Below are 72089 nucleotides of genomic sequence, written 5' to 3'. Positions count from 1 at the left end.
CCTCTGCACTGTTCCAGGGTCGCCCAACCTGATCCCCAGGAACAAAGATCCCAACTTCCTGGTCATTATTCCCAGGTTGGGTTTGTGGAGCTGGGAAATGTCCTGAGTCTGTGCTTCCAACTTGGGGGTGTGAGATTCCAGTCCATATTTGATTTTAAAGTTGGTTTATAAGATGGATGGTTTTTGTGGAATCAATCAGGATGCTTGATAAAATCTGTACGGTTTAATTGCAGATTTTATATAAGCAAGATTCTAAGAATGAATAAGGAGACTAATTGTACCAACAGCATCAAGAAAATACACCAACTGAAATTGTTCTTGAATACGTAATTGGCATTGGAGACAAAAGTTACGCATTTAAGGAAAATAACTTACACTTCTATTCTTTAGTCCTTGGGAACTCTTACTACTATGGTTAAGAAGATTATTTATTAGTGTCACAAGTAGGAGTACATTAACATTGCAATGAATTTGCTGTGAAAATCCTAGTAGCCACACTCCAGCACCTGTTCGGGTACACTAAGGGGGAATTTAGTATGGCCAATGCACCTAACAAGGACGTCTTTCAGACTGTAGGAGGAAACCCATGCAGATGCAGGGAGAACTTGTAGACTCCACAGACAGAGTGACCGAAGCTGGGAATCGAACTTTTGTCCCTGGTGCTGTGCTAACCACTAATCATAGTGCAGCCCTTACAACAATTAACTTGTAATCCATCACAGACAAAACTATTGACTCACTTCCTCGAAAACATCAGCACTCATCCTAATACCAACACCCTGCCCCCCAAAAACCCACCTTGTCTGCATGCATCCACCAAATTAAATCTTAGGGCCAAGTCATTCATAACTGTACCTACAAACTCTCAATAATATAACCTTTAGTCCTACATTCTCCACGTTATTTATGCAGTCATTTGTCTTTACTCCTCATCTCTTCCTTTGATGCCTTCCTTGATCTTCCAGTAAAGATTTCACTCTCACAACTATTTCAACACTCCCCTGATTAGCTTCTCATTCCATGTAAGCTTCAATTAATCCAAACCTTTCCTGCCAGTGTCCTAAATTACACCCAGTCCTGTTCACCCATCATGCTTTGCACGCTGATCTACATTGTCTCCAAGTCCACCAATACCTCCAATCTAAGATTCTCATCCTCCTGTGCAAGCCTCTTTCTATCTTGCCCCTCGATAACCTCCTGCAGCTCTAAAAAACTGCCCAAAAGCTCTGTTGCCTAGAAATTTGATGATGTTTTAGGGACACAGAATCCTCCCTGTACCTTTCAAAAAAATAGATTCACTCAAACTCCAACTTAGGTCCTCCAATTTAGGCCTATGCATATCCCCCACTGACCTTTTTCCACCATTGGCAGCTGTGTCTTCAGTTGTCTTAGGCTTAAGATTTGGAATTCTCTCCATAAACCCCCTTTCCTCTCTTCTCCTTTCTGACCCTCCTTAAAACCTATCTCTTTGACCAGGTTTTAGCTACTCCTTGAAATATCAGCACCAACTTTTGACTGATTACATTTATGTGAAGTCCCTTTGGATATTTTTCTGTACAACATTTTCTCAAAAACAAGTGCTTTTGTTCCTTCTTTGATTACAAACATATCTAAAAATATAGTCCGATCTCAACCTTAAATACTGCCTGCATCCTAGGTCATTTTCCTTTGAAGAATGTAAAAAAATGCATTATACTTAACCAAGAGCAATGGTCCACTGCCCAAAAGAGGAAGTAAAACAATAGAAAGACCCAAGTCAGGATGACATCTCAGCAACAAGGGATAGCCGCTCCACACCTGACTAGAATGACTTCTGCCAATCCACCATGCAAGGCCAGAGGGCTTTCAGCAAAAGTCATAGAGGAGTGACCCCAAACACCATGGAACAAGAAATCAATTTTCTGAAAAAAAGATTGGAAGCTTAAATCACTTGGGGAAAGGGCATCCCTGCACTGGTGTTTTAGCTGGTCTCTATATTTGTAGTGGCGTGCTGTCTCCTATAAGAACATAGTCATTCTGAGGGCCCAGCCACTGTCTTCTGGGATCCTGAGGCACCTTGGGAGGAAGAAGAAGAGGAAGCGGAGACAATGAAGAGACCCCGCCCACCACATCAATTGGACAGTGACAAAGATTGCTTTGCTTCACTTCAGTTAAACTGAACTTCCCCACTCCAACATAGATTATCAATCTCAATTTAATCAGCCTCATGCATCAGTGTAGTGCCTGCTTTGCACTGGCCTTTACCTGCCCCAGTGTGTCTTTGCAACTACCCTACCATGACTGGCTACTGATTTTCAACTAGGGAAATTGCAAAGCATCTTGCAAGATGAACTCAAAAAGTTCTGAGCCTTGAAGGTCCCAGATTCGTATGGCACCATCTTGGCATGGGTAGTATCAGTCTAGTCCGACTGACTGAGGGGCAACTGTGGCGGAGAGAAAATGGAGGGCACTTGAATAATACTAGATGTATGCCCTTGTAAACTGCTAGAGCACAGATTTTTGGATGCAGTGAGAGCCTGCGTGCTCTGAGATCCACATTCATGATAGCAGCTGTCTGTGCCTGAACAGAAACAGTCTGAGCTTGTGTATTAGGAACAGTGATCTCATGGGTTACAGCTGGATTTGCATTGCAAGGCTGAGACATCGGGAGGCTTAGCCTGTGCTGCAGTGGAAGATGGGACAGTGGCTAGCAGGCAATCTATTGTGGCTTAGGGATAGAGTGAGGGTTAATTCTAACCCACTTCCATGGAGCTGCTGTATATTGTGGAAAGGTTGGGCTCCAAGTTCTCTATAATGCTCTTTGCCACTGGGGAGCTGGACTGCCTCACGCCCCCAGCCAGTGACTGAATGCTGTCTGACATCCCAGTCACTGCATCAACCATTTGGTGTGCAGCGCCATTAGCATTTTCCTGTAGCCCACCCCAACGAGCTCCACATCCCTGCAGCGGAACATACTAGTGACCTCACCCTTCAAGGAGTTTGCACAAGAGCTGACCCTAGGCCCAGCTGCAGCCCACTTCTTGCTCAGTGACTCACCATGAGCAGATCCTGATTCTGAACCAAATTCCAAGTTGCAGGTGGTGCCAGTATATGAGCTATGGCTGTGACTATAAGGTCAAATCAGAGTGCACCTTCCTGCAAGATCTGCTGTAGCTTTCACCCTTTCTTCAAAGGCTGCAGGATCTGAGCAGGCAGCAATTCTTAACTAACCATAGGGGAGATGGAGGGGTGAGAAAAGTCAGGGTGATGGTCTGGAGGGAAGAAATTGTTCCATGGTCGCTCCTCAAGCAGTTTCTATTTCATGGGCCTTTCAGGATGAGGCTGAAGAGTGAATGGAGAAGGTGCATAATGCAACAAATTAATTAATCTGTAATGGCCTTGGCAGCGTGGGCTGTTGTTGGCTCTGTGACATTGGTGCTGATAATTCAATGAACTACCTCCTCCAGACCATGGAAAGGTTGCATGCATATTGGTAATCCTGAGGGGCTTGCCCCTGTTGTGTGCCAGCTTTGCCTGCAAGAGATGGGGCAGAGTGTCAGTGTGTCAATGTGCTTGAGTGAAGTGCCTGCCAAAGCTGGATAACTGTAGGCTTGTGGAGGTGTGAGAGTTTGTATATGCATGTGTATGTGTATGCGAGTATACGCGTATGCGTGTGTGCGGTTGCTTGACTGAAAGGTAGTATGGGTGAAGTGTAGAATAATATTGTTTGGTGTGAGTTTTGAGTGACAGAGAGTGATATATTGAGCACTGTGAGATGTGGGTAGGGTGGGGAGTCTACAATTTGGTACAGTCACTCATCTTGACCACCTAGTGAAGACTTGAAACATTTTTTGGCATTACAGTCATGTCCTGGATGCTGCACCCTGGACATTAACCAGCTCTTACTCCCCACTGAGGCTTACTTATGATGTCTTAATCATAGAATCGCTACAGTGCAGAAAGAGGCCATTCGGCCCATTGAGCCTACGCCAACAACAATCCCATCCAGGCAATACCCCCATGACCCCACATATTTACCCCGCTAAATTACACTGACATTAGGGGGAATTTAGCATGGCCTATCCACCTAACCTACTCGTCTTTAGACTGTGGGAGGAAACTGGAGCACATGGAGGAAACGCACACAGACAGAGGGAGAACTTGCAAACTCCACATAGACAATCACCCAAGGTCAGAATTGAACCCAGGTTCCTGGCGCTGTGAGGTAGCAATGCTAACCACTGTGCCACATTCCCACCACAACCAACAACCACCAGCCCCCACCCCTCCCTCATTCCCCCAATGAAACATGGTCTCCTTCCTGCCCTCAACCAGTCGGACAGGTGCCTCAAGGACAAAGTCACTGAAGTAGGAAGCCCTGTCCATGGTGGTGTAACGCCCCCCTACCCATCAGTGTTCCAGTGTGAATATCCAGTAGCCTGCAGTGCATTGCCACAGCTTTCCCTTTACAGAGACTTACATTTATAGAAGGGAAGGCTTTTCGGAGCATATGGTTAGCCCTGAACACTATTTGGCCTCCTGCCATTCAGCACGGTGGTAGCTCATGGTCATGCCACAATCACAGAGATGAAATGAGTACACCAATTTGACATGCTGCCCATCTCAATTCCAACCTGCCATGAATCCAGGCCCCTCCTCCCAAAAATCAGGGCAAATGAATTAACTGCTCACTTCTGTGCACATAATGCCACCTGGAGGTTATATTGTGCAATCACAATTAATATGAAGAACAAAGTTAACTTCACAATATGCAGTTTCTATTAATTAAATAAAAACTGAAAATCCTAACTCTGTTCCTATTGCATAGGAATATTTGTGTCATCTCGATGCTGTGATGACAAGTTTCTGTTTGTGAATATTTTGTTCCGGAGATTTAAACATCTTTCCTCATTTTCTCCTTTCCTAATGGTAGGAGTGCAGTTGTCCCCAGTGTTGGATCTAATGGAAGCTGCAGCCTTATGTTACTTCTACTGGCCATACACTGGCTCTGAATCCAGGCACTGTGCTCTGAAAGACTGCTTGGAAATGGAGAGCATTGCGGCCAAACTAAATCCTGTCTCCACCTGGCATTCATTCACTTTCTAGCAGGGCTGCCAGGGTTGCAATTAGGAGTGGGAATCTCAGTTGATGTTTCCCGTATTACTCTAGAGATTCCAAGTCCTACAGGGATTTCAACTCCATCCTAATATTTAGAAATTACAACATCGAAAAATAGGTCATTTTGTCCAAACAGTCCACATTTTTGTTTCATCCCAACAGGAACAGTCATTCAAATTCCAAGTACTTGTTCTGTTCCCTTTTTACCCAGACTTTTCATTTGTGATTTGTTACAATCTCTGAGGAGATCATTAATACTTAAAAGAGAAATTCAAATATCCCAGCACTTAACTGAAAGAACCATGTTACAAAACTTCACATTTTTAAACAGACTTCACAATGAGTGTCTGTGCATATATGTATGAAACGAAAAAAAATTAAAAGCAAGCACTACTAACTTAACACAATAGTTGGTTAAGTATGTAAATCCAGTTCCCCTTTTCACTTCCTAATTCCACCCAAGAGTTTCATGAAACATTACAACATAATGAGGGTAACTTCACTTCTCCTTTCGGAATACAAGCCAAATACGCCACATTTCTCTGGAATTCACTTTAATTTCTCCTCGGTGTTCCAGCTATTTCCCAAGGTACAAAATTTAATGGGGATCCTTCCATTAGCTTTTAACAAAGTGACCCTCCAATCTTTTTTCAAAATCTCATGCCTGTGAACTCCTTGGCTTGAACTTAGTCTTCACTGCATCCTTGTTTAGTATTTTAAAAATTAGGAACATCCCTGGTTTCTAATGAATGCTATTCTCCTTGCACTGACTGTGGACTGACACAAATCCTGGCAGATACCTTTCTCCCTGTTTGGTTTCTCCCTGCTAGGCAAATAATCCAGAATCTTTTCCCTTATGAGTTCTGCGTGCAAACTGAAGTCAAGCTCCTCATATAGTGTAATGAATAATAAAGTTAGTATTTTCTCTGCTTAAAACGTAGGCCTGGCTAACGTTATGGGCAGAATTGTATAAGATTTTTTCTAAGTGTTCAGCTAGGGTGAAAAGGGGTAAGTTCCTGATCCCTTTTTTTGTGTGAGTTTTCACATCGGATCTTACGCACTCAGTCTTTGAAAAAGTGGACTAGACCATTTCTAGCCACTAGAGGCAGTGAGTGGGGCTTAATTCACCAGACAGCCAGCAGCATGCGCAGAAAAAGCATTTTTAAAAAGTAGCTCTCCTGGTAGAAACACTCCTCCCCCGCCCCCTCACCTGGGCTTCCACCCCACGGACATTGGGGACCACCATCCCAATGTTACTGACCCCCTTACCCCACCCAAACCCCCCCACAGACCCTGTTGCACATGGCCCCCTCACTCCCCTCCCCCCCCCCCGGTACTGACAGGACCTTCTCTCCCCTGTCCCCGATCATCACAGAGACATAAACCCTTGTCCCACCCCCTCTATCAGCACATAATGCTATCCAGCATTAAACTTGCTGGAATGCTCTAATGGGTGCGTGACTCACTCAAACTGCCTGCAATTGATCTGCCCATAACAAGGGAAAGCCCCATAAAAACTGCACGGGGTGGGGGGTGCAGACAGGCAGGCAGTGCAGGGGGGAATGGCGTCCAGGGAGACAGCTCCCCATTTTTCTGATGCTGATCTGGCCAGGTGGAGGCAGTAAAAAGTCTGACAACACCAAGGCAGGACACTCTCTTCCTCCCAGCTGGACACCGTCCTGGGGAAGTGATGGAAACGCAGCTTGGGAGGCGGTGGCAGAATGTGTTAGTGCCAGGGCACTGGCCTGGAGAACTGGGAAGCAGTGCCGCAAAAAACTGAATGACCTCATCCAGACAGTAAAGGTGAGTGTTTAATCTCATCGAGCACCTTCCCCCTAAGTGACTCCCAGATCTCCCCACACTCAGCACCCTGCATGCTTCCAGTCCCTGACCTCCCCCCCCCTACCCCCCACCCCCAGGCGCCTCCCTCCTCCCATCCCAAGACTATCAAAACCCTTGCCATCTGAGGGCTGCCCCCAATACCCTCCTGGACTCCTGCCATCAGATTTTACATGGCTCCTTCTGTCCCCACAGAAGAATAGTGTCTATAATCACCAGGAGAGGACGAAGGCAGAGGGTTGTGTGCCTGAGATTTGGGTCCTCACCCACTTTGAGGAGCAGGCACTGGAACATGTGGAAGAGGAGGGCGTGTGGACCTTCAGCGATAACATGGTTTGGCTGGAGTGTAGAAGTGAACGCCTGCCAATCCTCCACTTTAGGGGAAATCACAAGTAAGTTGCGTGCAGCTCAGATTCGTCTCTCTCTCTTGCACTTAACCTTGTGTCCTGTGTTGCAGGACGAGATCCTGACACGCACTGCCCATTCCCCCCCCCCGAGCACTTTGAAAGTAGGCACTTCCCTCCTCGCTCGCCATCTCTGCTCAATCACCTGAATGAGACTTTTATACATGATTGATCGAGCTGCAGCGATCGAGGCGGTTAAGGCAGGTGAGCTGGGACAATTGGGAGTGAAACTCACTAACTACCTTACGCTGAATGTGAAAAAATGCAAATTGACGTTTTGCCAATTTCTTGGTAAAATGGGAATGGGCATGAAAACAGGCACCATTCTCACCAGTCACATCACACCCAATTTTATGACTTTTTCCTGCTTCAAAATGGATATGAATTCCACCCTATGTCTTTTGCTCTCTTGAATCAGTGAACTGCAAACCACATCAGGAATCCCCACCTGTTCCTAAAATGAACTGAAGTCTCTGTTTTTGTGAGCAAACATACACACTGGTAAATTAGACAAAGAAACCTTCCTCAACTTGAAATTAAACTCACGGTCTTTGCTAATATGAAAAAAAAGTCGAAACTATTAGAATCCTTTGGAGAGGAAGGGCAACTTTTTGGAGAGGTCAGGTATCCTTTTCAAGAGGTCAGGTACCCTTCTGGTTTGTTAAAAGCTGTCATAAATATGTATACAATTTAGATAAGGTCTGTGGTATTGTCAAATCATTTAAATCCTCGGCTATTTAAATTTTGAAAGAGGAACAGCCCGCTGTGTCTCTCAGTTGCAAAATGCTTGCAATTTCAATAGATGTATGTTGGCTTACACCTGAGGGCTAGCATAATGTTTGACTGCTTCTACAACAACTATTATTACAGTAGGGACCTATAAATTCACAGTTTGATTGATAACTCCAAGTGGTTATAAAGGGATTAGCTGTCTTTGATATGAGGCAAAGAAGGCAAATGTTTGTTTTACAAGGAATTAAATACTTTAAAGGGCTTAGAAACATAGAAGCCTTGAAGTGCAGAAGAGGGCCATTTGGCCTATAGAGTCCACACCAACAACAATCCCACCTCAACCCAATCCATATAACCCCATATATTTACCCTGGTAATCTCTCTAACCTATGCATCCTGGGACACTAAGGGACAATTTAGCATGGCCAATTCAACCTAACCCATCTTTGGACTGTGGAAGGAAACCGGAACATCCGGAGGAAACACACGCAGACACTATTAGAATGTCCCAAGGCAATGACCCAGGCCAGGAATCGAACCTAGGTCTCCGGAGCTATAAGGCAGCTGTGCCACCGTGCCACCCTTTGAATGCATTGCATTGGCTTTGATCCATTAAAGTGATTTTAGTATGATGAACTCTGTAGCAGATACTTAGAACTATTTTATTTTTTCTCAACATGGTTACTGAGTTAAGATTCCAATGGATACTGGGTAAGTTGACATGGCGCACGTGAGGGGAAAAGGAGATGGGTGGGGAGTTGGCACTAAATTGACATAGGGACTATAAAAGATTATGGGAATGAATGTATGTACATTCCCATGGGAAGTGGGTTGGGTGCATGAGTTGTCATGAGTAGAGCATGGGGACTGTGTGTGAGGTGATGGGCTGTGAGAGGTGAGGGCTAGAGGCTTTATAGTTCTTATAACTGAGTGGGCCTATTAACAAGCCCACTCACCACTAGGCAGTCCACATGGTTGGCTCTGTTCTACTCCTTGAGGTGGTGGGGGGAGGGAGATGGTGGCAGGGGGAAGGCCAGGCCTGACTCAGGTGGATATGTCCCTTGCAGAATTAAAATCCAGCCATTAGAGCAACTTTTGCCTGTGTTAATGAGCCAGGAAATATCCTAACTCTTGAGCAAAATGTTCAACCACTTTCTTAACCTCACTTTCTCCTTACTCCTTTGACCTTATTAAGTAAATATAGGTCACACTTTGAAATGGAATTACCCCAGGTCTGTTTACAGTTTCTCAACTAAGTTTTCCATATAAGTTATATTTAACACTAAAACCAGTTTAATTTACATTTAATACTAAGACCTCACTCAAGTGAGGCTCGAAAAATCCCACTCGAAGCCAATGGAGACTGCTGGTAAAATTCAGGCCTATGAATTGTACTCTAAAACTAAAAGTTATAACACTCAAACACACGGATTATGGAATCAAGTATTCACAACAAATTAAATATTCTGAACTTTTTCCCAAGTTAGAGTAATTGGTCTATATTTACTTGGGATGTTTATGTTGTGATGATATCGTGTTATTGATATATTTTATGCTGCGGTAGAATATTTTAAGATTCAGCTTTTTTTTACATGTGGTTGGCGTGTCTGGCAAAAGATACAGCTCAGATGCTGCATAGCAGGATAATTAGTCATTTTAGACATGTAGTATTTACTAAAGATAAGACTAATGGACTATTGTTTACAAATGGAGATTTCCCTGGGGTTCTTTTGCTTGATTAAAGGAATGGCAGCTGTGTTTTTTTAAAAATAAATAAATGGGAGGAGCTAGGCATGTGGCAGAGAGGGAAACAGCTTTCTGTGCTCAGTTAATATCATTGAATCCTACAGTGCAGAAGGAGGCCATTTGGCCCATTGATTCTGTACCAACCAAAATCCCACCCAGGCCCTATCCCTCTCACCTTATGCATTTACCCTAGCTACTCCCCCTGACACTAAAGGGGAATTTAGCATGGCCAATTCACCTAACCCACACATCTTTGGATTGTGAGAGGAAACTGGAGCACCCAAAGGAAACTCACGCAGAATGGGAAGAACGTGCAAACTCCACAGAGACAGCGATGCAAGTCAGGAATCAAACCCGAGTCCCTGGTGCTGTAAGGCAGAATGCTTGCCGCTTAGTAAACCAGATGCATTTTTCCGACTATCGATAATGGTTTCATGGCCATCATTAGAATCTTAATTTGAGATTTTTTTTATTGAATTCAAATTCCACCACCTGCTGTGTCCACTGGACCACAAAGTTTATCACACAAAAGTGTGGGAGATAGTATATTAACATGGATAGAGAATTGGTTCACTAACAGGAAACAGAGAGTAGGCATAAATGGATCATTTTCAGTTTGGCAAGATGTGACGAGTGGACTGCCACAGGAATCAGTGCTGTGGCCTCAACTACTTATAGATTATATTAATAACTCAAATATGGTCCACGTGTGGTTGCTAAAGATGCTATTGACACAAAGATAGATAGAAAAGTAAGTTGTAAAGGGCCAGAAATAGCAGATGAAATATAATGTGGGAAAATGTTAACTTTTCCACTTGGCAGGAAGTATAAAAAGCAGCATGTTATTTAAATAGAGAGAGATTGCAGAAGTCTGTGGTAAGAGGGATCTGGTGACCTGATACATGAATTATAAAAAATATTAGTCTGCAATGGCAGTAAGTGATTAGGAAGGCAAATTCAATGCTGTTGTTTACTGCAAAGGGAATGGAATGAAAAAGTTGGGTTATTTTGCTACAATTGTAAAGGGTATTGGTGATTTTGATTTGATTTGATTCATTATTGTTACCTGAATTAGTGCACAGTGAAAAGTATTGTTTCTTGCGCATTATACAGACAAAGCATACCGTTCATAGAGAAGGAAAGGAGAGAGCGTAGAATGTGGTGTTACAGACATAGCTAGGGTATAGAGAAAGATCAACTTAATGCAAAGTACGTCCATTCAAAAGTCTGATGTCAGCAAAGAAGAAGCTGTTCTTGAGTCTGTTGGTACGTGACTTTTGTGTCTTTTTCCCAACGGAAGAAGGTGGAACAGTATATGCCCAGGGTACGTAGAGTCCTTATTTATGCTGGCTGCTTTTCCAAGGCAGCAGAAAGTGCAGACAGTGTCAATGGATGGGATGCTGGTTTGTGTAATGGACGGGGCTTCTATCATTTCTTGTGGTCTTGGACAGAGCAGGAACCATACCACACCACATCTCGAGTACTGTGTACAGTTTTCATCTGCTTATTTAAGAAAGGATATAAATGCATTAAAAGAAGTTCAGAGAAGGTTCACTTGATTGATACCTGGGATGAAAGAGTTCTCTCATTAGGGAAAGTTGAACAGTCTGGACCTATATCCATTGGCGTTTAGAAGAATGATAGGTGAATTTATTTTAAGGTCCTGAGGTGACTTGACAGGATGGATGCCTAAAGAATGTTTCCCCTTGTGGGAGAGACTAGAACCAGGGGACACTTTTTAAAAATAAGGAGCCTTATAGATGAGGAACAATTTCTTTCCTTCAGAGGATCATAAATATTTGAGATTCTCCTGAAAGTGGTAGAGACAAGGATCATTTATTATTTTTAAGATGGAGGGAGATGGATTCTTGACTAACAGGGAGTCGAAGTTATGGGAAATAGGCAGGAATATAGAGTTGAGGTCACAATCAGATCACCATGATTTTATTTGCAAAACAGGGTCAAGGGTCCAAATGGCCGTCTCCTGCTCCTAATTCATAAGTTCATATGTTTGTATCTGAGTCACCATGAGAAATCAGCAGGTGGCTAGTGGGCTACAAAGAGCTACCTGCAGACCACATGACTCATGACTCCTGTGCGCAACTCACACACACATGGGTAGCATTTTTAAAAATGTTACCCTTGAGAAGGTGGTAGTGAGCTATCTTCTTGAACAATTTCTATCCTAAGGTGTAGGTACACCCACAACGTTGTCAGAGAGTTCCAGGACTGTGATCCACAACAATGAAGGAATGGCAATAGATTTCCGAGTCAGGACGGTAAGGGACTGGGAATGGAGCCTCCAGGTGCTGGTGCTCCCAGATATCTGCTGCACTAGTCCTTGTCCTAATAATCTATGGAGGACAGGAATAACATAACAGCCTGAAAACTGTTTTGAACATAGATATTCCCAACAGTAATGACAGCAGCAATATGAGCTTGTGTCAAAATGGAATTATGCATTTACCCAATGCTTTTAATTTGCTATTTCAAAGATCTTTCAAGGCAAGCTGGTTGGATTTATCATAGTTTTTTGGCTTTTCATATTTTTTGTTCAGAACTTCAAAAGTGTGACACCAACAGCAATGTGCCAATCTCTTAGCGACACTGAAGTATCAGTGTAAATGACATGCTGAAGTCCAGCTCTGGGTCAAATGAGCCAATCTGACAAATAATGAAGTTAAATATTGTGGTAACCCCCACAAGGTCCATAGGGAATCACTGATTGATCTCCCAGTGGGACTTGTTGAATATGAGTTCACCTGTTAATAGGCAGTGGCTTGGTGAGCTGCAACTCACTAGGACTGGGCCTGCTGAACTATAGTTCCAGGTTGGGACAAGGGTGTATACACCACAGTAGTCGTTTTACTTTGCATTCTGTGATAAACTACGTTCCTTTCCAGTGGGACTTCCTGAATCATTATAGACATACATTTATTTCCTTGTTATTATTGTTTTGAAAAGGGAGTGGAGATATTGTTTAGGGAGTTAGTTTGAAAGAACGAATGAGTGAAAGCTGAATTAATAATTGCATACGCAGCAATTTACTCAGTCGGGCTTCTGTTTAATTGTGCTTTGAGAATTAATTTACCTACACTACTGGATTAATTTACCTACACTATTGGTCTGTCAGTTCTTTAACCACCCATTTGTTGACATTACATGATTAGAATCATGTGTATCACTAATCAGTTTACATATAGGATGTTAAATGTGCAGGAGCGGGTGGGGGTGGAGTGCCTTCGTAAAGCAACAGAACAGGTGTAAAGCACACAGCTGCCACATTGTGGCATGATGCTGGTATTGCACCCTTAAGCATAGCCCCTAAACAAAATACACACTGATCATAGATGAATTAGTGAAATGGGCTTATGAGATTGCAACATCAATTTTATACAAACAGGCTTTGATTTGATTTTGATTTGATTTATTATTGTCACATGTATTAGTATACAGTCAAAAATACTGTTTCTTGCACACCATATCGACAAAGCATACCTTTCATAGAGAAGGAAATGAGAGAGTGCTGAATGTATTGTTACAGTCACAGCTAGGATGTAGAGAAAGATTGACTTAGTGTGCAATAGCTCCATTCAAAATTTTGATGGCAGCAGGGAAGAAGCTGTTCTTAAGTCGATTGGTACGTGATCTCCGACTTTTGTATCTTTTCCCAAAGAAAGAGGGTGGAAGAGAGAATGTCCGGGGTGCATGAGGTCTTTAATTATACTGGCTGCTTTTCTGAGGCAGTGGGAAGTTTAGACAGAGTCAGTGGATGGGAGACTGGTTTGTCTGATGAACTGGGTTACATTCACAACCCTTTGTCATTTCTTGCGGTCTTGGGCAGAGCAGGAGCCATACCAAGCTGTGATACAACTAGACAGAATGTTTTCTATGATGCATCTGTAAAAGCTGGTAAGAGTCGTAGCGGACATGTCAAGTTTCCTTAGTCTCCTGAGAAAGTCAAGGCTTGGTGGACTTGCTTAACTATAGTATCGGCATCAGGGGATCTGGACAGGTTGTTGGTAAACTGAACACCTAAAAACCTGAAGCTCTCAACCATTTCTACTTCTTCCCACTTGATGTAGAGAGGGTTATGTTCTCCACTACATTTCCTGAAGTTGAAGACTATCTTCTTTTTGATGACATTGAGAGAAAGATTATTCTTGTGGCACCAGTTCACCAAATGCTCTATCTCATTCCTGTACTCTGTCTTATCGTTGTTTGAGATTTGACCCACGATGGTGGTGTCATCCGCAAATTTGAGAATCAAGCTGGAGGAGAATTTGGCCACATAGTCATAGGTGTATGTGGAATATATAGGGGGCTGAGAACACAGCCTTGTGGGCACTGGTGTTGTGGATGATCATGGAGGAGATTTTGTTGCCCATCCTTACTGATTGTAGTCTGTAAGTTAGGAAGTTCAGGATCCAGTCACAGAATGAAGAGCTGAGACTCAGGCCACAGAGTTTCAGAGGAATAATGGCATTTAAGGCTGAGCTGTAGTCAATAAATAGGAGTCTGATGTAGGTGTCTTTGTTATCTAGGTGTTCCAGGGTTGAATGCAGGGCCAGGGAGATGACGTCTGCTTTGGACCTGTTGTGATGGCAGGTGAACTGTAGCGGAGCCCGACAATCTGGGAGGCTGGAATTGATCCGTACCATGAATAGCCTTTCGAAGCACTTTATAGTGATGGATGTCAGGGCCACTGGATGATAGTCATGAAGGCACGCTGCTTGGCTTTTCTTTGGTACTGGAATGATGGTTGTCTTCTTGAAGCAGATAGGGAGCTCAGACTGTTGTAAAGAGAGGTTGCAGATGTCTGCGAATACCCCCGCCACGTGATCTGCACAGGATCTGAGTGCTCGTCCAGGCCAGTCACTTTCCGTGGGTTGATCTTTGAGAAAGCTGCTCTGACATCTGCAATGGTGACCTCAGATACAGGTTCATCGAAGGCTTCCATGGTGGAGGGCATGCTCTCGCTGACCTCTTGCTCAAAACAGGCGTAGAATGCATTGAGCTCATCAGGGAGGAGTGCATTGGAGCTGGCAATTTTACGTGCCTTCATCTTGGGCTATTAAACTGGCTGAAAGTATAAGAATAAACAGGGAAATATATGTGAGAAATGTCACAAAACCAATTAAACATGCAACTCAATAACAGAGAAGTGCACAAGGGAACATAGCAGACATCATGGAAACAATTCAACAGAACACTCAGCAAACTACGAAAGCCATTAGAAAGATAAATGACAATTATAAAGTATCAGTTTCCAGGAAATTGTACAGAAGGTGAAACAAAGCCCCACACAAGACAGAACATAAAATATACAAGGAAAATGATCTAATAAGGTTACACAACAGACATTAGTTGACAGCTCATTACAGCATACAACATCTTCAAAGATACATGAGCAAAGCAAATCTGTACACAAACTAAAAAAAGCAAACTGATCTAACAAACAATGCTAAAGTTCCATATTAATAACAAAAATAAACAACTCAAAATAAAAGTAAAATACTTCCAATCCTGGAGATCTGGAATAAAACATAAAGGGGCAATCTTACCAAAGAAATTCCAAGTCCTGAATGAACGTGAAAACAGGAAGAATTCACACAATTTTTTGGGCAACGTAAAAATCGAATCTTCCCTGACTTTGTCAAAAAAAATCAAGTCAAACTTGGAATCTGCCAGCAGGGGGCGTGAGTGGGACCTACATCACCCAAAAGCAGGCTGATAGCAGCAGAGAGTGCAATTGCACAGATTTTGGTGCTCTGTGAGCAAAGAAATTTGTCACTGCCTCCCCCAGGCCTGCCTCTCAGGCCCCACTCCCTTGGTGTGCCACGCTAGCAATGTCAGAGTGCTTGGTGGACAGTGCCAGGATGCCAGGCTGTCAACTACCCCTTTGCGAGCCGGCCTCCGGTTCAACCAACATGGCCATCACATCTGGTCCCCATGGATGGGGACAATATGTGATCCTTAGCAGAGGGAACCTTCACATGCAAGGCCCAATTCCTTTGTTGACTCTTTGCGCTCAATTTTACCATCAAGTGGTGCCCGTTTTTGGGTGCAAAAACTTGGTAAAGTCGGGCGTGAGGTGAGTAGCGTGATCCACACTGCCCCGTGCCAGTTCCCCTTTTACTAAGGGCTGAAAATGGACTGGACCATGGCCGATTCGGGTGTGACTTGCATTTGAGGCGGGGGGGAGCACAGGGGGCGTAGTGAGCTGGGTCAGATGGATCTCTGACTCATATCGGAGGTGGGGAGATGGATCAGATGGTTCTCTGATTCAGATTGGGGAGATGGGTCAGATGGTTCTCTGATTCAGATTGGCGGGTATGGGGCGCAGGGTGGTCCACTGCCACTCTGTGAGTGATCAATGGGGGCTATGCGGGATAGCAGCCTGCAATTGGTCTGGGTGGCAGGGGGTTGGGGGTATAAAGGGGTCAGTAATGTTATGGGGAGTGGGACAATATCTGTGGGAACCAGGGAGGCATTATCCGGTCTGGGAGCAATGTGGCAGGGGAGCAGCATTCTATCATTCTTTTTCTGCACATGCGTAACTAGAGGCGCTGATCGGAGCTGTAGGATTTCAGGTGCATTAAGTCCTGCCCACAGGCTGCTGCAGCGCGATACAGAATCACTGCAATTTTTTCAGGCAGAGTGCATATGGGGCTGCCTGAGAATGGGTCTATAATTCAGATCTGAAACACTCCCAGTTTCAAGTCTGCCTACCACTTAGAACGAAAATGGTAAAATACAGCCTTTTGTGCCCCCCTTACAACTTGCTTCCCTACATATCTTGAAACCTTAAGCAAATTTTGCTACATTACATTCAGTCACTTTATTCAAGTCATCAATATAGATCACAAATCATTGAGGAAGCAACTCTGATCCCTATGGCATTTCACTACTGTTTGTCCATCTAAAATGACCCATTTATCCCAACTTTCTGTTTCTTGTTAGGTAGCCAGTTTTCTATCCATGCTGATATATCACCCCCAACACTATATGGTGTGTGGAGAGTCTGCAGAAGGATCTAGATAGGCTGGGCGAATGGGCCAGGAACTGGCAAATGGAATTTAATGTTGGCAAATGTGAGGTGGTCCACTTTGGTAGAAATAATGGTAGGAAGGACTATTACTTACGTGGCGAAAAACTGCAGCAGGCGACGGTGCAGAGGGACCTCGGGGTCCTTGTGCATGAGTCGCAAAAACCCAGCCTGCAGGTGCAGCAGGTGGTCAGGAAGGCGAATGGAATGCTGGCCTTCATAGCGAGGAGGATTGAATATAAAAGTAGGGAGGTCTTGCTGCAGCTGTATAGGGCACTGGTGAGGCCGCAGCTGGAGTACCGTGTGCAGTTTTGGTCGCCGCACTTACGCAAGGATATTTTGGCCTTGGAGGGAGTGCAGAGGAGGTTTACTAGGCTGATGCCGGAGTTGAGGGGGTTGAGCTATGAGGAGAGGCTGAATAAACTAGGCTTGTACTCATTAGAGTTTAGAAGAATGAGGGGAGATCTCATTCAGACATATAAGATGATGAATGGGATGGATAGGATAGAGGTGGAGAGACTCTTCCCGCTCAGAAAGGACAGTAGGACTTGGGGGCACAGCCTCAAGATAAAGGGGGGGCGGTTTAGAACGGAGTTGAGGAGGAACTTCTTCACTCAAAGGGTGGTGAATCCATGGAATTTTCTGCCCGTTGAAGTGGTGGAGGCTGCCTCGCTAAATATTTTTAAGACGCGGGTTGATAGGTTTTTGATAGGCGAGGGGATTAAGGGTTATGGGGAGAGGGCGGGAATGTGGAACTGAGCCACGACAGATCGGCCATGATCTTACTGAATGGCGGGGCAGGCTCGAGGGGCTAGATGGCCTACTCCTGCTCCTATTTCTTATGTTCTTATTATGTTCTTATGTGGCACTTTACTGAATGTCTTTTAGAAATTGGAGTAATGTACTCTTTATCAGCCTTGTTTGTTACATGCGCAAAGAACTCTGTCAAACACAATTCTCCTTTAATAAATACCTTACTCTTATCTCCTTAACAATGGATTATTGTGTTTTCTCGATGACAGATATAAGCTTAACAAGTCTATAATTCCCTATTGTCTTCATCCTTTCTTGAACAGAGATGAAGACAATATGTGGTTTTTCAATCCACTGGAACTTTTGTAGGATCTAATGCATTTTGGAAGATTACAATCAATGCCTCCATTGTCTCTGTAGCGCTTTAGCCAATTCTGACTTCATACCCTTGTAACTGCCTATCTTTGAGTTTAAGACATTATTCATAGACCGGCATTTTTTGCTCTCAAACTGAATGTGAAATTGTGACATGTCGTGATCACTCTTGCTTAGATGATCCTCTACAATGAAGTTCTTAATTAATGCTGTCTCATTACACATTACCAAGTCCTAGTAGGTCCAAGAATATTTTGTTCTAAGACTGGTGATAGATGCATTCTACGACCTCATCCTCCAGGCTACTGTCACCAACTTGATTTGCTCAATCAATGTAAAAAGTCACTTATGATTAATGCTACCTTACAGGCCCCGTACTAATTGTTGTATACTCTCTTCTACTATGTAGTTACTGCCAGGGGTTTATGAATTATTCCCACTAGTAATTTCTTTTCTTTGCTATTTCTTATCTCCACCCAAACTATTTCTACAATTTGGTCTTCTGAAGTAAGATCATTTCTCACTATTAACAGAGTTACCTGATCTGATTTCCTTTTGCTCTTCTGAAATGTCAAATACCCTTGAATATCCAGTATCTAGACATTGCAACCACATCTCTGAAATGGTTATTATATCATTGTCATTTATTCATATTCATATTATCAATTTATCCATTTTGTTATGAATGCTGTGTGCATTCAGATAAAAAGCCTTAAGCTATATCTTTTTGACCACTTAGAATCATAGAAACCCTATAGTGCAGAAGAGGGCCATTCAGCCCATCGAGTCTGCACCGACAACAATCCCACCCCAGGCCCTATCGCCACAACTCCATACATTTACCTCACTAATCCGTCTAACCTACGCATCCTGGGACACTAAGGGGCTATTTAGCAAGGCCAATCAACATTACCCACCTTTGGACTGTGGGAGGAAACCGGAGCACCCGGAGGAAACCCACGCAGACATGGGGGGAGTATGCAAACTCCATACAGACAGTGACACCTGCCAGGAATTGAACCTGGGTCCCTGGCACTGTGAGACAGCAGTGCTAACCACTGTGCCACCATGCCATCCACTTCTGTTTACTCTGACTTACCTGCTGGTGCACAGTTGTGTGCACTGTCCCTTCCCGTTAGACTTTAGTTATCATTGCTCTGGGACAGACAGGAGGGGGTAAATTTAAACTGCCCTGATTTCCCCACTTACTACCTGTCCGCAAACAGGAAGATTTTTTTTGTTCCAATCTCCCACTTTATAAATGGTGCCATATTTTCCCCAACCCTTAAATTTGCAAATAATCCAAATCTCCATTAATGACTTGTACAGAATACTCGAGATAAGATGAAAATAAAAGAATTGTCTTTCTTTACATGCACGCACGTGCGAGAAAGGATTCGCAACTCCCACCCTATTACACTCACTGGGTAAATGGGGATTCCAAAGTTCCAGTACTTGGTAGGTTTGACAAGGGCCTGAATTCTTTCTGCTGTCACCAGCTTGATGGTAAACAGCACAGACTGTTGCCTGGAGTTCTGTTCACATTGACAGGTCAGACAGCAACTGTCAGAATTCAGTTCCAACAGACGATATTAGAGTGCAGCTTGGGGGAGGGCATAGGAATATAAGAATTGGGAGCAGAAGTAGGCAAATTCAGCCCTTTGAACCTGCTCTGCCATTCAATTTTTCTGGCTGAATCACAGCCTTTTTAAATCTAGGTAGCGTTTCCACATGAGCCACCTTATTCATGAGGGGCTCTTTCTCTCCCTTACAGGTTGTCAGGACTTTTTCCAGCCTTCTGAAATGGTATGGCTTCTGTGGACTGCTCTGGCTTCTCAGGACACAGTACTTGGGACCTCACCAAGGCATTTCCCTGCAATTATAGCTAGTTCCCTCATCTCTTCGAATTCCTTGTTGGACTTTTAATCTCATTTTCAACAGGCTGATGAGCATGTTCCCCCTCTCTTTCTTGAGCTTCTCCTTCATTTACCCTCTCTTGAAATTCCCTTTCTCTCTCTTGAAGTTTCAATCTCATCTCCAACATCTTTTGCAGGTGAGCCTGTTTTCTCTTTCTCTTCTTCTCTCTCTTGAACTTCCCTTTCTCTTTTCTGGAACACGCCCATTAGTCTCCTCTTTTCCACCTCCACCAGCCATTTTGTGGTCAGGGTAGCAATCTTCATTACAGGTCTTCAATTATTGCTGCTTTCTGAGTCTTCTACCTGTTCTAGATAAGGATTGAGGTCTAAATCTCCAAAAGTATTTGGAGAACCTCAGGCTTTTTGCCTCAGGGGGGAATTTTATGAATAGTCTTCTGGCTAAAAAGTTTAGTTCGCCTTGACTTTGTGAAGTTAGGGTTAATGCTTCCATATCCATGTTTGAAATATAATTTAGCAAATTGCTCTAAATGTGTTTGCTGCAGTAAGTTACTTACTTAAAATCAGTTCCAGCCATCTAGTTTCCCTCTTTTGGTTTCCAATTGATTCTTCTCTCTAATTTGGATTGTGTCTTAATTTGGACTCTGATCAAATTCAAATCAGGATAATCACTCACTTGAGCTTCCAATTTCTTTTTACTAATTCTTGGGACATGGGTGTCACTGGCCAGCCAGCATTTATTGCCCACCCTTAGTTGCCATTGAAATTGAATGGTTGCTAAGCCATTTCAGAGGACAGTTAAGAGTCAACCACATTACTGTGTCACATGTAGGCCAGACCAGATAAAGATTACAGATTTCCTTCCCTAAAGGGCATTGGTGAACCAGATGGGTTTTTTCCAACAAGTGACAGTGGTTTCACCGATCATCAGTAGATTCTTAATTCCAGATAATTATTTATTGAATTCAAATTCACATCCTGCCGTGGTGGGATTCGAACTTGGGTTCCCAGAACATTAGCTGAGTTTCTGGATTAATAGTCCAGTGATAATACCATTATCGCTGGAGGTAAATTTAAATTGCCCTGATTTCTCCACTCTCTACCCATCCATAAAAAGAAAGATGTTCTTTTATTCTGATCTCCCCCATTATAAATGTTGGCATATTTTTCCCAACTCTTACATTTGGAAATGTTCCAATCCTCCGTTAATAACTTGCACAGGAAACTCGAGGTGAGATTAACATGAAAGAGGTTGCTTTGTTTTTACACATACTGACAATGAGAGGGGTTTGCAACATCCATCCCATTTTTACACTCACAATAAATGGGATATGAGGAAAAAGGAAGAGAGTTCAGGACATAGCCATAATAAAAATACAAGAATGGGTTTTACATGTCTCCAGAGTGCAGAACCAGAAGTCAACTGGAATGCTCCTTCTGAGGGGAGGTTAAATTAGCGGATTGTAGAGTTAGCAGGACCAGACACTTTGATCCATGGCCATTGTTACCTTGAAACTTCTGCAAGGCATCAGGGGACTGAGCTGATTGTTAGCTCAGCAATTTTCCACTTTTAGCAGCCCAGAATAAAATAGTTCAGCTGATAAATATTTTGCGTCTCAACCACAACACATGCCTTGTCTTTTATCTTTTACTTTCTAAATCTTTCTCCCTCTGAACCCTACCCACAACCCACGCTCCCACCTCCTCCACTCCCCCTGAAGTCAACTATTTAGGTAAAAGCCGTCTTTGAGGCCCAGTTATATGATTTGCCAGGACACAAGTCCCAATGTGGTTCAGGTGAAGGCCTCTCTAACAGTATACCTCCTGCATTCCCCAGTACTGTGGACAGTGCCCCATGAATCCAAATGCCAGTCTTTGAGACAAGCGTTCAACTTTCTGATCTTATATATCCCACACCAGATTGCTCATGGCTTGGGTAGCCCAGAGATGATTACCTTTGTGGTTTTGCTTTCTAATTTAGCCGTTAGCTACTCATAATCCATTTGTAGAACCTATTTCTTAGTCCTAAGCAAGTTATTGGTACTGTTATGAAGTTGTTTATATAGGGTTAAAAATTGGATGTTTGACAAATGTAAATAGTCAAAAGAAATGCTAAACCAAAAGAAAAAATCATATAGCATTGTCTCTTTAAATGCATGTGTCTTTGTGCTTGGAATTTTAAATTGCAGAAATCAGGCTGCAGAAGCCAATTTTGCAACATTGGTATCTGAAGCAGCAACCAGTGTTCCAACACAGCAAAACAAGCTTTTGAATTGAACCAATGGGTTTAAGAACATAAGAACATAAGAAATAGGAGCAGAAGTAGGCCATCTGGCCCTTCGAGCCTGCCCCGCCATTCAATAAGATCATGGCTGATCTGTCGTGGCTCAGTTCCACTTTCCCGCCCTCTCCCCATAACCCTTAATCCCTTCTCTTATCAAAAACCCATCAACCCGCTTCTTAAAAATATTTAGCGAGGCAGCCTCCACCACTTCAACGGGCAGAGAATTCCAGAGATTCACCACCCTTTGAGTGAAGAAGTTCCTCCTCAACTCCGTTCTGAACCGCCCCCCCTTTATCTTGAGGCTGTGCCCCCTAGTCCTACTGTCTTTTTTGAGCGGGAAGAGTCTTTCCACCTCTATCCTATCCATCCCATTCATCATCTTATACGTCTCAATGAGATCTCCCCTCATTCTTCTAAACTCTAACGAGTACAAGCCTAGTTTATTCAGCCTCTCCTCATAGCTCAACCCCCTCAACTCCGGTATCAGCCTAGTAAACCTCCTCTGCACTCCCTCCAAGGCCAAAATATCCTTGCGCAGGTGCGGCGCCCAAAACTGCACACAGTACTCCAGCTGCGGCCTCACCAATGCCCTATACAGCTGCAGCAAGACCTCCCTACTTTTATATTCAATCCCCCTCGCTATGAAGGCCAGCATCCCATTCGCCTTCCTGACCACCTGCTGCACCTGCAGGCTGGGTTTTTGCGACTCATGCACAAGGACCCCGAGGTCCCTCTGCACCGTCGCCTGCTGCAGTTTTTCGCCACGTAAGTAATAGTCCTTCCTACCATTCTTCCTACCAAAGTGGACCACCTCACACTTGCCAACATTAAATTCCATTTGCCATTTCCTGGCCCATTCGCCCAGCCTATCTAGATCCTTCTGCAGACTCTCCACACCCTCCGCACAATTTGCCTTTCCCCCAATCTTGGTGTCATCAGCAAATTTCGACACCCTACACTCGGTTCCCTCCTCCAGATCATCTATATAAATGGTAAATAGCTGAGGCCCCAGCACCGACCCCTGGGGCACCCCACTAGTCACCAACCGCCAATCCGAATAGCACCCATTGACCCCCACTCTCTGCCTCCTATTTGACAACCAATCCTCTATCCACGCTAACACCCTACCCCCAACTCCATGTCCTCTGACCTTCTGCAGTAACCTCTTGTGAGGTACCTTATCAAACGCCTTCTGAAAATCCAGAAAGACCACATCCACCGGCTCTCCTCTATCTAAAGCAACATGATGTGGAAATGCTGACTGCGGTGGGCACAGTAAGAAGTCTCACAACACCAGATTAAAGTCCAACAGGTTTATTTGGTAGCACAAGCTTTCGCAGTGTTGCTCCTTCTTCAGGTGTGTCTTGAAGAAGGAGCAACACTCCGAAGGCTTGTTTAAAGCAAGCACACAGAGGCCCAGGACCAATGGAATTCAAATGTGAGGTTTGTTGACAGCCACTCAAATCGCAGGAATACTGTGAGGTAATTCCAGGTATTTAAACCCAGACAAGGGGAGATGACAGAGTATCTGGTCATCGCTTTAGCCACAAGGAGGGAGCAGCTAGGCTTTCATATCGAATCCTGCAGTTTAATATATGTCTTTATCAAACTTACCATCCACAGTCTAAAATAGATCACCTCAAAAGATGTTTTAGACCTGAACAGCAAAGACAGTTAGACGTCTGGTTATATATATATATAAAACCTTATAAGAATGACTGGAATTTATAAGCCTTTGTTTCATTCATGAGAACAGCACTCTATTGGGGAGTTTATTCAGTTTGTTAATTGTTTTATTAAGGTTGTCATCAGTTTTAAAATAAAAGACTGGTTAATTGTTCATGATAGAGAATGTCAGATCCTGCTTTAATGTACCAAAACCAGTCACTTCCTATTATCTCACGCACACTTACTTAAGATTACAAGGCAAGATATATCTCTTTGGGGCGTTCCAAAGCACACAGAAGGAAACATCACCCCAGCATCATAACAATACCTACTTGGACCACAACAGCTAGATCTTTCTACACCAAGTTCCTCACCAGCCCCAAAGAGATATTATTAATCATGGTACTGGTCAGACAATTGAGTTTTGGGAACTTACACTGTCAGCTGTAGAGAATCATATTAATCTCCCAAACTATACTATATACTGCATGAAACCATTCAATACTGTTATTATAAATGAATATATATATATATATATACATACACTTGGCTTATTTCCAAAGCCTGATGGCAGTCAGAATGAAGGCACTGGGATTTTAAAGTTTATAGTTTATTTATTAGTGTCACAAGTAGGCTTACATTAACATGGCAATGAATTTTACTGTGAAAATTCCCTTCCCTAGCTGAATTTTCAAGGGTATAGGATACCGATAGCACACACATGGCAATCCCAGCAATTCTACAGCCACCAACAGATTTTATAAACTGCAAGAAATATTCAATGCACAGCTGGTGTGAAACCTCAGAAAGTTCATATGGGTTTGTGCCAGATTCCCTGGGAGCTGTCATGTTGCATATATACATGGCATGTCACAAATTTTATTCCATAAAGCAAACCTGATTACCTCAAAGGAGACATAGGAATACTCACTTCAAACTTGGCTAATGGCAAGTGCAGAACCCCACCAAGAGGCACAGGAGTACTCCAACAAGAGCCACAAGACTAGCAGCTGTGTTATTCAGCATGCCATTGGAATGTTGCATATTCATTTCAATTGCCTAGACAAGTCTAGAGTCTCTTCAGTACTTGTCAATGGCAGTAAAAGCTGAATGCTGTGGAGTTAAATAGGTGTCACCAATTTCCCCCTCTTCTCAGCCAGGATCCAAAATGCAACCTGGTCTCTTGATGACTGAGTGTTTCTCAGCTTGGGTGCAAGTAAATCTTTATCCACTTCAAGAAGTATAGTGGAGGGCATGCCCCTGACTATATCAATGGGGATGAAGTTGAATGGTTGAGAGCTTCACATTTTTAGGTGTCCTGATCAGCAACAACATGTCCTGGACCCTCCATGCAGATGCTATAGTTAAGAAAGCCTCTGCTTTCTCAGGAGACTAAGGAAATTTGCCATGTCCACTACAACTCTCACCAATTTCTACAGATGCACCATTGAAAGCATTCTTTCTGGTTGTATCACAGCTTGGTGTGGCTCCTGTTCTGTCCAGGACCGCAAGAAACTACAAAGGGTCACGAATGAAGCCCAGTGCATCACGCAAACCAGCTTCCCTTCCATTGACAAGATCCACACTTCCCACTGCCTCAGAGAAACAGCCAGCATAATCAAGGATGTCACGCACCCCAGCCATACTCTCTTCCACCTTCTTCCATCAGGAAAAAGAAACAAAAATCTGAGATCACGTACCAACCAACTCAAAAACAGCTTCTTCCCTGCTGCTGTCAGACTTTTGAGTAGATTTGCTTCACATTAAGTTGGTCTTTCTCTACACTCTAGCTATGGCTGTAACACTACATTCTGTACTCTCTCCTGTCCGTCCCAATACGGTATGCTTTGCCTGTATAGAGTGCAAGAAGCAATACTTTTCAGTATATACTACTACTTGTGACAATAATAAATCAAATCAAATCAATTCAAGTTGATGGGACCGCTGAGACTACCAAAACCCAGCAGATGTTTGCAGCCAAAATTCGCATGGCTATGGCTAGCGTGGGCTCATTTGAGGGGCGTTTGGAGCTCCATTGAGGTAACCATTACCTCCATTGTATACATTCTGGTGTTTCTGTGCCACAAATTCACGAGCAATCACGTCACAATCCTCCATCTCTTTCACTATTGTGTATGTGTAAGACATGCCCATTAATATGTGGTGAAGTTGCTGATACACCAATAACAGCATAAGACATAGGAGCAGAACTAGGCCACTTGACCCATTGAGTCTGCTTCGCCATTCAATCATGGCTTATATTTTTCTCAACCCCATTCTCTTGCCATTTCCCCATAACCCCTGATTCCCTTATTAATCAAGAACATTTCTATCTCTATCCTAAAGACACTCAATGACCTGGCCTTCACAGCCTTCTGTGGCAAAGAGCTCCATGACTCACCAGTCTCTGGCTGAAGAAATTCCACCTCATCTCTGTTTTAAAGGATCATCCCTTTAGTTTGAGGTTGTGCCCTCTGGTTCTAGTCTCACTTACTAGTGGAAACATCCTCTCCAGGTCCACTCTATCCAGGCCTCGCAGTATTCTGCAAGTTTCAATAAGATCCCCCCTCATCCTTCTAAACTTCAACATATCCAAAGTCCTCAGCCGTTCCTTATACGACAAGCTCTTTATTCCAGGGATCATTCTTACGAACCTCCTCTGGAACCTTTCCAAGGCCAGCACATCCTTCCTAAGTGGGGGTGGCACAGTATCACAGTGGTTAGCACTGCTGCTTCACAGCGCCAAGGACGCAGGTTTGATTCCCAGCTTGGGTCACTGTCTGTGTGGAGTTTGCACGTTCTCCCTATGTCTGCATGGGTTTCCTCTGGGTGCTCTGATTTCCTCCCACATTCAGAAAGACATGCTGGTTAAGTACATTGACCTGAATAGGCGCCGGAGTGGACGACTAGAGGAATTTTACAGTAACTTCATTGCAGTGTTAGTGTAAGACTCACTTGTGACTAATAAATAAACTAAAAGCTCGATATGGGGCTCAAAACTAATCCTTGCCACTTTGTATGCTTTTTCTTTTTCTTTTATGCTGTCCTTGACTTCCCCGTCAGCCACAGATGCCTCGTCCTCCCCTTTCCTTCTCCTTGACGTGAATTTCTGTTGTGCCTCCCGAATAACTTTCAAAAACTCCTGCCCTTGTTGTTCCGCTGTCTTCCATGCTCCAAATGGGGTCTGACCAGAGCCTTATACAGCTTCAGAAATATATCCCTGCTCTTGTATTCTAGCCCTCTCAACATGAATGCTAACAATGCATTTGCTTTTCTAACTGCTGACTGAACCTGCACGTTAACCTGAAGAGAATCTTGAACAAGGACTCCCAAATCCTTTTGTGTTTCTGATTTCTTAAGCATTTTCCCATTTAGAAAATGGTCCATTCCTCCTTCTAAAGTGCATAACCTCACACTTTTCCACATTGTATTTCATCTGTCACTTCTTTGCCCAGTCTCCCGTCCAAGTACTTCTGCAGACCCCCTGCTTCCTCAATACTACCTGTCCCTCTACATATCTTTGTATCATCTGTAAACTTAGCAACAGTGCCTTCAGTTCCTTCCTCCAAATCATTCATGTATATTGTGAAAAGTTGTGGTCCCAGCACTGATCCCTGAAGCACACCACCAGTCACCGGCTGCCATCCGGAAAAAGACCCCGTTCTCCCCACCCTCTGCCTTCTGCCATAAGCTCCATGCCAAGATCTTACTCTTAACACCATGGGTACTTAGGTAACAGTCTCCTATGCAGCACCTTGTCAAAGGCCTTCTGGAAATCTAAATAAATCATTTCCAGGTTCTCCTTTATCTATTCCTTATTACCTCCTGAAAGAACTCTAACAGATTTGTCAGACATGACCTCCCCTTGACAAAGCCGTGCTGACTCAGCCCTACTTTATCATGCACTTCCAAGTACTCTGCAATCTCATCTTTAATAATGGACTCTAAAATTTTGCCAATGACCAAAGTCAGGCTAACCGGCCTATAATTTTCCATCTGCTGCCTCCTTCCATTCTTAAACAGCGGCGTTACATTAGTTACTTTCCAGTCCTCTGGTACCCTCCCTGCCTCCATTCCTGAAAGATCACCACCAATGTTTCCACAATTTCCTCAGCTATCTCTTTTAGAACCCTGGGGTGTAGTCTATCCGGTCCAGATGATTTAGATGATTTAGTCTATCCGGTCTAGATGGTCAGACCTTTCAGTTTCCCCAGGACCTTCTCCTCAGTGATGGCCACTACTCTCACCTGTGTCCCCGACTCTCCTGGAGCTCTGGCATCCCACTGGTGTCTTCCACCGTGAAGACTGATGCGAAGTAATGATTCAGTTCCTCTGCCATCGCCTTGTTTCCTATTATTGCCTCTCAAGCCTCAATTTCCAGTGGTCCAATGGTTATTTTTTAGCTCTCTCACCTTTTAGATATTGAAAAAAAACTCTTCCTATCTTTTATATTACTAGTTAGCTTACACTTATATTTCATCTTCTCCCTGCCTTATTGCTTTTTTAGTTGTTCTCTGCTCACTTTTAAAAGCTTCCCAATCCTCTGGGTTCTCACTAATTCTTGCCACTTTATTTTTTTTTACTTTTATGCTGTCCTTGACTTCCCCGTCAGCCAAGGATGCCTCATCCTCCCCTAAGCATGTTTCCTCCTCCTTGGGATGAAATTCTGTTGTGCTTCCCGAATAATTCTCAAAAACTCCTACTATTGCTGCTCCACTGACTTTCTTGCTAGGCTCCCTTTCCAATCTACTCCGGACAGCTCCTCCCTCATGTCTTTGTAGTTACCCTTATTTAATTGTAATACCGTTATGTCTGATTCCAGCTTCTCCCTCTCAAATTGTAGGGTAAATTCTATCATATTGTGGTCACTGCTCCCTAAGGATTCCTTCATCATAAGTTCCCTAATCAAGTCTGCCTCAATACACATCACCAAATTCAGAATTACCTGTTCCCTAGTAGGCTCTATCACAAACTGCTTTAAAAAAAACCATCTCAAACATTTCACAAATTCCTTTTCTTGGGATCCATTACCTACCTGATTTTCCCAGTCCAGCTGCGTACATGATTATTGCAATATTGCCTTTTCAATATGCCTTTTCTATCTCCTGATTTATTTTCTGCCTCACATCCTGACTACTGCTTGGGGCCTGTACATAACTCCCATCAGGATCTTTTTGCTTTTGCGATTCCTCAACTCTACCCACAGACATTCTATGCCTTCTGATCCTATATCACTTCTTGCTATCGATTTAACTTTGTTCCTTACTAACAATGCAACCCCGTCCTTTTGCCCAGCTACCTGTTCTTCTGATAGGACACATATTCTTGGATATTTAGATCCCAGCCCTGATCCCCTTGCAGCCTCGTCTCTGTGATGCCCACAACATCATACTGGCTAATTTCAGTGTGCGCAACAAGCTCATTTACCTTGTTCCGTATACTGCATGCATTTAGCTACAGTCCTGCATTGAATACCTCTCTTCTATATTTGTCACCTTTTTGTGCTGCCTGAGGTTAGATTCCTGCCACCTTCTATACTCTCTGTTCTATTACGTGGTCTGGAAACTTTACTAACCTCTCCCGAGCCCTCAGCTCCATTAACTGCACTTCTACCCTCTCCATTAACTTTTGATTTTCTAATTCTCCATACAACTGAACCCTGCCCTAACTATTTACTTTAAAGCACTTTCTACAGCTTTAGTTATGTGATTCACCAGGACTCTGGTCCCAGCATGAATCAGATGAAGACAATCCCATCGGAACAGCTCCTCTTTTCCTCAATACCACACTTAACAATCGTGCCAGATCCTACATGTGAGATCTGCTAATCTACACGATTTTGCTTTCTTCTCCACAATGTTTACCTTCTTAGCAATAGTTATTAAGATTTCAAAGTAATTCATTAGCACTCTGGAACGTCATGAGGACACAATAAGTTGCTATGCAAGAATGCAAGTCTTTTTTTCATGGAGTTCTCATCATAGTCACTATGAGTGAGAGGGTGAGCAGCTGGTCACTAGGAGGTATGCAAGGGCTGCTTTTGAGGTAACTCTCCCTCCCTGTGTGGGGAGCCTTCTAATGAGCTGAGATTGGTAACTTATGAGGCCTAATATGCGCTAATTGATATCTCTCTGCTTTATTGTACACAAACTCAAAACCCTAATGCACTGTGCCACAATCCTGCATCTGTACTAGGCACAATTTTAGAACTGCACCTTGTTCTATTATCATGGGTTTGTGTGAAAGATGTCATCATTTAGATGCAATTCTAATGAGGAATACAAGTTTGATTCTGTAATATCACATATTTTAAATGTATGTTGTGTGTAATGTCTACTCAGTTTTATAATGAACTAGATTCTTGGGGAGCTATTCAGTCACAGGTTTCAATGAGATTTCCTGGGATCTTGCTGCTGTTAGAAGTAATTCCATAGTTATCAATCACAAAGATTGGTTTCATTAAAGATCTAAGATCAATTGCTGGCTCCATTATTGTGAGATTGTGTTTTTCTTCCTCCAGTTATTCTCAAAGAAGGAAGAGATGGAACTGTTCTTGAATATCAGCTGAATAGCTGATCACTGATGCAGGAGCCTGGCGACTTTGGCATGTTGCGATTCATGTGGGAGCAGTTTTTCCACTTTTAAAGTTGTTGAATCCCACCTTAGTGGTGCTGCCCACATCAGCGGGAGGGGTGGCGGGGTGGGGGATTGGAGGGACAACACACTGATTTTCCCACTGGCGGCAGCTAGTCGGGAGAATCACAGCCATTGATGAAATATAGGCCTAGAGCTAAGCATTGTTACTCTGCTCCATTTTACTTATCCAGGTCAGAAGGTGCACATTGCTCACCTGATCTTCCAACCCAGGCTTGGTGGGAAATGTGCACAGCAGCACTCCTTCCACTGCAGGACAGCAGCGCCAGGGGAAGTGAAGCCCACACCCTTTCTACAGCATGAGCTGCTGTAAACCAAGTACATTTTAAAGGTGTCAGCCACTTTGAGAAGCCAAGGAGAAAGTGAGTTTGTAAGATAACAGGGCGAGCAATTAAGCTGATCAGGTGGGATGGTGAGGGGTCAAGTTGTCAGTGGATGGATTGAGTAGTCAGAGGCTTATTAGGGGGTGGATAGACGGGGGGAGGGGGGGTCCAATGGGTCACCAGTGTGAGGAGGGGTGGGGGATGGAGGAGGGACAGTGGTCAGTACCATGGCTACTCAGGAATTCAAAGTAGTTTTAAATCTTCTAACTTCTCCTGGATAACTATTCTGCTAAGAGAGTTAGAACTATCTGGGGTCTCCAATTTAAGTCAGAGTTTCAGGAGATTCCAGGTGCCCCATTGGGAATGGAGGTTCAGTGCTAAAGTCAACATATATATCTTAGAGGCACTTATAATTCTGTCATCAGCTATCTGAGAATTCCCGGTCTCTCCAACTTCAACTGGGGAAGACTCCCAGAAACCAACTTCAAACGAAATTTAGGGAAAGTGTCCTTAACATCGAACAAAGTCGACCAAAAATCATTGTGTCACAGAACAATAGCTGATTTAACAGAAAGTAACCTATATGGCACAGTAACCTCCCATTATTCACATTTTCACTTACCCAAGCTTTGGACTCTGTGAAGACAGCTGACCCCATTACTGATAGTAAATGTCCATAGCCATGGAAACAAGGTGTATGTAAGCAGTGGCAGTGTTTTTTCCTATATAATGCGCATGACTGACCTAATTGCACAAATACATAAATTGCCATCGTGAACTGTATCTTCAGCTCTTGGGTGTTGTTAACAGCTCTCAAGGGGCTCCTCATATATGTTGAATAAAGGTTTCTAAACATGAGATGCAGAACCCGTGTGCTGATTCTATTGAATCTCCACAACAATTACCAATCCTCCTGCATGATAGGATTTGCCCTCAATCTCTCAGTGACTATTAAAAGCAGTCCAGGAGATTTTTAAACAATAGGATTCCATTTATTGACTCTTGGTGGCACAGCATCTATTTAACTGGACAGTGATAGACTGTTGCTTTTGCAGGCAGCACTCATATGCAGTTGCAGCATGATGACACAGAAGGCAGGATTTTTCCACACCGGTGCGGTGGTCAAGTAGCTTAGTGGGTGGGAAATATGAATCAGGTTCGTGCCCGATTTCTTGTCTCACGCGAAATTGCCAGCCGCATTCTGCTGGCTAAATCAGCCTGGCGCCCCAGAAGGCTGCCTGTGCAATGGTGTACTTAGCAGTCAGCAGCTGGCTTCCCACCATGAATAGGCTCCACACACTTCCCCCTGCTGGCGGGAATCACATACGGTCTCTGTATTGCACAGAGGGCTGTAAATTGCCACCGCTAATTTTGCTGGAAAAACGGGCAAGAAAACCTCCCATTTTCTCACGCGACACCTGGAAATTTTCTGAGAAAATTCTGCCCAGAATATTTACCTGGTGGCCATACACATGTACCATGCTCATGATGTTGTTTCATGTTGCCCTATTTTTTCTCACCAGCAGCCAGCTCTAAGCCTCAGAGTAAGCGAGTCTCAAATGAACTTGACCTTGAGTCAAGTTTGAGGAAGGGAAGTTAGAGAATGAAGGAGTCAACCTAGACAACAGCCGGGTAAAGGCAACCATCTGAACATTCAACCCCTGCCTAACTGGAAAATTCATACCCACCTTTACAACCCAGCCTACAAAGCTTTATTTACTTCCCTGACCCCAGCTGGGAAGAAAGTCCTGAGAGGCCTAGACTGAATGTAAGAAAGAACGCTGTTTCTAGTTTCCTGCTTAGCTACTGGCCAAAAACATTGCATTGATGATAAAGGCCTAAACTTAGGAAGTTTTCCATTGAGAGATCAAAGTGAGGTAATTTGGTGCTGTTTACATTGTAGCAAAATGAAAGCTAGCCTAATAGTTTTAATAGCTACTAACACAGCTCAAAAAACCGTGGAAGTTACATACTGGCACCAGTGTTGATGAGGTGTGTATAGGTTTGGAAATACAGATCAAAGATCAATCCATGCAGGATCATGTCTCCTGAAATAGCCTCGCTCTGAGCTGGCATCCAGGAAAGATTGACAATTACAGACCTATAATTTTAAAGTCAGGTCAGGAAAACAGTGGTGCAAAGTATGATAAATTAGCTAAATTTTCTATTTTTCTGCTACCAGTCCAAATTAACTTACTGCGTTCCAATACTAAACAGAGCTTTGCTTATCTAGAGACTTTTTTTCTAGAGGTCACACTAGAATAGGTTTGGGATCTGGTGCAGTGTGATTCATTTCCTATGCTGTAACCTGTCTGTTTTGCAAGGCATTCTTATCCTAGGTATGTCATGACAGTTCCAAAGGGCATTTAGGAGATCTTCACTGTTTTAATTTATAATATGACAATTTAAGGAATAAACACGGTACTTTCAACTATTCAACTCTATCACATGATCATTAATATATAATGAGGAACTGAACGTTCCAAATGTTCTTTAACATTGAATAATGTTATTTAAAGAACATTCTGAATTCATTTTTTGCTAAGAGTATAAAAAAAACTAGGGATTGATTAATTGTTATATTTGCATGTTCGGGAGCAAAAACATATATTTGAGAAATTAACCAAAAAATTTTAACAATCCTGCCAATGATAAACATCAGCTGTGACCTTTTGTTAAGCAGTTTCTCTTCTCAGTTGAGAATTGTTCCATACCTAAAATGGTCACAACAAATATTATCAAGTCAATTTATTGTCATCTTTGCTTGTCACTTCATATAATAATTTTCAGAAGACTGTACGCAGGAAAAAATTCATCATGTTCTCTCTGTCGCCCCAGGAGTACACAATGCCCAACACTTGTCTATTCTAAGTAACATCCACCTCACCCGACTCCCCTCCCCTCACTGTTAATACTGGAGAGGCATGGGGATCGCGAGTGTGGGGATAGGGCACCCAGCTCCATATGAGAATCTCTAAAGCACAAGCTCACCCATGATGATACGCACATATATACCCATGGCAGCATAATACCCATGCCCCCCGATGAGCTCAACACATTCTACGCCCGCTTTGAGCAAGAGGTCAGCGAGAACACACCCTCCACCCCAGAAGCCTCAGCAGAACCCACATCCGAGGCCACCATTGCAGATGTCAGATCAGCCTTCTCAAAAGTCAACCCACGGAAAGCGTCTGGCCCAGATGGGGCACCTGGATGAGCACTCAGATCCTATGCAGACCAGCTGGCAAGAGTATTCACAGACATCTTTAACCTCTCTTCACACTAATTTGAGGCCCCTATCTGCTTCAAGAAGATGATCCTCATCCCTGTACCAAAGAAAAGCCAGTTAGCATGCCCTAATGATTATTGTTCAGTGGCTCTGACACCCATCATTATGAAACATTTCGAAAGGTTAGTCATGGCATGAATCAATTCGGGCCTGCTGGATTTCTCTGACCCACTGCAGTTTGACTACCACTGCAATAGATCTACAGCAGATGCCATCTTCCTGGTCATACACTCAACCCTGGAACACCTAGATAACAAAGACACTTGTGTCAGACTCCTACTTATTGTCAACAGTCAAGACCATTATTCCCCCAAAACCTATCTCCAAAGCCACCTAAGAATCAACATTAATACATAACATTTCCTCCCCCTTTAAATTGAACAGCCCCAACAAATTCAAACAGTGCAACATGAATAATTGTCAATAAACAATAATCAATCAGTGAGATAGTCTGGAGGTTGTCGCTCTCGGAATGGTGGACAGTGAATCTCTGGTGTCCTCCTCTTTGCAGTGACTGCAACTCTGTGTTTTCGTCTATGTATGAACATCATCGGTGGTTGATTTGACTGGCATCAACGTTGTAACTAGAGGTTGTCTCTGTGTTTGGTGTACAGGTGAGGTGCTTTCTTCAACAGCGCCTGTCAATGTCAGGGTTGCAGGAAGGTTCGGGTCAGGACTTTGTACAGTCGAACCCGGATTCTCAGTGGGTTCCATTTCTAGCGGATCAGTTCACCACTCCGACCCCCCCACCCGCCAACAGCTGGCCCACATGCCTCCTCCAGATTACATCATCTCTGGTTTGGATGGTGAACAAGACAGATCCAGTCTCTGAGAGGACTGTGGCAGGAATCTAATTCTGCGGAGTAATTCTTAGCCAAAACTCCTGGTCCTTGGTGGAAGAGACACGCTGAAACCGTACCACCTCTCCCGCCCAGGAATCAGGGCAGGAAAAGTTCTCGGATGGAAATCTCCGTTGGTTGGGCAGGATTTTATGATCTTGCCTGAGCAAGGCTGTAAAATCCCACCCACAATCTTTTTACTTTGCTTTCCTGTCGTTCTATCTGTCCTTGTTAATGTACGATTTCTTTCATTTTCAGAGTTTTAGCAAGTCGAATGCCACAATGCCACCGTGCCGCCCCCTGTTGTCGTGCTACGGGATTGACCCGGAGGAGTCCAAGTTTTAAAGATTTTGTAGGCCACTCAATCGGCACTGTAAATTAGCAAAGTGTCTCCTGTGTCCAAAGATACAATTACATCTCTCCTCTCCCTTGACACTGACAAATAAGAACATAAGAACATAAGAACATAAGAAATAGGAGCAGGAGTAGGCCATCCAGCCCTTCGAGCCTGCCCCGCCATTCAATAAGATCATGGCTGATCTGTCGCTGCTCAGTTCCACATTCCCGCCCTCTCCCCATAACCTTTAATCCCCTCTCCTACCAAAAACCCATCAACCCGCGTCTTAAAAATATTTAGCGAGGCAGCCTCCACCACTTCAACAGGCAGAGAATTCCAGAGATTCACCACCCTTTGAGTGAAGAAGTTCCTCCTCAACTCCGTTCTAAACCGCCCCCCTTTTATCTTGAGGCTGTGCCCCCTAGTCCTATTGTCTTTTTTGAGCGGGAAGAGTCTTTCCACCTCTATCCTATCCATCCCATTCATCATCTTATATGTCTCAATGAGATCTCCCCTCATTCTTCTAAACTCTAATGAGTACAAGCCCAGTTTATTCAGCCTCTCCTCATAGCTCAACCCCCTCAACTCCGGTATCAGCCTAGTAAACCTCCTCTGCACTCCCTCCAAGGCCAAAATATCTTTGCGCAGGTGCGGTGCCCAAAAATGCACACAGTACTCCAGTTGCGGCCTCACCAATGCCCTATACAGCTGCAGCAAGACCTCCCTACTTTTATATTCAATCCCCCTCGCTATGAAGGCCAGCATCCCATTCGCTTTCCTGACCACCTGCTGCACCTGCAAGCTGGGTTTTTGCGACTCATGCACAAGGACCCCGAGGTCCCTCTGCACCGTCGCCTGCTGCAGTTTTTCGCCTCGTAAGTAATAGTCCTTCCTACCATTTTTCCTACTAAAGTGGACCACCTCACACTTGCCAACATTAAATTCCATTTGCCATTTCCTGGCCCATTCGCCCAGCCTATCTAGATCCTTCTGCAGACTCTCCACACCCTCCGCACAATTTACCGTTCCACCAATCTTGGTGTCATCAGCAAATTTCGACACTCTACACTCGGTTCCCTCCTCCAGATCATCTATATAAATGGTAAAAATCCACACCATTTCACCAATCACATCTGCTAAAGGGAGAGCCAAAATCTGAAATTACTATTCAGGAGCTAAGGAGCATTCCAAGTAAAATGGGAGTGAAAAAATAAGACATTAGTCCTGAAGGTTGGCTTGAACTTTTGTGGGAACACTGTATGTGACCATGAGGTTAGGTTTGTATGGAGAAAAGTTTCAAGTGGTAAATCAGAGGAAGCTCATGGTCACAGCAATTCCTGTTTATGCAGTCAGAAGGAGGTGAAAACAGATTGTGTGCCTTCAAGAATGACAAACTGGTAAGCACAGGGGAGAATATCAGAAGAAATCCTGCAGGTGACTGATTACTTGGCATACTATAATGGAATTATGAGACACGCAGGAGAACTTGTCAGTTATGTTTGGTCTCGGATGGGTGGATGAATTTGTGCCATGACAAAACAATCACTTTGACATGTTTCCTGGTGTTAGTGGCTAGATTAAAGTCAGGTTTCATGATGTTAATAGTCAGAATCATAGAAATCCTACAGTGCAGAAGGAGGCCACTCAGCCCATCAAGCCTGCATCGACAACAATCCCACCCAGGCCCCATCCAAGTAAACCCACATATTTACCCTGTTAATCCCTCTGACACTAAGGGGCAATTTATCATGGCCAATCCACCTAAGCCACACATCTTTTGTTAAAGTGTTGTAAGTTCAGGAAAAAGTAGAATGGAGAGAGTAGAGAACATCACAGCAATGGTCTTAATTCTTGACTGTGTTTATTTATGTCCTAACACTGGAGGGAGAACTCTCTGCACGTATACAGATGCAGTTTCAGTCTCAGTGTGTCCGACTGTGGGCCAAATCTTCAGCTCTGGAGCTTACGTTCAGTGGCAGGCATGGAGCTGGGTGTGATCCCTGATGGGGGGTCAGGATGGCTGACAATTCTGTGCTGAGCAGTAAAGGAGAATGTCCCAGAGAAGGAAACAAAATCATTCCGTAGACTCTCCTCCAGTCCATCCAGAAAAGGTGGCAGAGACCCTCCTATCTGACCACTGCGATTCGGATAGAGGTCAAAAACAACCAGCAGTGTCAGTGATAATGAATGACCTGCCAGGGTAAGTGCACCATTTACCCACTGCAAACTGACGTTCTCAGAAGGGCATCAGGTATTCTAAGCACACAAGTGCAAAGGAATGTCACACAGCTTCAGCAATCAGCAGCAGTTGGGACATCTGCACTGAATATGCATCAGCCATATCGTGCTATCAATTTCATATCAGTAGCACGACAACAGAGGATGGTGTGCACAGTGGTAAGCAATGCTGCCTCACAGGTTCGATTCCTAGCTTGGGGTCACTGTGCGGAGTCTGCACATTCTCCCGGTGTCTGTGTGGGTTTCCTCCGGGTGCTCCATTTCCTCCCACAGTCTGAAAGGCATGCTGGGGTTAGGGGTGCAATGGCCATGCTAAATTCTCCCTCAGTGTACCCGAGCAGATGCTGGAGTGTGGCGACTACGGGATTTTCACAGTAACGTCATTGCAGTGTCAAAATAAGCCTACTCGTGACACCAATAAATAAACTTTAAACACTCTTCTTTATCATTTGTTGAGGAGGTCTCAGCAGTTGTCAATGGTACGCACATTCCCGAATTGCTCATAAACCGTTGGCATGAAAGTCAGTCTATCTGCTTCCTGCAGGAGAAGAACAGCCAAAACAAGCCTGACTGTTCCCAGGCCACAAGTGAATCTCAAACAACAGAATCATCATCCCTTTCGAGGTGCAGGCAACCAAAATCATTGGGACAGAGCAGGACCATACCTGTACAGAGGGTAAGATAGGACTTTCCCCAGGAAGCCAGTGAGAATGCTCCCAGTTTGCAGTTGTCAGCTGTGCCTGCTGAGTGAGATATATATTTCATCAAAGCGTCTGCTTAGTCAATCACTAAATCTTTCTTTTCTCCATTCCAGGTTCCAAGAGAAAATAGTGGAGGACAGCAACCTGGACTGGCCACAGCCCCAACTCCACCTATGAGGAGGAGCCTCAGAAAATGCACCATCACAGCATTCACCTTCATCAGCACTCATATAGTTACCTTGCTGGCTCCACGATATAGATGTGCCTTGGAGTCACAGAGAAGGGTACACAGGTGGTGCAGGCAGTGAAAGCCAATGTCTCTGACACTCAGAAAACTGCTGGAGACCGGATTCCCGCTGAACCTCATGCAGATGGCAAGCTTCTGAACTTAGCTCTAAGGGACACTTTGGAGAAGCAGAGACAGGCAGGAAAGCATCAGGCAGAGTTACCAGAGGCCATGCGCAAACTGGACCACAGGCTTGAAGAATCTGTTCACGTTCTGTGCGGTGGTGTTGACTCTGGCATGTGAGCGCTTGGCTGCTTCCATGAAAAGGGATGGCCACCTTGGACAGCCAGGTCCAGCAGCTGCTGGATATGTGCTTGGACCTGTACTCCATCATTCTGAACATTGGTCCAGTGCTGCTGTGGCTTGGTGAGAGGGGGACGGAGCATTGTGACCTCCCTCCAAGCATCCTTACTACTCAAGAAGTCGGGGAGATGTTATTGGACATCCAGAGAGGCATAACAGGGTCTTTGGACCAGGACACCTGCCACTCCACCTCCCCACAGTCAATGGCCCTATCATCTGCAGTTGATCAGGCCAAGGGGAGTGCACTTGCACCTGAGTAGGAGGCCATTAGCAGCCCAGGGCCACTCGAGGATGCAAACCAAAGTCCTCACTGTCAATAGGGTATAGTAATCAGCAGGCTGCCTCCACCTCATCTGCACCAAAATATAGCAGTAGACAATGAAAGATTAAGAAGTATTGAAGGCACACAAGTGACACAGGTGTACAATTATTGTATATAGTTTTGGTATTTGTAAATGTGTTCACTTGGACTGTTTGGAAGTCTTCTGAATTCCATCATGCTGCAGTTGTTTCAATGGTCACAGGCATTTAAGGGTTTGGAATTTGGACCCCCATCTGAGTGCACTCATGAATTAACACAGATTCAGTTCTCTCACATGATTGTGATCTTAGTGTACCTTTAAGAAATGTTTCTTTTTATTCATGTTCTCTGCTGTTGTAGCAAGAAGTCTCACAGCACCAGGTTAAAGTCCAACAGGTTTATTTGGAATCGTGAGCTTTCGGAGCACTGCTCCTTCATCAGGTGAGTGGAGGTAGGTTCACAAACACGTCATATATAGACAACGACACAATTGCAAGATAATTACAGCTTGGAATGTGAAGGATGGTTGGAATGTGAGTCTTTACAGGTTCAAATAAACCTGTTGGATTTTAATCTGGTGTTGTGAGACTTCCCATCCCAGTCCAATGCTGGCATATCCACATCACCTGCAGTTGTAAACAGATCTTTTCAGTTTTTTTTCTCATTGTTGTCGGGCCATCTGTCGGAAGTCCTTTTATTGCTACTTCAATGGCTTAAATGTGGTTATGTTTATTTTTACTCTGGGATCTTTTATGACCTTGCATTGTGAGGGGAAGATTGATTGGTAAGTCAAAATCAGGTGGTTCCTCCCCAGGAAAAAAAATTAAAGGATTCATTTTCAGTTTTAGTTTAGAAAGGGGTGGATATCAAGCTGAAAGGAAGAGTTTCTCTCTCTCTCCCTGGTATTGGAAATTCTGCTGTTCACCAGAAGCAAGGTTCCTGGCCTCCCTAAGGTAGAACATCTGCTGTTAGTGGTTGACTTGCCTAAAGTCTCTCTCTCTTTCTCTCTCCCCCTGGTGTTTTGGGAAGCTGTTCTGACCTCAAACTGTTCTGGGTGTATCCAGAGGACTGCTAGAAGTTATAAGGCTGAGAAGTCAGAGTTTCAGTTCTCTACTTAGGGAACTGGGTTCCAGCGTCATGTGAGCACTCGTCTTTTGTATCTGTGGCAAAGGTTGTTTATGGAATTTGTTTGATTGGAACATTTCCTATATTCATCAAGAGTTACACAATATCATTTTTTTTTTCTTGTTTCTAATTAGTAGAAGTTATTGCTACATTTCTTTCTATACATGTTAGCTGTATACTTAAATAAATTTTATTTGATAAAAGCTCCTTGATGGGTCTGTTGAATCATTCCTGAAGTGAAATATTTCATACTCATCCTAGCCAAACTCAAAGTGCAAAACTTATGATCCAGGCAGACTTCATATGACACTTTGGAGATTCTAATCTGTGTTATAACATGATGAACATAGTGATCATGCAATAATGTCACACATGCATGATTAAGCATTCCACATCATTTGTGAGTGTGCTGTGTTATCATGTATCAAACAGCTCACCATACTCTGAACTTGAAAAGTGTGTTCAGCAAGGTCACTACAGCTCCCACATGTGGATGGATGCACAATGTGAGTTAAATTTGCTATGCGAGTGGCAAGTAACACTGTAAATGCAGTTTCAGGACAGAGAGAGTGAAGTTCTATATTATCTTCTTAACAGAAGAATATCAGAGGCTGCCCTACATGTCTGGAAGATGTGCAGGTTAGCTGGATTGGCCATGTTAATAAGAACATAAGAAATTGGAGCAGGAGTAGGCCATCTAGCCCTTCGAGCCTGCCCCGCCATTCAATAAGATCATGGCTGATCTGTCGTGGCTCTGTTCCACATTCCCGCCCTCTCCCCATAACCCTTAATCCCCTCTCTTATCAAGAACCCATCAACCCGCGTCTTAAAAATATTTAGCGAGGTAGCCTCCACCACTTCAACGGGCAGAGAATTCCAGAGATTCATCACCCTTTGAGTGAAGAAGTTCCTCCTCAACTCCGTTCTAAACCGCCCCCCCTTTATCTTGAGGCTGTGCCCTCTAGTCCTACTGTCCTTTCTGAGCAGGAAGAGTCTCTCCACCTCTATCCTATCCATCCCATTCATCATCTTATACGTCTCAATGAGATCTCCCCTCATTCTTCTAAACTCTAACGAGTACAAGCCTAATTTATTCAGCCTCTCCTCATAGCTCAACCCCCTCAACTCCGGCATCAGCCTAGTAAACCTCCTCTGCACTCCCTCCAAGGCCAAAATATCCTTGCGTAAGTACGGCGCCCAAAACTGCACACAGTACTCCAGCTGCGGCCTCATCAATGCCCTATACAGCCGCAGCAAGACCTCCCCACTTTTATATTCAAATGTTAAATTGCCCCTTAGTGTCCAAAGGTATGCAGGTTAGGTGGATTGGCCATGGGTTATGGGGATAGGGCAGAGGGGATTCAGTGCAAACTTGATAGGTCAAATAGCTTCTTTCTGCATTGCACAAATTCTATGGTTCTAAAGTTGTGGTGGATATGTCCACCATTAATGACCTTCCTTGGTGAGTTATCATTTTGAGGTGAACGCAGCAAATAAGGAGGCAACGGGCACCTTAGCCTTTAATGCAAGTGAGATTTTAGTGTAGGATTTAAGAGGTGTATGTGCAGATGCTTGGAACATTTGGCAGACCTCACATGGAGATTTATTCGGCTTGACCATCTCCTTATCAAGGGTGGCAGTAGACTTCGCATAAAGGGTTGCAACCAATGTGTGTTAGACATCATTGGAGGACTGGGGTTTTAGTACATTGAGGACTGTGAGGCTATCCATGTGAAGAATCAACAGCTCAGACAGACCTCTGCAGGGTTCATGCAAGAATGTTAACCTTAGCTGGGGTATCCACAATGATGGATCACAGATTCGCACTAATGCTAAGACCATCTAGGACTGAGTAGGAGCCTCTGCAATTATAGATTCCAGAGTGGTCTCACCTCCACAATCCCTATTGCAGACAAGATCCCCTGATTGAAAGTTACCTCCAAATGTCTTGGCATGATAAAGATGTCAAAGGAAAGAAGTCACCAACAGCGAATGGTGATCGGGGACAGGAACACAACCTTCCCTCATCAATCTGCATTAAAGAGTGATCTCAAGGACCAAATGGTGTTTCCCTTCTGCTCCTCCCTCTGGGCCCATATATCTGATCCTGCCTGAGGTCAGCTCCCCTTTGGGGGCAGCTGTGAGGGTGACATGGATGCATTGCTGCTGACAGTAGACTTGAAATTGCTTCTAAGTTGCCATGAACACGGACTTTATGAGGGCATGGGTGACATCACAATTCTACTCACAGGTGCCTGAGGTTGTGGAAGAGTGCTGTGTAGGTTTCAATGGACACATTTAGTGCCACGACTCTGCATTTTACCATAGTTTGCTGCATGCAGAGGATCAGACCACCAGCACGGCAGATGGTGACTAGTGCAAGTTAACTCAGCTAACATAAATCAAGGTACATTAGAGAAAAATAACATCTGTAACCAAAAGAAACCGGGGACTTCTAGCCAGCAGAGAGTAGGAAGTGGCTAAGTTAAAAAATGTGTTAGCAGCTTTCTCTGCTGGTAACCTCATACCTATAAATTGGCACGAACTTGTCTGTCAGATCATAACCCTGCTATGACCTCTACATATGGCTCATTGGCATCACGACCCTTGTCAGCTCCATTCCCTTCACTGTCCTCCTGATTGGAAGAGATATCTTCCCCCTCCATATCGTCCTCAGCCAAGACACCCCACCTCCTTTGTAGGACAAGGTTGTGCAGTATCCAACATACGCCGACAATCTGGGACACTTGCTGTGGTGAGTATTAGAGTGCCCACCTGAGCAAGGCAAACATCTCAAACATCATTTTTAGGGGCCAACCTTTTGCTCAATCATTGACATCTTGGAGGCATGTACAGCATTGTAGCTCTCCTAAGCAGCACTCTGTAGATTGCAAACTGGTGTTGTCATCCAGGTCTTCTGAGGGTATCACTTGTCTCTCATGGGAAAATCAGATCAAACTCTACTCTCCTTCTGTCACCCACCATCTTCCCCTCCATCACCTTTGACCCACCCAATATCAACATTCCTCTCCATTCTGTAACTTTGAACCCCCTGCAATACTTTGAATGTTATCACTCTCCACTTCCATATGCCCTTCCCAGACAAGCACAGGGCCCCAGACTCAATAAGATCCTTCCCTCCATCCAATGTCATTGCACCCTTGCATTCCCTCAATCCCTTCTCTTTCCCAGGACATCTACATTTACCTTTCCCCAGATACTCTTTTCATGGACACTCCCTCCCTTCCTCCAATATTCTTTCCATATTCCATGTCCAGCCTCCGCTCCACCCCACCCTACAGTGTACACAGTAAACTGGAAGATTTGTCACCCACTATCTCCCCTCCCACCTCCACCCTCCCCACACACAGATTGCTGCCCTGAAAATCACCCTCCCCAATCATAGCCCCAAAAATCCCCCAAGTCCCGATTGTGGCCCCAGTCAATTGGCCCGCGCCGCCCCCCCCCCTCAATCTGTGCCTGGCTAGTCAATTGCAACCCCCTTCCCACCCCTCTACACAGCTCCCCCCGTCATGGCCCTGTCCCATCAGTCCCTACCCCAGAAGTACCCTTGGCACTGCCCAGTGCCTGGTGGGCAGTGCCACCCTGGCACCCTGGACATATCCTGGGAATATCTGGGTCTATCCTCTAACAAACACAACCATCTTTGTGCTAGGTATGACTCAGTCTGTGGTGGATACCTCCCCCGCCCCCCTGCCCCCCCCACCAATTTCCACTGACATCTATTTTGCCAAGGCTCCCCATTTCTATAATAAAAGCAAAATACTGCGGATGCTGGAGCTTCACCAGTCCCGGCAAAGGGTCATCCAGACTCATAGATTCCCGACAGTGCAGGAGGCGGCCATTCAGCCCACCGAGTCTACACCGACCACAATCCCACCCAGGACCTATCCCTGTAACCCCTATATATCTACCCTGCTAATCTCCTGGGACACTAAGGGGCAGTTTATCATGGCCAATCCACATAGCCAGCACACTGTTGGATTGTGGGAGGAAACCAGACCACCTAGAGGAAAGCGACGCACACACAGGGAGAACGTGCAGGCCCCACACAGTGACCCAAAGCAGGAATCGAACCCCGGTCACTGGCACCGTGAGGCAGCAGTGCTAACCACTGTGCCCACCGTGCCACCCCTGAAACTCGAACCGTTGGCTCTATTCCCTCTCCACTGATGCTGTCAGACCTGCTGAGACTTTCCAGCATTTTCTGTTTCTGTCTCCCCACTCCTAGATTGGTGGACCGCTGTGTACAACGCCTGATCTTCATTTAGTTCCTTATTCAGAAAGGCCCATCACCCATCCCCAACCACAGATGATTTCTGTCCAATTTTGATATGCCTCCATTGGTTGTGATATTTTTGGAAAAGTATTGCGTGCACATTCTAACAGGAGGGGGAACAGCTCAGAAAGCGGAACAATCGTTTGGTTACAAACTGGTGGAGAGCGAATGGAGTTTTTTTTTGCATGATAACTTTCACAGGTTCAGCAGTAACTTCCAAAATAGAATCTGCTGTTTATTTGAAAGGAAAAGAAATGTGTTTATATGATGTGAAAGAATAGCGTCCCTTATTTGTTGACATTGTAAGAGGAAGTATTATCTAATTACCTCTCTTCCCACCCAGTGAGTCTTCTCTAACTTCCTCAACTGCCCTCATTCACATGCAGAAACCGTGCGCTCCCTCGGCACTGAGACCTCACCGCTGATCCACCCTGGGGCAGCAGCAGTTCAGCGGGAATGTGTGCACGGATTTGCTGCACCTGGAGGTGTCTGCTGCTCTTCCTGAGCTACTTCGTTTACCTCCTGATCGGGGCTGCGGTCTTCCAGGCGCTGGAGCTGAAGGAAGAAAGTGAACTCAAAGCCAGGGTGTGGAGAAAGAAAGCGCAGTTCCTGAACAGCAGCAGCCCGTCCGCCGCCCGCGAAGCGCTGGAGAAATTGGTGGAGTTAAGTATTCACTTTCTGAAGATGCGCCTGGCTTTAAACGGCTCAGTTCCACTTCACACTGCACATCAAGGGGAGGCTTTCCATGTTACATCCAGCATGTTTCAGTTTGCCTTTACTGGGAAGCTAGCCACGCCCGTGTAGAAGAACAGGTGGCTACAGCAGCCTGGTTAGGTTTACTTATTACTCACCAGTCGGCTTACATTAACACTGCAATTAAGTTACAGTGAAAATCCTCTAGCCGTCACACTCGGCCTGTTCGGGTACACTGAGGGAGAATTTAGCATGGCCAATACACCTAACCACTCTTTCGGATTGTGGGAGGTAATCAAAGGAAACCCACGCAGATACGGGGAGAATGTGCAGGCTTGGCACAGGCAGTGACCTGAGCCAGGAATCGAACCTGCGTTCCTGGCAGTGTGAGGCAGCAGTGCTAGCCACTATACCACCATGCCGCTCACAAATCTCTGAGAGTTGAAAATACAGGTCGCTTTGACTCATTTTATTCTTAAACGTAAAGCTAGTCCATTCTGTGCCAGGAATTTGTGATCTTTATCACTAATCCCCGAAAATGAGTTTTACAGACAGTGTCTCTCATGCTGACCAGACAAATGGATGGCACAATGGTCAGCACTGCTGTTTCACAGTGCCAGGGACCCAGGTTTGATTCATGGCTAGTATTATGTTAAGCTGAGCCCTGTATTACTGTCTCTTCCGCTGTTGTAGTTTGTTTCTGTTTTGGAGACTGGGTATGGCAGCATCCTCAATAACTATATCACCTGATAAGTTTGAACTGTGTCCTGGAGGTTCAGGGGGATGTGCGCTGTCAAGAACACCTCCCAGGCATCAGGTCAAGTCATCAGTTATATTCCAACTTGAACTCAAGTCAAACAGGAACATACACATTTTGATCATTCCAAACATTTTGTCAGCGTTAACGGCTTGGCTAGGTATGAAAGATTAGGGAGAGAGGAATGACCATATTTACCCCCCAATGATAGGTCACAGGTTAACAACATCATCATAGAATCCTACAGTGGAAGAGACCATACAACCTGTCGAATCTGCAATGATCACCATCCCACCCAGGCTCTTTTCCCATAATCCCAAGCATTTACATTGCTAGTTCCCCTGACACTAAGGGACAATTTAGCATGGCCAATCCACCTAACCCGCGCATCTTTGGATTGTGGGAGGAACCCAGAGCACCTGGAGGAACCCATGCAGACATGGGGAGAATGTGCAAACTCCACACAGACAGTGACCCAAGCCAGGAATCGAACCTGGGTCCCTGGCACTGTGAAACAGCAGTGCTGACCATTGTGCACCCCAGACAGGTCCTCCAAGATAACCAATTGTTGTAACTAAATTTACATTTCAATGCATGCCTGTTTCTAATATCCATTGGCCATCTTATTTTTGCCAAAACACTCACACTACTTCAGCATTTTTTGATTTGATTTATTATTGTCATAGGTATTCACGTACAGTGAAAAGTACTGTTTCTTGCGTGCTATACAGACAAAGCATATCGTTCATAAAGAAGGAAATGAGAGAGTGCAGAATATAATGTTACAGTTATAGCTAGGGTGTAGAGAAAAATCAACTTAATATAACTTAATATAGGTCCATTCAAAAGTCTGATGGCAGACCTCGTGCATCACAACGAAATCTGGCATTTAATTGTATTTCAGGCATAAAATGGAAGGGGAAGTGGACTGCCAGTTAGCTCAGTGAATATTAACAGTTGACAAGATTGCAGAGTTGCTGAAGAACTATAGATCTAGGCGGGGGCTAACTGGATCTAAACCACAGAGTGAGCAGGATGGGCTCAGTGCTCTTTTCTCATTGTTGATTGAGCCTATCTCATGGCAAATTAGTAAAACTAAACTAACAAAATTAACGGACAAAATAAAAGAGCAATCCTTTAAGGGCAGTTCCAAAGGCATTGTAAATTCTAAAGGGGTTGTTAATTCATGCCAGGGCACTCCTGTTAATTCTATAATCAGAGGGTCCATGCATCAATTTTTTGATTTGATTTATTATTGTCTCATGTATTTGTATTGTTTCTTGCACACTATACAGGCAAAAACATACCATTCACGTAGATGGAAAGGAAAGTGCGCAGAATATAGTTGTACAGTCATTGCTAGGGTGTAGAGAAAATCAACTTAATATAAGGTAGGTCCATTCGTAAATCTGATGGCAGCAGGGAAGAAGCCGTTCTTGAGTCGGTTGGCACATGACCTCCGACTTTTGTACCTTTTTTCCGACGGAAGAAGATGGAAGAGAGTACGTCCAGGGTGTGTGGTCCTTGATTATAGTGGCTACTTTTCCCAGGCAGCAGGATGTTTAGACAAAGTCAATGAATAGCAGGCTGGTTTGCATGACAGACTGGGCTTCATTCACAACCGTTTATAGCTTCTTGTGGTCTTGATCAGAGCAGGAGCCATACCAATCCAGAAAGGATGCTTTCAATGGTGCAGCCAGAAAAGTTGGTGAGAGTTCTAGTGGGAATGCCAAATTTCATTAGCCTCCTGAGAAAGTAGAGGCATTGGTGGGCTTTCTTACCTATAGCATCAGCATGGAGGGACCAAAACAGGTTGTTGGTGATCTGGACACTTAGAAACTCGAAGCTCTTTGCTGTTGTAGTCTTTCACTGACTTAATACATGAGAATCAGTCATATCTATTTTGATACCTCTGTGTACAGGTGATGCATCCAAGTTCATTTTACTTTATTTTCATTTGTTACTAAACTTCTAATGCACTGAATTACTGGCTGCACAAGAAATGAAATCTCTGTGAAACTCGTTGAATGGAAGTGACACCAGTCTGGTTGTGCGATTCACTTGATTGCATTAGAGCAACACGGTAGCATAATGGTTAGCACTGCTGCCTCACAGCTCCAGGAGCCTGGGCTTGATTCCTTGCTTTGGGTCACTGTGTGGAGTTTGTATGTTCTCACCATGTCTGCAAGGGTTTCCTCCCACAGTCCAAAGATATGCGGGTTAGGTTGACTGGTCATGCTAAATTGCCTCCTAGTGTCCCAAGATACGTAGGCTAGAGGAATCAGTGGGGTAAATGTGTGGGTTTGTAGGGATAGGGCCTGGGGTGGGATTGTGGTTGGTGCAGACTTGATGGGTTGAATGGCCTCCTTCTGCATTATAGGGTTTCCATCATTTCTATTATACCTATCCAAACTCAAGTGATAGAAATGAAATGATAGCTTACAGCAATTACCTTTCACAGTATTCTGAGGTACAACAGGTGTATCTGTGCCTTGCACGGACATATAACTTTACATCACATGAAAATTATATCTAAAAATGTCTCCACACTGGTCCACACATCTGAACCCATTTAAATTAATCCACGTAAAGGATGTCCTGTGATGTAATTGAATTTTGCAGTTGAAGCAAGAATGCAAGCTCAAGAAAACTCACTAATATGGCAAACTAGCGTACAACAAGTAGCTTGCTTGCAGTAATTGAGGTTAAAATAGCTCAAATAGTGTGATACGATCCTTGCTGGCCGTATTCAGCAATAAATAAAAAGTACTGCAAATGCTGGGATTCAGAATGACACTGGAAACATTCAAACATCATTTATGGGAAAAGAGAAGATTAAACATTTTAAGTCTTGTGACTGTCTGTGGCCTGAACATTCCACAGATGTGGTGGGTCAGCGTAGAATTCATCAGAGCTATGGGTGGAATATTGTGCTTTCCCCTGTGGTGAGCTTGGGTGCTGAGGCCCATTTAATCAGGAGTAGGGGAGGGGGAGGTAAGGCTGGTGGGTAGGAATCTGCCACCTTCCCATTTCCACCTTGGTAAAACTGGCAGGCAGAAAATTGAATAGTTGGGGTAATCCAAGAACGGTTTGGTGCTGGTCATCCTGATTTACTCTAATTCCACTGTGTGATAGGCATTCTGATATTTACAGTTGTTTTTTCAGCAGGTGTGTGTTTCTTCATCGCATGTTGCATACTAACTTGCTTCAGCCATGCAGTGGCCTTCCCTTTACATTCAGTTTCATTGTATTTTAAGCTTCATATCTGACAACGTTCGCTTTGGGCTTTTGGGTGCTCTCTGAGGGCCCAGAGTCCGTGCTACCTTGTGGCTGATGGCCCGAATAGAGTGGAGTTGCACAGAACACCAGAGACAGGCAGGGATTTGCAAAGACTCCAGGAGATGGCACAATCAGCAGTAACAAGGGCTGATTCCATCTGGGGATAAAAAGGGGAATAATTGGCCACACTATTCCTGTGCTTGGGTCCCTCCTTGATCTGAGATCTCAGTAGATGTGCCAGCAGCAGCCACTGCCCCCATGCTGACGCTACTAAGTACAGAACAGCTACTAGTCTCTGATTGGCCAGCACCTCTTGTTGGGCAGGACTTCTGCCCCTGGGGTCAGTGATCCCAGGAGAAGGCCTGCCATTGGCCTACTAGTGCCTGAGTGCTGGACATTCCTGGAAATAGGAGATGGAAGGATCTCGCTGACTCTTCATTGAATCATAGGATTCCTATAGTTCAGGAGGAGACCATTCAGCCCATTGAGTCTGCGTCAACAACAATTCCACCCATATCTCCATAATCTCATATATTTACCCTGCAAATCTCCCTGACACTAAGGGGCAATTCAGCATAGCCAATCAACCTAACCCACACATCTTTGGACCATGAGAGAAAACTGGAGCACCCGGAGGAAACCCATGCAGACATGGGGAGGAAGTGCAATCTCCACACAAACTGTGACCCAAGGCCAGAATTGAACCCAGGTCCCTGGCGCTGTGAGGCAACAGTGCTTACCACTGTGGAGAGCCCACCCAGTGGCCAAGACCACTGTCATACTGTTAACAGGCACACCAGTTTTTAATGTCATGTTAACAAGTGATAAACGATTCCCTGTTTTATACTGGCCATTGCTCTGGCTTTGCTGTTACTTTCATTATCATTTCATGCAGCCATGCACTGGACTCAATTTAATGGCTGGTGGCTTCATCCACTGGCCAGAAAGATGGGGGAATCTCACAGTGGCTATTTCCGGAAACCCTAATGGAATTCAATGTCAATCAGGCAGTTGACTGTATACCATCCGCAACTCTGCTCCTTTAAGGATAACAGCCCTGGCTCCCTCAAAAAAAGTGCTGGGTTTTACATTGGAAAATAATCAAGCAGGAATATTCAGGCCAAGTGTAGTTTTCAGATACAAATCACATTCAGTAAAACTTTATCCATATTGCAAAGATTGCTACTGATGTTTGAAGAAAGAGTTTTTTGCATTAGGATATAATAATGTCTGTAATATTTCCTATTTCTACAGGCAATAACTGAAGCTGTAAAGCACGGAGTGAATCCTGTTGGAAATGACCCCGACTCTTCCCACAGTAACTGGGATTTCAGCAGCTCTTTCTTTTTTGCAGTTACGGTGGTGTCAACAATAGGTGAGATTCGTATTTATTGATTTATTCCTTTGAAGAGACAGACCTATCGTAGTGCAAATTAAACCAGCTTCCATAACTTTGAACACTTCTCCAATTCTGCCTTATTTCTCTTCAGTTTGATTCCCTTTTTCCTCTGTTTCACTGAAGGAACTGACTTTCCAGGGGTCTCCCACTGGTGCCATGTATTGAGCTGAACTCAGCTAATACAAAGACTCGCGAAAGACAGTATGCAGTTAAAAACGTTCTTTATCTGACCAACACGCACTGGGAGAGAGAGAGCCGAAGTTCCAACTTCTCTCTGACATTACAGTGTTTCGCAGTTTTCGCAGATTCATTTCTCCTACCCAACCCGTCATCCAAACTGGATGTTCCAATTACATTAATGCACACTATTTACCTTGGCCAATAGCATTCTACTTTCTAGTAGAATTAGAAATTCATTGGTTAACCGGTTCCGGAGGTTCTCCCCACTCCATTGCCAAGCAACCTTATCTACCGAAATCCAGTATGTTGGGAAGCTCCCTTTATCAGTAGAAGCTGAACACTTCTATTCACTGCAGCTAGAAGCTAAAAATATCTCTTCATTTTAAAACCATGGCAGCTTGCAACTGCATGGTCTCTGACTGATAATATTCTATATCTTATTGTTCCCGAAGAATGTGGCCTGTCTAGCTCTGCTCGTTTACCATTATGCTTTGGGGCACTCTGCATCTTGGCCAAAGCTTACAAGACATATGAAAATACATTTTAAATCTACAATACTTATTCAAAATTCTCTATCAATAATTATATATGTATTTATGCAGACAGTATCTTCACATACACACATATATAGGCACTTAGTGATTCTTTATGGTATATATAAGGCACACTGTGATCCTGCTTCTAAACTGATCTACTTTGTTTTAATAGTCTTCAAAATCCCAGGGGTTTCTGTACCCCCTTCTACATATACTTTGGACTGTCACAAGTTTCACAGCGGGCAAGGGCCCTTTCAGTATCTAACCCAATTAATTATATGGGCGGCATGTGGGCACAGTGGTTAGCACTGTTGCCTCACAGTGCCAGGGACCCGAGTTTGAATCCCAGCTTGGCTCACTGTCCGTGCAGAGTCTGTACGTTCTCCCCATGTCCGTGTTTCCTCCGGGTGTTCCAGTTTCCTCCCACAGTCCGAAAGATGTGCTAGTTAGGTGCATTGGCCATGTTAAATTCTCCCTCACTGTACCTGAACAGGCATATGAGTGTGGTGATGAAGGGATTTTTACTATAACTTCATTGCAGTGTTAATGTAACTTGTGACACTAATAAATAAATTTAACATTTCATTCTCCATGTACAAGCCCAAACAGTGAGCAATGGCAGGCAATTTGACCATGAGGCAAGTACCATAACAGTCAAACCTGATGCATTCCTCACTTATTTTATTCATCATTGGCTAGACCAACATTTGTTGCTTATTCCTAATTGCCCTGGAACAGATGGAGTGAGTTGCCTTCTTGAACCTCTGTCGTCCCTGTGATATAGGCACATGCGCAGTACTGTTAGGGAAGGAGTTCCAGAATTTTGACTCAGCGACAGTGAAGGAATGTGATATATTTCCAAGTTAGGATGGTAAGTGGCTTGGTGGGGATCTTCCAGGTGGTGGTGTTCCCTTCTGTCTGCTGTCCTTGACTTTCTAGTTTGTAGCAGTTACAGGTTTAGATGGTGCTGCTTGAGGAGCCTTGGTGAGCTGTTGCAGTGTATCTTGTAGATGGTATGCACTGCTGCCACTGTTTGTCAGTAGTGGAGGGAGTGAATGTTAGTGCAAGGGGTGCCAATCGAGCGATTAGCTTTATCCTGGATGGTGTAAAGCTTCTTGAGTATTGTTGGAGCTGCACTGAGTCAGTAAATGGAGGGTATTTCCATTACAGTACTGCATTGTGCCTTGGAGTTGTAGACCAGGTTTTGGAGAGTCAGGAGATGAGTTAGTCTCTGCAGGATTCCTGCTCTTGTTGCCACAATATTTATATGGCTAGTCCAGTTCAGTTTCTGGCTGATGGTAAATACTAGGACGTTGACCCCGAGGATGTTGATAATGGGGGATTCAGTGATGGTAAATCTAGTGAATGTCAAGGGGTAATGGTTAGACAGTGTCTTGTCAGGAATGATCATTGCCTCACACTTGTGTGGTGGGAATGTTACTTGCTGCTTGTCATATTGTCCAGGTTTTGCTGCATTTAGACATGGACCTGATATCTGTAGGAGAATATGTCCAGCCAGACTCAATGGGCAGTGAGCCAGAAGGTAATATTGACCATTCTCTTTCCCTTCTCCTCGCCTGCCACTACCACTGTGTGCTGCTTGCGTTACTTAAAATGGGCACAGGTTGAGATGAATGGGGCATTATGATCTCTGTGTTCATTTTCAGGAATTATCAACATTTCTGCTCTCGCTCTTTGATTCTATCTTGAAGGAACTGTAGACAAAGCATTGATATAGAGGTATTAATTAAAATAGGATTGCTAAATCATCTTTTCTGATCCCATATTATAATGAATATGCTTTGTGCAGTTGGTAGGATGTGCCCACGTTGTAAATGTTTCACTACTTAATCTCTTGCCTGAAACCAGAAAACGTTAAAAATACTTTTTTTAAATCACTTCGTAGAAGGTAATGTATTGTACATCACTCTCAGCCTATTATTGATTCTAATTAATTATATGCGTTGAATAGTCTGGAAGATAATTGGGGTGAAATTAAGCTTGACAGAATTTGTATTTTGAATGATACGAGGTCCTTAGGCTTCCAAAATTGCACTGTGGAAATATGCAAAGCAGACAGATCATGATGTGCAACTCTGATTTGATGTTAGAGATTCCATTTTGAAGATGACACCCACTCTTAACATCATACATAATGTTAAATAGCACAAGGGATATAACACAAGCAACTGATATATTTAAAGGGACCATCATTACTCATAGACTAGATGCTGGCCTATTTCGTCTATGTTTTTGATACTTTCTAGAGACAGAAAGTGGTATGGCAGGTGCTGAAGTACTTTTTACTGACTTCAAGGCTTCTTCATAAACCCTGTTTTCCCTAGACATATGTGCATCACTGTTGGAATCCAACATGATTGAGACAATGAACAGAGATCAGTCAGAGTAGGTCAAACTGTTGGAAGAAGGAGGAGGAGAAGAGCTCTTAGCAGGAGGCAATATCCACTCGGGAGTACAGGGAATTATTTTCCTTCCTCAACTTCAGCAGCAACCAATGTTTCAGACTCTTTTGCTTCACTGAGAAAGTCACCACTGAAATCCGGAGATTGTGGTGTTTTGCAGCGTGCTACAAAACATCATCATCATGAGGGAATAGTCCTTGTCACCATCTCTCAGGAGAAAAGCTAAGGATCAGCAGAAGCATGAGGAGGAAGTGGTTTTGGAATGGGAAAGCAAGAGGAGGATGGGAGGTTTCCTGAGTTTTAAGCAAAGAATTAATTCAAGGGCAATACCAGTGACCTCAAATGCACTTTCCCATTGACTAACAGACCTGAAACATTGGACAAAATTTGCCTGGTGCAAATTATGGCGAGCTGGGAAATTGGCATACGAAGCTAAAAATCTAATTCATGCCTGGCGCCAAACAGTTTGCAATCTTCCCGGCCACTTTCAGTGGTGAAAATGTATCACGCCAAGAAAGTGCACAAGGCTTATTAGTGTGAGATTGACTGGGTTTCAGTATCATTAGCGAGCTTGGCAAGCAATCGTCCCCCTTCCCAGCGGTTTCCCACCTCTCCAGCATGATGCCACTCCCCCCACGCCAACTAGTACAAGTGTGGCTCAGCCGCAGCAGTGGCGAAGTAGAGCGAGGTGATGAGTGCCAATGAGCACCAACCTCCAGGGAGGGGGATCAGCCAGTATCAAAGTGCGAGTGATTGGGGGGCTCGGGCATGTCCTGGGTCCACAGGTTTGGGTCACTGACAACTTGCGACCCATGTTGCGCACATGGCTGCTGAATGACCCCTGAGGCATTGTAAATGAGGCTGAGTTCCAACCCCACTAATAACGCTGTGGTTACCCTGCCTTCCTTCCGCTGGACAGGCTCTGTGGTTTATTGTGGAGATTCCATCCCAGGCCCCAGGCCTGCAGCTGTTGCCCCACTCAGGGGAGCAGGAAGTCAGGGGGCTGCTCGTCGGGGCTAGGACCCAGTCACCCATTGGCCTGATGGGTAAGGCTGCGGAGGACAGCAGAGGTGGAGACCCCGGATCTACAAGAACCGCATGTCCTTTGTTGAGATGCTGGATGCTGTGTGCTACTGTAGAGTGCGTCTCAGCAGGGAAACAGTGTGGAACCTGGGCCACATCCTAGCGGACTTGGCACTTGGTGGGGCAGAAGGACACCTGCTCCCAGTGGCCATGAACGTAAAGGTGGCCCTCAACTTTTATGTGTCCAGGTCCTTTCAGGGCTTAAGCAGTTACTTATGCAGAATCTCACAATCATCGGCACACAAGTACATCCATGAGGTCACTGATGCCCGGATAGTCAACTACATTCGCTTTGATATGGACTAGGCCCAAGAGGGAGCCCGGGCTGCAGACTGCATTGCCATTGTTGGGATGCCCCGTGTGCAGGAGGCTATAGACAGAGCACATGGCACCCTGTGTGCCCCATGGAATCAGGGAGTATCCTTCATAAACAGGAAGGAGTTCCAGCCCCTGAACATGCAGATAGTCTGTGACCACTTGCTGCACATCATGCACGTGTGTACATGTCACCCAAAAACCGTGCACGACAGAATCATCTTACAGAGCTCAAACATCCCAGGGTCTTTGAAGATCACCCCGCTGCAGTCATGGCTGACGGCGCCAACGCAGAGGCCTGAACTGAGGCCCACACTCCACCTGGTCCATCGTCAAGCAGTGCTTTAATCCTGAAGATGCGGTTCCACTGTCTGGACCGCTCCGCCAGGGCCCTCCAGTGTAACCCTCGGAGGGTCTCCGCACAATCGCGGTCTGTTGTGCTCTCCATAACTTGGCACAGCAGTAGGGAGACTTCCTGGTGGAGAAGGAGGATCGGACAGATGCCCCTGTGAAGGAGGAGGACCACGAGGATGTGGAGGATGAGGCAAAGTGGGAGCCAGAGGACGGAAGACAGGCGGCGCCAAGGATGGTGAGAAATGCCCTCATCGTGGCAACATTCACACACTAGGAGACCAGCAACTCCTACCCCCTCCTGCCATGGGTCCCACTGACATCACACCAGGGTAGTGGGCCCGGATTGGCTGTGTAACCAAGTTCCCTGTCTAGACGGTAGAGTGATGACAACTCCTGGGTCGCCTGCCCTCTTGGGGTACACGCTAGCCCGCCCCCCTCTACTCCACGGCATCCAGCAGCCGTCTGAGCTCTCCATCTGTAAACCATAGGGCTGGTCTGCATGCTGCCACCTTCCTGGCATGACTGACTGTGTACACGCTATTAGTGATTTTTTTTAAAGAAGAATCCCTGTAGTGCAGAAGGAGGCTTTCAGCCCATCACGTCTGCAGCAGCAACAATTCCCGTTATCCCACAAATTTACTCCACTAATCCCCCTAATCTATGCATCCCAGGACACTAAGGGGCAATTTAGCATAGCCAGTGCTCTTAACCCGCACATCTTTGGACTGTGGGAGGAAACTGGAGTACCCGGAGGAAACACACGGGGAGAACATGCAAGCTTCACACAGACAGTGACCCAAGCTGGGAATCGAAACTGCGTCCCTGGCGCTGTGATGCAGCAGTGCTAACCACTGTGCCACCTTGCCACCCTATATGCAGCTCCTCCCCTAGTATAATGGCACACGGCTTTGGCCAATTGGGGTGAGTCACGTGCCTGCATCCTCCGTAAGGTGTGTTCCACACGATGGCTCTTTCAGTGCACGAGGTGTTAAAAGATTGTGATGTCAAGTATGCCCGAGAAACCAGCAGGGAGCATTTCATCATTCTCACAGTTTTGACACCGAGGGCGCGATCTTACAAAAAGAATTCTAAGTACTGAATGAGCGAGGAAATAGGAGAGTAGCAGATGCATTTTTTGGGCAAGTTTGGAAATGCAATCTAATGAAACTCACCAACGAAGCCGGCTGCAAACTACTTGGGGCACCATTGCGCAGGCAGCCCGATCTCCCAGCAAACTGGGAGACTTTCTCCCGCCATCACTGTGCTCCCTCTCACATCATCAGCAGCAGCTGCAACCCACCCCATGGCAACACACGTTGTTGGTATTGGGACTCGCTGATGATATGTAATGAATATTTAATTTGCTGATTTCAATGGCAACACAGGGCCAGTAAGTGAGGTGATAAACCAGGGTATGAAACGGATTTTTCACCACTCATTCAACCTCACCGACTCGCTGTGCTGATCAATGGCCTCAGCTGTAGTCCTTCCCTTAATGACCAGCAGCATCTCCTTCATGGGATAATGGAATGTGGGCATGCTTTTCCTGTCCAGCTAACTCCGACAACTTCCAGCTGTGTTTCACCATCTTCTTCAAGCAGGAGGAAAGTGTCAGTGAGTGTTGTGCAATATGGTTGGATGTTGTGGTTGTCATGGTTGAAACTTGTTCATGTCAAACCATGGGAGGCTATTTTAAACTGCTTATCAAAATCGCCAAACATTCTTAATCCACAATAATGCAGAAAGGTTGGTATAATTATAGTTTAAACACTTCCTGATTATGTTATGTGCCACAAACCCTTTCAAAGAATGTAGTAATGTTTTTACACTTCACCTATTGAACCAGACATATTGTTTAATGAACCAGTTCACTATTACTGTCACATAGTATTTGTAATTTTAACTTCTCTGTACAGATTTTCACTACGCATATACAATCACAGTATATTATTTTCATCAGGGAACTCGTATTTTCAAGCCTATCCCAAAAGGTAAAGTATTTGTTGATCCAAAGTCAACAGGGAAGGTTGTACTTCAAAGTGATAGACTGGATTTACAATCATTCAGTGGAGAAAGGTTGCACTTGTTTAGCTGATAGATGTTGGAATGTACAAGGGTGTTCAAACATTTGAGCAAGCATGTTTTAGTGAAATCATTCCCTGTTCCTCCCACTTACCAGTCAAATCTACTGAAAGAAAGTGCAGCCTTGCAGGCGCTAATTGTAATATGGCGGTTTGTTTTCAAACATTTCTATTCTCTCTCATTCCAAAGGGTATGGAAACATCTCCCCCACGACACCTGGAGGTCAGATCTTCTGTGTTTTCTACGCGCTCTTTGGAATCCCCCTGCACGTGATTATTCTTACCCGTGTTGGCAAAAATCTGACTTCACACACAGAAAAATTGAGCATGTATCTGTCCAAGAAAGGAATGAAAGAGGTACAGATGCACAAATAAATCTACATTGAATCTTTAAAAGATTGCCATTTATCTAAGCATTAAATGCTAGGAACTGAAATTAGAAACAGGGCTGGGATTCTCCGATCGTGGTTACCCTGCCCCCACTGCTAGCGAGAATGGAGAATTTGGCACTCAGCCAAAGCTCTATTCATTGCGGCAGCAACAGAGAGTCCCAGCTGCAGGCAACAGAGAGTCGCAGCCATGGGCAACAGAGAATCCCAGCCGCGATGCAGTTCATCAAATACTGAATTATATGGCTTGAAAAATATATCAGTTTTGTCAAAATCAACAAATACAAAGATAATCTCCTTTACATTGTTTCACCAAGTGCACATCAGAAGATTATTCCATTCTCATGGCATTCCCATTCCTTATGCTGTAGGCCCTAGAGCATTCATAAAGATGTTTCTGCATTAATGTAAAGTGCTGAATTGAGGGCAGTTTAAATTTGGGAACTAAAACCCTATCTGAATGTTACCTGCTTTTCACTGTTTTGTTATCCATGTTTGGCACAGATTATCTCTAATTTAGAGGAAAAGGAAGAGACAGAGGCTGCCCTCCATCCTTGAAATATGGAATGGCTTACCAGCCATTGTGAAGGAAGGCACTTGTCTAGCCATAGAAGTGTGGCAGTGAGTTTAAATGGGAATGCCGGAATTGAACCAGGTTCCCACATAGAATCATAGAATCCTTACAGTGCAGAAGGACACCATTTGGCCCTTCAAGCCTGCACTGACAACAACCAACGTCTCATGTTAGTGTTCCACTGCCTGTGTTTTCACCCTGAAAACTGACTTCCCAGTCAGCTGTGAACTATAAAGAGAGAGGGATGAAGTTAGCAGGCAGGGAAGGAAACTTGATCTTCTAATATTTAGCTGGAGGAAATTTCTGCTCATTCAATACTGGATGTCACACAAGAAGTCTGACAGTTTAGGGACAGTGAGGCAGTCGAGAGAAAGGGTGGTGTGCTGGAGCTGAGTGTCATGAACAGACATGAGGAAATTGATGCATTTTTGGACGGTGTCACTGAGGATCAGCATGATGATGAGAAATAGATACTTGAGGGGATGCTAAAATTAATTGAGCAGGGATTGGGAAGAGCAGCCTGTGCAGGAGATCCTCTGGCTACAATGAGACAAATAAGAATGCAGCTAGGTTAATGCGGTCCTTTGCAGCTCGATGATGTAGATTGCATACCTGTGTCTACATTTGTACAAATAAAATTGATTCCTTAAGGATTATAATACATATCTTGGCGTAACATAGTTTTAGCATATTGTATGGGGAGCATAATAATAAATAAGCTCAGAAGCAGCAAGCTAGAAATACAAAATATGGGCTGGAATTCTCCAACCTGGGGTGGCACAGTGGCACAGTGTTTAGCTCTGCTGCCTCACAGTGCCAGAGACCCAGGTTCAAATCCCGGCTTGGGTCAGTGTCTGTACAGTGTATTCACATTCTCCCCGTGTTTACGTGGGTTTCCTCTGGGTGCTCCGGTTTCCTCCCACAGTCCAAAGATGTGCGGGTTAGGTGGATTGGCCATGCTAAATTGCCTCTTAGTCTTGGGGACTAGCTAGGATAAATGCATGGGTTTATGGTGATAGGGCCTGGGTGGGATTGTGGTCTATGCAGACTCAAAATGACCTCCTTCTGCACTGTAGGGATTCCATGATTCTATCACAGAGAAGCTTTCTGAACCATCAGAGCTGGAAATGGGAGTCAGTGAAGGACTTGCCCATTGCTGGGATTCCCCTGTCCCGTTGCTATGAGTGGAAACCTGGCTGAGTGCCAAATTCTCCATTCTCGCCGGCAGCAGTGATAGGGCGTGTGACATCGGAGGATTCCAGCCAGAGTAGAAAGATTGGTTAAATTTGAAATAATATGCCGTAGCTTTCAAATCTTGTATTTAAGAAATATGAGTTTTCTATTTATTTCATGGTATCCTTTAAAATGAATGATTACTCCAACTGCTTTTGTTACTTGCCTTGTGCATATTAAATGCATGTTTTTCTATTTCAGAAACGAGTTAAGATTTTAACATTCCTGTTTTTTCTCGTAATTGGTGCTGTAATATTCTTGGCCTTACCACCCTTTGTGTTTTGCCTATTTGAGAATTGGTCCTACAGGGAAGGAATATATTATGCATTCATCACTCTCAGCACGATTGGTTTTGGTGATTATGTAGTGGGTGAGTTATGACACACTTCTTAATTAATTGAAAATAATATGTACAGAGGTGATTGCATTTTCTTAAAAAGTGACAAAAACATTGAAAATTCTGCAAACACACCTTGTTGAAATATGAATACTGCATCTGTCCTACTGGCAACTACACATTGACAGGCATTGTGTATATAATACATAGTGGCTATTGTGAATGGTGTATTTCCCCAATTTAAAAAAAATACTAAAATTGTAAGACTGATAGTACAGATGTGTTTATGTGGTATGCATTAATACTATTATTATCTGTAGTATTTTAGCTGTATTGTATAGCATGGGAAGTATTGGCACAGTGGTTAGCACTGCTGCCTCACAGTGCTAGGGATCTGGGTTTGATTCCCGGTTGAGTCACTGTCTGTGCGGAGTCTACATGTTCTCCCTATGTCTGCATGGGTTTCCTCCCACAGTCCAAAAGAGGTATTGATTAAGTGCATTTGCCATGCTAAATTCTCCTTCAGTGCACCTAAACAAGTACTGCAGTGTGGCAACAAGGGGATTTTCACAGTAACTTCATTGCAGTGTTAATGTAAGCCTACTAATGGATAAACTTTAAGCAACAAAGACTGAAGGGACCCTTTTCCAGTGCAGCTTTATTAAATACATCTCTAACTTAACATTCTTAGTTAACCATGTTAATAACATTTACCAGTTAACTTGCTAGCATTAAAAAGCTGTTTGGTAACACTTCTTTACTGCAATATAGCTAAATCATTGATCTTATTAGCACTGCAAACCTATATTTGTGACACATAGATGGGGAAACTGCAACCCTGCAATTTAAATTACTTGGTAAATCAGTCTTATCAGCTGGATGAATATGGCACTGTGGAGCTGCAGCCAGAGACGGTAATGTGCAATAGATGGTGCCATTATTTGCATACAGATCACAGTTTTGTATAATTCAATCATGACAGGAAATTAGAATGTATTCCAAGAGCACTAAATGGAGGCACCCTTCCACCCTATTGAGTGCTGTTTTGTTGGTCCAGATTTGTTCATTTGCTAAGTGGAGACGTGACCCACTTCTGATTGCCTGTACATGCTTCTGTTCTGAAACCTTCTTAAATCCTTAACAACATGGTCCTGTGCATAAAGACAGTTCAAATTAAATGCTTGCTGCTGTTGGTTTCAGTAGATATGGTTGACACAACCAACCAGAGAGTCCTAAAGGGAATCTAAATGCCTTCTTTACAGCAGGCCAGTTTAATCTCGGTGGTGACTAAGCTTTTAGAAATGGTGACCCCCAAAGCCTATCCACTATCTACAAGGCACAAGCCAGGAGTCTGATGGAATATTCCCTACTTGCCTGGGTGGGTGCAGCTCCAATAACACTCAAAAAGCTTGACACCATTCAAGACAAAGCAGCCCACTTGATTGGCATCACATCTACAAATGTCCACTCTCTCCACCACCGACACTCAATAGCAGCAGTATGTGCCATCTTCAAGATGCAGCAATTGACCAAAGATCCTTAGACAGCACCATCCAAATCCACGACACCTTCCATCTAGAAGGACAAGGTCAGCAGATACATAGGAACATCACCACCTGCAAGGTCCTCTCCAAGCCATTCACTGTCCTGACTTGGAAATATATTGCTGTTCCTTCACAGCCACTGTGTCCAAATCCTGGAATTCCCTCCCTAACAGTATTGTGGGTCAACCCGCAGCATGTGGACTGCTGCAATTCAAGAAGGTGGCTCACCACCGCTTTCTCAAGGGCAACTAAGGATAGGCAATGCATGCTGGCAGACAAGGGACTCCTATGTCCCACAAGTGAATATTAAAAAAGCACCGAACAAAACGATCTGTCATTTAGGCAACTGTAATTATTTAAGGACAGCTAGCTCGATTTGTTAAGGAGAGATTATGGTTGACTAACTTGCTGGACATTTTTGATGGGGTGAACAAGTTGATGAGGATAAAATGGTTGATGTGACTTCCAAAAGGCTTTTGATGAAGTGCCACATAGCAGACTTGTCAGTAAAGTTGAAGCCCATGAAATAAAAGCGACAATAGCACCATGAACACCAAGTTGGTTGAGTGATTAATGGTGAATTTTTTTTTGGTGTGAAGGACGGTATATCGTTTCCCAGGAATCAGTTTTAGGTCCTATGATCCCCATAGAGAGACACATTTTAAAAGCAAATTCAAACCTTCAGTTAATATTTGAAAGAACTATTGGTAGTGACTTCACATTTTAAGATGTTTACTGTAACAAATGACTAAAAACACCATTAACTAAAAACTCTCTGTAGGCAACTTATACTTTAAGCCACAGAATGGAAAACTCTTCCTTATTCTTAGCCCAACCATAGAAACACACTTCAAAGGTGTACACTGTCCTTTACAGAGGCGTTCAATTTTTCTAGAATTGCTGGATCAAAATCCTGGAACTCCCTTCCAAAGAAACTAAAAGGGTTGTGAACATAGCCCAATCCATCATGCAAACTAGCCTTCCATTCATTCACTCTGTTAACACTTCCTGCTGCCTTGGAAAAGCAGCCAGCAGAACCAAAGAACCCACACCCCTCGATATATTCTCTTCCACCTTTTTCCATCGGGAGAAAGATAGAAAAGTCTATAAATGTATACAACAGGCTCAAGAACAGCTTCTTCTCTTTTGAATGGTCCTATCATACATTAAGTTGATCTTTCTCTTCACCCTACCTGTAGCTGTAACAATACATTCTGCGCCCTCTCCTTTCCCCTATGCACTTTGAGCGGTATGCTTTGTCTGTGTAGCTTGTAAGAAACAACACTTTTCATTGTGTCACATGTACTGGAATACATAATAAATGTATAATAATAATGAATCAAATCAAACAGCACTGTGGTTGAACCTACCACATGTGGACTGTAACAGTTCAAGAAGATAGCACATCAACTTCTCAAGGCTAATTAGGTATGGGCACAGCTAGCAATGCCCCCATCATGTGGAAGAACAAAATGGAAATCCAAAGTGATCCTTAGCTTGTGAGGATTTATCTCTGTTCTTTATTCAACCTGGCAACTTGCAATCGTGCAATATTATTCAACTGTTAAATCGACAGCTTAAAACACAACTAGTTCAAGCCAATATTTTCAATGTTTTTCTTGGATTTACAAGACTCAATAAACCAGCTGCCGCCTTTATCTCCTTGTGTAAATCTGGTGACATCCACACTCTGTAGGTTAATATGAAAGATACCTTCGACCTTCTTCCCAGTAAAACAATCCACACCTTCCTGTAATCTCAAACTGCAATCAAAACACTCAGGATCGCTGTCAGAACAGATCACATGACCCCTCTCTGTTTACCCTAAATTTAAAGTCACATAACAAGCTTATAAATCTCATAATTATAATGTAGAACCGCTGTTTTTCCTGATCTAATTTAATAACCAGGAATTAAGTGTGCAGGCTCCACTTTCAAAAATTACAGATGAGACAAAGCCTGGAAGTATTGTGAACCATCAGGAGGATAGTGATGGACTTTCAAATGACATAGGCTGGTGAAATGGGCGCATGTGCGAAAGGTTACATTTGATGTAGGGAAGTGTGAACTAACACAGTTTAGTTGGAAGAGCAATATAGAACAAAGGAAACAATTCAAAAGGGATGCAGGAGCAGCAAGATCTTGGTTATATTATACCCTAGCTAGCTAGGGTAAATACATGGGACTATGGGGATAGGGTCTGGGGGGGATTGTGGTGGTGGTAGACTTGATGGGCTGATGGGCCAAATGGCCTCCTTCTGCACCATATGATTCTATGAATCAACTATCATATGTCCTCATTTTGAGAGTATGTCGGAGCCAGATTAAATCATGGCTTTCAAAGGGACAGATTATTAGATAATCATCTGAAGGGAAAAGATTTTCAGGACCGAGGACAAAATGCAGGAGAGTGGGACTAGCTGGGTTGCTGTCACAGGCTGCTAGCACATAAATGATGGGCTCAATGGCCTCCTGTGTTATAACCACTATATGATTCTACGAACGATACACACCAAATGCAAGTGAACTACAAAATTAAACATTTAAAGCTCGCATCATCATTTCAATCTGATGCATACTCAGAAATTTTTTTCTAACCCTATATCAATAGCTGCACCTTGGCACAGTGGTTAGCAGTGCTGCCTCTCAGCGCCAGGGACCAGGGTTCAAATCTGTCTCGGGTCACTGTCTGTGTGGAGTTTGCACTTTCTCCTCGTGTCTGCGTGGGTTTCCTCTGGGTGCTCCAGTTTCCTCCCACACTCCAGAGATGTGTGGGTTAGGTTGATTGGCCAGGCTAAATTGATCCTAGTGTCAGGGTAAATGTGCAGGATTGTGGGAATAGGGCCTGCGTGGGACTGTGGTCAGTACAGATTTGATGGGCCAAATGGTCTCCTTCTGTCCTGTAGGGATTCTATGAATATTGTTAGACTTCTGAGTGCTGCTGTTAGTTTTTTGCTCAGTTAAGCGATTGTGAAATCTCCTATCACTCATGCAGCAAATAACTGTATTGATCATGGAAGTGATACAGGAAGACAATGATACAGGAGCTTTCTCTGGGGGGCCTTGTGTATTGATTGCTTCAGTTCATGCTGAAGTAATTGCACTTCTGTTTATTCTTTTCATTTGTTTAGCCAACAAAGAGGCCAAATATCTTTTGACATTTTAAACCACGGTGCCATCTGTCAGTCACTCACAAATAATCAGTAAGAATCTTGCAGTGTTAAGGAAAAGATTTTTGAATTTCAAGAAAAAAGATGACATACTACCCAGGGCAGACACCGCTGTATAACAATTGCTGAGAACTTTTAATGGGACCTTGCTCACCACACAGGAGTTTATTTGGACCAAGTATGAAATTTGACAAGAGGGAAACAGCCTTCGAACAATCTCAAAACACAAATTTTCAATGGGTCTAACCTCAGCATGGTAGCACACTGGTTAGCACTACTGCCTCACAGCGCTAGGGACCCACGTTCACTTCCGACCTCAGGTGACCGCATGTGTTGAGTTTTCACATTCTCCTCATGTCGGTGTGGGGTTCCTCAGAGTGCTCCAGTTTCCTCCCACACTCCAGAGATGTGCAGGTTAGGTGGATTGGCCATGTTAAATTGACCATTAGTGTCAAGGAGATTAGCAGGGTAAATATTTGGAGTTACGGGGATGGTGCCTGGGTGGGATTGTTGTCAATGCAGGCTCAATGGGCTGAATGGCTTCTTCCTGCACTGAATGAATTTCTAATTTCTATAAATTTCTTAGAATGAAACCATTCTAGTAAATCTGTTGGACAGCTTGTGAGCATCATTTATTAACATGTAGTTTGATGATACCTACCCACATGGTGCTAAAATATTAACCTGAAAAATGTTGTATCACTTGATTTTGCAACAGAAGAAAATCTTGAAATTTCAGCTAATATCATAAAGATGTTTTACCTTGTTCTCTGGTTGCACAGCTGAAGTTGGAAAGCCTGTAGTCTGTGGCAGTGTAAGCCTTTTAGACACCACGGCCTGATACTTGGCATCATACTGGCAACACGGTAGCACAGTGATTAGCACTACTGTTTCACAGCTCCAGGGACCTGGGTTCGATTCCCGTCTTGGGTCATTGTCTGTGTGGAGTTTGCACATTCTCCTCGTGTCTGCGTGGGTTTCCTTCGGGTGCTCTGGTTTCCTTCCACAGTCCAAAGATGTGCGGAATAGGTTGATTGACCATGCTAAAAATTGCCCTTAGTGTCCTGAGATGTGTAGGTTAGAGGGATTAGTGGGCTGTGAGGATAGGGCCTGAGCGGGATTGTGGTCAGTGCAGACTCGATGGGCCAAATGGCCTCTTTCTGTACTGTAGGGTTTCTATGATTTCTAAACTGTGCAATTACTCTAAGCGGATGTACACTTGATGTGTGTGACATCCAAAACTGGAGCTGGGAAACTTCTCGCAGCCTTCTTCCTCTGCCTGTCCTTAATGGAGTCATCTTCCACTATATACGTAATGAGTTTGCTTAACTTAAATGAAACAGCCTTTGCTGGGAATTAATTTCAGTTTTGAAGAGGCAGTCCTGTGTCTTTTGTATATGAGTGAAGTAATTACCCCCCCCCCCCCAACTGCTTCAAATATAAGCTGAAAATGTTGGAAATATGAATATGATGCTGGCTTTGCAGGATCATCAATAGATCTCCCCCTGGGCCTTATAAATATGAACTCCCTTCTTAAGAGGGTGGAGGCTTGCCCAATAAGGGAGGAGCGGGGGTGGGGGGGGAGGGGGAGGGGGAGGGAGTGGGAGGCAGTTTAAAGCCAGCTGGGGGGGGGGGGTGAGGGGGTGCAGGGAGGGGGGTGTTTTGACTTCGCCAGGCCTCTTATGGGTTCCATGCACTTAATTGTGGTCAAAGTGCACTCCAAATGGTTGGAGATACACTGCATGAACTCCATCACTTCCCATGTCACCATTGAGAAACTACAACAAAGATTTCTGCCAATGGCGCTGTCTTTGCAAGCACCGAGGTCTCCAGGCTTTCGTGTTTTCCGATGGAATCAAATATTAAGTCAGCACTCTATCTGTCAGTCATCATCAAATGATTTGGCTGAACTGGTGGTACAGACTTCTAAGCTCGGCTTGAAGGAGCAATCCGTTGCATCCGTAGAGATCAAACTGGCGCAATTTTTATTCAATATAGGATTATCCTTCGCGCAGTGACAGGAATCACCCCAGCAGAATCGTTAATGGGATGGAGGCTTCAGACAAAATTAAGCCTATTGTTATCAAACTTATTGGGGAGGGTGGAGTCCCATCAAGAGAACCAGAAGAAGAACTATTATTGTGCAAATACAAAAAGAATGTTCAAAACTGGTGATCTAGTTCATGTGAGGAACTTTGGGGACAATCTCAGTTGAGTCTACAGGGTCATAGTGGAAAAACGGGGCCTGTGTCTTTATAAAGTCCAAGGGCAGAGCAAAGTTGATGGGAAGCACCTGGATCATACCGGGAATAGGGAGCCCATGCCAGTGCAGACATCATTGCCAGCTTTGGGGACGACCACTGTCAGTGTTGAGCCTTGACTAGAGGTTGACTCCACATCTTCCCCTCTAGTTGATGAGGACATTGAGGTTATTGCAGAAGGTCAGGGGACATGGAGTTGGGGGTAGGGTGTTAGCATGGATAGAGGATTGGTTGTCAAATAGGAGGCAGAGAGTGGGGGTCAATGGGTGCTATTCGGATTGGCGGTTGGTGACTAGTGGGGTGCCCCAGGGGTCGGTGCTGGGGCCTCAGCTATTTACCATTTATATAGATGATCTGGAGGAGGGAACCGAGTGCAGGGTGTCGAAATTTGCTGATGACACCAAGATTGGGGGAAAGGCAAATTGTGCGGAGGGTGTGGAGAGTCTGCAGAAGGATCTAGATAGGCTGGGCGAATGGGCCAGGAAATGGCAAATGGAATTTAATGTTGGCAAGTGTGAGGTGGTCCACTTTGGTAGGAAGAATGGTAGGAAGGACTATTACTTACGTGGCGAAAAACTGCAGCAGGCGATGGTGCAGAGGGACCTCGGGGTCCTTGTGCATGAGTCGCAAAAACCCAGCTTGCAGGTGCAGCAGGTGGTCAGGAAGGCGAATGGGATGCTGGCCTTCATAGCGAGGGGGATTGAATATAAAAGTAGGGAGGTCTTGCTGCAGCTGTATAGGGCATTGGTGAGGCCGCAGCTGGAGTACTGTGTGCAGTTTTGGGCGCCGCACCTGCGCAAGGATATTTTGGCCCTGGAGGGAGTGCAGAGGAGGTTTACTAGGCTGATACCGGAGTTGAGGGGGTTGAGCTATGAGGAGAGGCTGAATAAACTAGGCTTGTACTCGTTAGAGTTTAGAAGAATGAGGGGAGATCTCATTGAGACGTATAAGATGATGAATGGGATGGATAGGATAGAGGTGGAGAGACTCTTCCCGCTCAAAAAAGACAGTAGGACTAGGGGGCACAGCCTCAAGATAAAGGGGAGGCGGTTTAGAACGGAGTTGAGGAGGAACTTCTTCACTCAAAGGGTGGTGAATCTCTGGAATTCTCTGCCCGTTGAAGTGGTGGAGGCTGCCTCGCTAAATATTTTTAAGACGCGGGTTGATGGGTTTTTGATAAGAGAGGGGATTAAGGGTTATGGGGAGAGGGCGGGAAAGTGGAACTGAGCCACAACAGATCAGCCATGATCTTATTGAATGGCGGGGCAGGCTCGAAGGGCTAGATGGCCTACTCCTGCTCCTATTTCTTATGTACTTATGTTCTTATGACATGGATTCTAGATGGAAGCAGAAGAGGCCAGCACCCACCAACTGAAGCAAGACCTCAGAGTCAGCATTGGTGACTTTGCTACGCCCGCTTTGGGAAGTAAGGTCTCCAAATTATTTAGCGTCCTCCTGATCTGGTCCTGACTCCAGTCGACCCCAGGCCAATCACCAATCAGTGGAAAAGGCCCTCCCATGGCAGGGGTGCTGGGGAGTAAATGGATTTGAGGGGGGGAAGAGATGTTATGATGGCCACAAGAGATCATCAATAGCTTTCCCCATCAGCCTATTAGATATGAACTTCCCTATTTGGCAAGTGACACTACTTCCCTATTTGGCACCCAAGAAGGAAGGAGTAGCGGGGTGTTTAATACCAGCTAGCTCCACTCAGGCCAGCAGTTGAAAGACTTTGGGGCTTGACCTGTACACGGTGCCAAGCGGCACTTTGAGCATGTTGTAAATAGAGGGTGATGACGATGGAAGACTGGCCTCAGTCAGATTATTACAATAAAGAAGGACTGTCAGATTCCCAACAGACGAAAGATAGACTAATGTTTCCTGTGAAGACAGTTAATTCGAGCTCAAGTTTGCCTTAAGTGTTTCCACAAAAAAAAACACTGACCTGTCCTTTTTATTTTGAGTGCTTCTGGGGTGGGAATTCACCTTGTGTGACAATACTAAATGAGTGTACTGGGTCAGCCAACAACCCGCTATTTCTTTGAGTAGAACTGAATATCTGGCAGGGATTATAATGGGTGGCCAATACACTACCAGCCAAGACAAATTTCTACCCAAGACATTGGCAATGTTTTCTGTTTTTCTTTATTTAAGATTTACAGTGTTTAGTTTTTCCTTTAATCTCTGAGGTAAACTGGTCTTATCTATGCCACCAGGTGTTGACCCCCACAGGAAGTTCCACAGATTTTACCGGACATCGGTAGCAATCTGGATCCTCTTTGGCATAGCATGGCTGGCACTCCTTTTCAACTTACTGAGCACTTTTATGGAGGACACTGAAAAGAAAATTGCGGAAATTAATAGAAAGAAAAAAGCAGCAAAGGAAAAGATGAACTTTAAGTACGATGCAAACACAAATTTGAGCTCAGAGGATGTCTCCATGTTGTGTTCAGAGATGAGTGTGAGGAAAGGAGCTCAAGAACCTTTCGAACAGCAAGAACTTTCCCAAGCTGATTTGAAAATAATAGCTTCAGATCATGATCAGGAGGAAACAAAGCCAGAGTTTTTGAATGCAAAAATTTCAGACCAAGAAACATCATTGAACATAATTTGTCCAACTATTACAAACCCTCGGCAGACATGTCTCCCCAGGGAGAAGATATCACAAGATGACCAATAAGAGTTGGTGAGCAACATTTAAAGCAACAATGGGGTTTTTTTTAAATTTTCAATGACTGGGTGATAAACTTACAGAATGAATTATCTACCCATTAAAAATTTTAAGCCGTGTGCACTACTGTCATGGCCATGGGGGGTAGGGATGCGGAGCGGTTGGAAAGATTGTGGAATGAAGGAGTGCATCTACTTTTCAGGCTCCATGGTAATTTCTGCCTTCAAAATCTTTAAAATTGATTGGCCACCAAGGATTCAAGGGCGGACTTTAAATATATCTGCATAAAAATATGTATTTTATATTTTCAAATTTTCTCCTGCTTTAGAAGATGCTGGGAGATTTACTGAAGTTGATATCACTAATATATGGAAATAGAGCTTAAAGTACTGCAAAGTCAAATTCAAACATGTGGGTGAATTTCCAGTCATTTGCCATAAAGCTCCTTATGCTGTTTTTATAGAGTTCTCACTGCAATGATAAGACTACTGTACTGTACCTTGAGAATTTACCATTTGAATGAAGCTAATCATAAATCATGATATGGATGATATACAATTGTACAATTGTTTTTCTTTTAGTAAAATATTAAATCGTTTCCATGTGATTCAGATACAATTATGATTCATATCATGTTAAGATATGAGTCACATATTGTGACACTAGATGGTCCATACATCATATAAAATATATGCATCATATACTGTTCTAAGATTCATTTATTGTTTAAAAATTTACATCAATATTTGTATTAAACTCTAACAATGATAAATAAAATTTGTTACAAACTTTCCATCAGTTTCATTTACTTTATACAAGGCATCAGCATAGTTTCCTCAGACTTTCCACCTTATTTTTCATCTTGCGTAACACCTACAACCCGCTCTCAAGTTACTGTCATGAACTGAATGTATGTATGTATGTACTGCCCATATAAGTATGTTTTATATGGGAAAAGCTGTGTCTCCTTAACATTGTAGTGTGCACTCCAGTTAAGTTATTCAACAGCAAGCTTTCATGAGTTTAAAGTAAAGAAGGATATTCATTCTCACACACTTACCCAAATGAATGAAATATCACACATGTTTCCAGCTTAGTCTCTGAATTATGATTTCTGGTCTCCCATGCGACAGGCCTATGGTTTCTTGATTAGATTTAAAGTTGAAATGAGGGTCTTGTAAAGTGAAGGTTTTACAGCAGGTTGTGATTTTTTTGTAGTTGAATGTTTAGGAGGTTTGGGTCTTGGGTGAACTTTGAAATTGTAACAGGTTAAATATTTTGGCTACCTGGTGACTTCTGGCTAGTTTCAAGTTTAGTTCTCTGAATGGCTGACAACGGATGGTTTTCGTGATCTTCCAATTCCTGGATAATAAAGACAGAGTCCCTGAACTCAGTTTCAGTCACAGGAGCATTAAGTTAACACGTCAGACTCTCACAATATCTGGTCATGATACAAAGGGAATTTCATTGAACCATAGCATCCTACAGTACAGAAGGAGGCCATTTGGCCCATCAAGTTCTGCACCAACCAAAATCCCATCCAGGCCCTATGCCCAGAACCCATGCATTTAACTTAGCTAGTCCCCATGACATTACGGGCCAGTTTAGCACGGCCAATCCATGCTAACCCGCACTTCTTTGGACTGTGGGAAGAAACTGGAGGATCCGCAAGAAACCCACGCAGACACGGGGGGATTATGCAAACTCCACACAGACAGTGATCCAAGCCGGAAATGGGACCGGGGTCAGCTAACCACTGTGCCACCGTGTTGCCCTGGTAGCAACCTTTTGAGTTTTAATCTCTTCTGTCCAGAATGGAGACTGGCAATTCAGGAACTCCATAGGTGTTGGCCGATCCTTAAACAGTGAAATGTGTGAATGCCAAGGTAACTGTGAGGTACCCTCATCTAATTCCTATTTAAATAGAAAATCACCAGAAACGTGATGGTCTCTGTTGTCCAAATGCCAAAAGTCACGTGATTTGTAGCAGCCAGTTTAACAGCTTGTTTGTTCCAGTTTGCAAAATTATCATGGACAGAATTTACTTGTTCTCTTATTGCCGGCACTCAGTATGTTTTGCATGTGAAGACGGGTGTGCGATTTTTAAAAAATCCTTGGAGGATGTGTTCTAAGTAATAATTCGGCTGCTGGCTTTTATGAGTTTAAAAATACAGGTTGTTTATTTTCACATGCTTATCCCAAATTAACTGCGATCCTAAATTAACTGCAATGCCATATGCAGTCAGTCTCACTCACCCACAAAGGTTATATACAGGCTGCGAACACCTGGAAAT

At 44.1% G+C, this 72089-nt stretch overlaps 1 protein-coding gene across 1 annotated transcript; it reads left to right on the top strand.

Annotated features, from left to right (window-relative positions):
* Positions 1–44905: 44905 nt before the first annotated feature.
* LOC145352252 (potassium channel, subfamily K, member 16-like) lies at positions 44906–70476 on the top strand. The gene is made up of 6 exons (XM_080201996.1): positions 44906–45178; position 45649; positions 50500–50620; positions 57807–57973; positions 60014–60182; positions 69341–70476. Exons 1-6 carry the CDS (start codon positions 44973–44975, stop codon positions 69802–69804), a joined length of 1128 nt encoding a protein of 375 aa, XP_080058122.1. The 5' UTR covers positions 44906–44972; the 3' UTR covers positions 69805–70476.
* Positions 70477–72089: the final 1613 nt, after the last annotated feature.

Source organism: Carcharhinus amblyrhynchos, chromosome 14 (assembly GCF_965287045.1).
Source record: "Carcharhinus amblyrhynchos chromosome 14, sCarAmb.v2.hapA, whole genome shotgun sequence".
Classification (NCBI taxonomy): Eukaryota; Metazoa; Chordata; class Chondrichthyes; order Carcharhiniformes; family Carcharhinidae; genus Carcharhinus; species Carcharhinus amblyrhynchos.
The sequence above is the reverse complement of the archived record's forward strand: the minus strand, read 5'-3'. Positions and strand labels throughout refer to the sequence as shown.

Bases quoted from the DNA above. Each gene is read 5' to 3' on its own strand.
- LOC145352252 (XM_080201996.1), top strand. From the start codon at position 44,973: ATGTGTGCACGGATTTGCTGCACCTGGAGGTGTCTGCTGCTCTTCCTG. The intron at 50,621-57,806 runs GTGAGATTCGTA...CTCATTCCAAAG, and splicing joins TACGGTGGTGTCAACAATAG to GGTATGGAAACATCTCCCCC. The intron at 57,974-60,013 runs GTACAGATGCAC...TTTCTATTTCAG, and splicing joins CCAAGAAAGGAATGAAAGAG to AAACGAGTTAAGATTTTAAC.